The 72,089-nt window shown below is 35.3% G+C and overlaps 1 protein-coding gene across 1 annotated transcript; it reads right to left on the reverse strand.

Moving 5' to 3' along the window:
• Positions 1-35,001: 35,001 nt before the first annotated feature.
• Positions 35,002-35,826, reverse strand: LOC132639211 (uncharacterized). Its single transcript, XM_060355679.1, has one exon. It carries the CDS (start codon positions 35,824-35,826, stop codon positions 35,002-35,004), a length of 825 nt encoding a protein of 274 aa, XP_060211662.1.
• Between the last annotated feature and the right edge of the window lie 36,263 nt (positions 35,827-72,089).

Consider the following 72,089-nt stretch of genomic DNA (forward strand, 5'->3'; position numbering starts at 1 on the left):
TTATAGGTAGTGTATAATTAGCATACTAAATATATAAATATAATATATATACATGTACATATAATATACATACCTATACATGATAGAGGTGTATACTTCGGCCATATATGTTTGGTAAAGTAGATGGCTGAAGTGTACATTTAGATAAGTTTCCCTTTGACTTATTGGACGAGTTACATAAGCTAGTTTGGATCAATATTCTACCACCCATAATCCGGTTACTTGTCTTTAGATTGTAAACAATATACTGGAAGTCTCCCTAAATTGGCCTTTTGTTTTGTTGCATATGATCAGAAAGTCTAGATACTTGCCATTCGTTAAGTTTCCATGTTTTGCCAAGTACCTAGATTATGGTAATTCTCTAAGTATAATGTAACAAATAAGTTCATGACGGTATACCTTTTTAATTTGTTTAACTTCAATAAATATATCTCCACTAAGACATAAAGTGTCCCTTCATAAAACAACATTAAGTCATAAAATAATTTCTGCATGTCTAGTTGTCTTGTGGTTGTAAAAATTAGTGATGTATGAGTTGATAAACTTTTTTAATCCTTATTTAGAAGGTCAACTTCAAGTTATCCTTATTTTCTAAAATTTAATTTTCTAGAAAGCTATACTTCTTTTCACTCTTTGCTTTTGACGACCTCCACCAATATGTTTCCTTTTAAGTAATTAATTTACTTACCAATCGATGGATGCTTTTTTAAGAGTGAATATTATTAAATAATGCTGTCTTCCATGAAATGCATGAAATATTAATTAATGAAAGAAACGCCTCCACTTACTGAAAGTCTTTTTCTTCAGTTTATACCGTTAGTTGTAAACGAATCATTGACACATATCAAGCTTATTAAGCTGGCCACATAGGAAAAGCAAATTATCATTTTGTCTGAATATATTATGGATCTTGGTGGTCTTTAATTAATTAATTTAGACTTATATAGTACGATGACATAACATAAGATATACATGTATAGAATCTACCAATGCTTATCAATAATTTTTATTTGTCCAAACACAAACAGTTACAACTCCAAATTAAAATATATGAAAATGACAATACATTCCCACTTCCCCGGCTCGAAGTCCCCCTTCATCTTTTGTATTTCTCTTTCGACTAATACGCATAGTAGAGGTCCATGTCAAAACCTTCACCACCTCGGAAGGTGAAAGCCTGGCCAAAATTATATATAAAAAAAAAAAAAATGAAGTGAAAGAACACCTCTTTCCTTAAATGACATATTATATCTTCTCCTGATATAACAACTTGTTAATAAACTGTCAACCTGTTTTAATTAAGTGGAGCTAGCTACCCATAACTTAAACCACTATGTATTTCTCTTAGCCACAGGTTTACAATTACTATTAATTATGGTTACTATTGTTAATTATTATGCCCTAACGATGTGCCCTTGCAGCATCATCTACACAGTTTAAAGAAAGTATTTTTTTTTCCAGATAAGTGCTATAGTTTGGTTTTCATGCAAAGCAGCTTGTGGTTCATTTTTAATGAGTGTTGGGATGCTAAATTGCTAATCCAATCTTTTATTTGGAGCCAATGGAATTAGTTTCCAGAGACATTAAGGAAAGGGACTTTAAGTTATCGACCTAACTTGATGTATAATTAATTCCTTAGATGGGGATGTCCCTAGGAAAAATCCTTTCTTTATTAATAGTAGTTTTTTGACTCATGATCACAATAATATTCTCTGGGGAAAAAATGTACCCTTATATATATATATTGATGCTGGTAGAACCACCTTTCAGGAACTTAATACTCTTCGTCCCAATTTAAGTGACTTATTTTCCTTTTTGGTCTATCCCAAGAAGAGTATCTCTTTCCATATTTAGTAAGTTGACAATTCAAACAACATACATGACAAGTTCAAAACCACAAGATTTAAAGAACTTTTTGCTACTTTACACATATTTAATTTGAGATCACGAGATATAAAAGTTTCCCTTTATTTTTTAAATTTCGTGTCAAGTCAAACTAAGACACTTAAATTAGGATGGAGGGCGTAATTATTAGTAGTAATAATATACTACAGATATAGACGTGCATGTACCTCGCTCTAGCCAATGAGATTCAGTCAAAATAGCCAATGTAATTTTGACCGCGAAAAAATGCAGTAGATGTAATTTGTGGAGGTAAGTTTAATGGAAATAAACTGAAGGGCGTAAATAAAGAGGCTAGCAAGAAAGAAAAAAAAGAGAGTGATAGGAGAGGAGGGAGGAAGAAAGATGAAAGAGGAGGTTGATACGGAATTTATAAAAGAAAGGAAAACTTTTGAATTTTATGTTCAAAACAAGTCTTAGATATTTGTGTGACTATAAATCATCTTATAAAGTTAAATTGAGTCTCAATATAAAAAGATGACATTCTTTTTGGGACAGATTAAAAAAAAAAGTGTACTGCATAAATTGGTACAGAGGAATTACCATATAGAAACATAACATCGTTGTTGAAAACTTAAGCTATTAAGGACAACAAGCATTTATTTATTTTATTATATCTTCGATTTTGCCCTTCCTGTGCGGATCTGATTCTGTTTCATTAGTCAAGCACGTGAAAATTCTTCTTGATAATGGGTGACTGTCAGACACGAACCCAGAACCTATACGCTCTAAGATACAAGTCTGACAAATAGATAAGAAAGAAGTGTGACACAAGTTAACAACTTTTGAGTCTCGAAGTTGTAACAACAATGGTTGTGGTGAGAAGCATATAATTTTTCAACCCATAATAAGAGTTTTCAGGTTCGAGTCTTGAAAATGCAAGAAAAATATGTTATGAAGCTCTTCCCTTTTAAATCTGAATTAATCCAGATCTCAATATGAGTCAGTGTTTTCAAGGGCGCTTTCGGGGCGAGCCCCGGGGCGAGGGATACCAAAAACTCTCTGGGATGCAAATGAAAGGCGTATATCTGTATGGCGTACGCCCTAGAATTTGGGGCGTAAGTCCCGGGCGCAAAAGTGTAAGCCTCGGGTGTTGATAAATTGTTATTTTACCAACTTATTTCTTCTTTAATGTTAGATTTTTGCTATGTATGATTGAGAAATGCATTTAATATCGTTTACTTTCATTTTATAGACACTACTAAAAAACTGCTAAAAATCGACGGATCAAAAACCGACGCACTGGGTCGTTTAAAAAAACCGACGGAAAACCGACTCACAGAGTCGGTTTTTTGTATTTTTAATTATTTTAAATTGTTTTAATCAGAAAACCGACGGACAACATCGGTTTTTTTTGACAGAATTTTGAAAATATAATTCCGCCAAAATAAACCGACGTCCCACGTCGGTTTAATTAAAAAAAATATATATATATAAAACCGACGTCGTACGTCGGTTTTATTTTAAAAAATATTATAAATAATATACAATTCATTTTGTTTTTTAAAAAAATAATAAACATTTTTTTTTTAAGAAACCGACGGACAGTGTCGGTTTCGTTTTTTGTTTTTTAAATTTTTGGGGTCAAAATCCGGTCAAATGTGCGGAAAAAACCGACGGACAGAGTCGGTTTTGTCCGTCGGTTTTTCCTATATATTGGCAGTAACGGGATTCTTTCCCATTTCAGCTATCCCTCTTCAAAATTAAACCCACCCTCCCCAAACCCTAGCCGCCGCCCCCTCCCCTCCGCCCGACGCCGCCTCCCATTTCGCCGCCGCCCAACGCCGCTGCCTGCGCAGCTCCTTCCCCCCTACCCCAAACCCATTTTGAAGGTTAGTTTCTCTTAAATTAGGGCATTTAAAATTCTTTTAATCTTAGTTTTATTTGTAGATTTTAGGCCTAATGCTCGTCTATTTAGCTTTGTTAAACATCATTTGCAATGTTATTAATGTTGAGTTTGTGGAAAAAAAAAAGTAAACTTTATTTGCCTAGTTTAATTTACTTGTCATTTTGTTTTTTTGGGTTGAGATTGTGCTATATTTCATATTCTTTGTCAATGTATTTGTGTTAGCTTAGTTATCATTCTTTGTAATATTGTTGATGTTGAATATGTGCAAAAATATATACTTTAATTATTTGACTAGTTTTTTTTTTTGTTGTTGGATTGTGCTTTTTGTTAGAAACCCATAAGTTATTAGAATTGTTATTGATCATTCTAAATTAGAATGGATTGAGATTGTGCTTTTCAAAGTTAGAATTGTTAAGTTATAGTATTTCTATAACCTTAATACTAAAATGTAGATTTTATTTCTCTAGATTTACTTTTCAATTTTTAGAATTGGTTGGAATTGTGCTTTTCAAATTAAGTTAGAATTATTAAGTTATAATATTTCTATAACCTCAAAACTAGAATGTAGATTTTATTTGACTAGATTTACTTTTCAATTTTTAGAATTAAAGTTAGAATCCATAAGTTATTAAAGTTAGAATTGTTATTGAGAATTCAAAGTTAGAATTAGTTGGGATTGTGCTTTTCAAAATTATATTAAAGTTAGAATTTATAAATTATTAAAGTTAGAATTTATAAATTATTAAAGTTAGAATTGTTATTGAGAATCCAAAGTTAGAAATGGTTGGGATTGTGTTTTCTTAAGTTATATTTTAAGTCAGAATTCTTAAGTTATAATATATTTCTATAACCTCAATAATTTGTGGGTATATTTTTGTAGATGGATCGTATGTGGATGTATAATATGAATAATAGTAATCGTGTAGGTGTACATGATGAATTTGTTGAAGGTGTTGATGGGTTTATCAAACATGCAATGACACTTTACCCTTTTCAAAATGAAGGGGTAATTAGGTGTCCTTGTTCTCATTGCCGGTGTATGAAGTATTTGAAACCGGAAACGGTTAGGGTTCATTTATATAGTCGTGGGTTTAAGCAGAAATATTATGTTTGGACTGATCATGGAGAGACTGATGGGGTCAATGGTATATTTTACAATATGGTTGTCGGTGAAAGTAGTGTGTCGCAGGAATATAGTCATGTCCAATATGATAGAGTTAATGATATGGTTAATGATGCTTTTGGCGTACAGTCTGGGTTTGAACCTGAGCAAAATTTTGAGGAACCTCCTAATGAAGAAGCAATGCGCTTCTATCAAGAATTAGAAGAGGCTAGTCATCCACTTTGGGTAGGGAGTCAGCATTCTAAGTTTTCTATTGCAGTTAGAATGATTAACATCAAATCAGATTGGACTGTTGCTGAAGCTGTTATGGATTCAATGATTAAGCTTGTAGGGGAACTAGTTAGTCCGGAATTCGACATACCTAAGAGTTACTATGAAGCAAAGAGATTGGTTTCCAAATTAGGATTGTCGTATGATAGAATTCATTGTTGTCCAAACGGTTGTATGTTGTTCTATAAGCAAGATGTTGATTTAAATGAATGTAAAATATGTGGACATGCGCGTTATAAGCGGACACCAAGTGGGAAGACGGTTCCAATTAAGGCGATGCATTATTTACCTATTATACCTAGGTTAAAGAGGTTGTTTGCATCGCCGAGTTCTGCTCCTCACATGAGATGGCACAGCGAAAATAGAAGGCCACCTGGTGTTATGTGTCATCCATCGGATGGAGAAGCGTGGAAACATTTTGATAGAACTTATTCTGATTTTGCTAGTGAATCAAGAAACATTCGTTTGGGTTTGTGTGCGGATGGTTTCACACCATACTCTGTTTCGGCTGCACCCTATTCTTGTTGGCCTGTATTTCTTACTCCATATAATCTACCGCCTGAGATGTGTATGACAAGTCCCTATATATTCCTAAATTGTGTTATCCCTGGTCCTCGTAATCCAAAAGTTTTGATTGATGTCTATCTACAACCTTTCATCGTGCCTGAGGGAGTTGGGTAAGATTGTCTTTTATTAAGTTTTCCTAACGTTTTTTTTCATCTTAATCTAATATGCATTATTTGTTTTAACTGCAGGTTCTATCCAGATCACGACACTACAAAAGTCATACTGGATGTTGTTCGGAGGCTTTATGGCAATCATTTTTATACTTCATGGACTGAAATCTCATATGATACTCGACAGGCTATGTTTAGAGAGTTTAACGTATGCATCTTATTATACATATTTTATAACTTGAATTTACTTTTATATAAATCATCTAACATTAGCTATTTGATTTGCAGATGTATTGTACATGGGATCCAATGGACAATGATAGGATTGCTGCAAACTTTGAGAAGAAGGGGAGTGCAAGGTTGTCTGATTGGTTTTCGAGGGCTAGAAGGTATATGACGATGCCCCAATGGCTAAACGCTGAACAGTGGGAGAAACTTAAGGCATATTGGCAAACTCCTGAGTTTATCGCCAAGTCTGAGCAGGCAAAGGCTGCCCGTGCATCCCAGAAAGGTGGCTCTTTGCACACTGCGGGTGCAAGAAGTCAGGGGCACGTGGCTAGGACAATGGTAAGTAATTTTATACTTTTAAAGTTACCTACGATCAATATATCATTATTGAGCTATTAATTTTATGTTTAACTTTTTTTTTTTTTGCAGAAAAAAGCTACGGGACAGATGCCAACTCAGGATCAGCTATTCCTAAAGACCCATACAAAAAAGAAGAAGCACGAGTCGGATCCGACCTTATGGGTTGAGGACAGAACTCGTGATTCCTATGTAAGTGATAATTTTATTATTTAAGTAATTATATATAAGTTTAATTATGATAATATTCGTTATATACTAAGTTTCATTTTTTAATATACAGAGGCAATATATGGATCATGTGGACCAGTACAGCCAAACTCAGCCTGAGCATCCGAGCCGTCCTCCACCGGAATTAGAGATAGATTTTTGGTGTAGAGCAGTTGGGGGAGTACAAAAGGGTAGAGCGTACGGTCTAGGCCCAAGGAACAACTTAAGTCGCCTTCGGTCAGGATTGCGAGGTGAAGGGTCTTCTCGACAAACCGAGGGAGTTGATAATGTTCAGGTCGCAGCTATGGCGCAGCAAATTGCTGAACTTAATAGGAAATTAGCTGAAACTGAGGCAAGAAGAGTTGAGGAAAGTAACACCATGAAAGCGAATATTGAATTGCTAATGGCACAAGTTAAAAGCCACATCGCATGTGGACGTTTTGGTGTGCCCCCTTCTCCCCCTCCCTCTGACCCAGAAGATGATGATGACGGTGATTTCGTAGCCTGAACACCGGATGATCAGTTGTAGTAGTTTGAATTTAATAATGGACTTATGTAAAACTAGTTAATGGTACTTTTGGTTGGTCATTTAAATATTTCAGAACTTTGAAGGTTTATTTAGATCGTATTTGATGTGTTTTATTATTACTTAGGATGATTTTATGTGTTGTAGCTCTTTTAGAATTGATTTGGAGCATTTTAATGCTAGTTTTGAGCAGCTTTTGTTATTGGTTTCTGAGCAGATTTTGGTACTGGTTTTTGTGCAGGTGTGGTTGTAGAAAATGCATGATTTGCATGCTGAAAATTTTCCAGAAAACCGACGGAAAATCGACTCTGTCCGTCGGTTTTCTGGAAATTAATTTTGCAGATTTTCCAGAAAACCGACTCTGTCCGTCGGTTTTCTGGAATTAATGCTTATATTTTACAAAAAAACCGACTCGCTGTGTCGGTTTTATAATTAAAAATAAAAAAATTATATAAAAAAACCGACGCAGTGCGTCGTTTTTTCATAAAATATATATTATTTATATATAAGATAAAAAATCCGAATTTAATAAAACCGACCCTGTCCGTCGGTTTTTTAATTTTTTTTTAATTTTTAAAAATATTTGAATAAAACCCGTCGGACAACGTAACCGATGCTGTCCGTCGGTAAAAACCGACGTTGTCCGTCGTTTTTCTGAAAGCGAGGCTATTAAAACCGACAGACGTTAAAATGTCGGTTTCCCGTCGGTTTGGTTAAAAAAACCGACGCTAGACGTCGGTTTTTGTCAACGGTTTTTTCCGTTTTTTTAGTAGTGAGATTTTATGTGATTTAGAAGTGATCGGGAAGAAACCAAGTGAAAAACAAGTCAAAAAGAGGCCAAATTGAAGAAATGAGAAAATTGGCTAGAAGTGCAAAAAGTGGACTGAATTGAAATTCTAAAGATCTAGGGCTATTTTCGTCGCTTTTTATTGTGAAATTTTTGGGAACTATAAAAGTAACACTTGGGGAGATTTTATTATCATCTTTGGCCATATTTCTAGCTTGGAGAGCTATGGTTTCATCAATTACATCATTGGGGGAGAAGATTGGAGCACTTTAATGAGAAATTTCTTAAACCTTTCTTCAATTCCGTATTTTGTATTGCATATTTAAGTGTGTAGTAATTTCTTGTTTGACTTGAATCTTGTTTATGAGATTATTCATTATCAAGTGTTGGATAAAATCTCTTGTTTTGCTTATATATTGAACAATTTTTATTGCTAATGAAGTTGGTCTTTGTTTCTTTAATTAATCTTGTTCTTTAATGCTTCTTAAGGGATTAGCTAACCCTAGGATAAGGGTGTCAAGTGGGCCGGGCCAGCCCGGACTCGGCCTGGTAAACCCGGCCCACCACCGACCCGGCCCAAGCCCACTAAGAGGTGTAAGAGGCTGGGCTAGGTGGGTTTTATTAGGGGGCTGGGCCGGACAAGGTGGACAGTCCACCAGCCCGGCCCACCAGCAGCCCGGGTGATGGCCCACTGGGGCACCGGCCCGGCCCCTGCCCACTTCAAATTAAAAAAAAAAAAAAAGATAAGTACTACATTTATTACTAATAATAAGTATTTTAAAAACATTGTATCCCAATAAAATAGCTGTAGCTATAATTGTGGGATTCTTAAAATTTTGGAAGCAAATATATGAAATATTTATTAATTATTCAAACCATAATTAGAATCTTACTTTAGTTAATTAAAACTTAACCATTAATTTTAGCTCATGTAATGTATCTCTTATTCAAGTAAGAACTTGGGGAAAATTGAGACAATGAAAATGGAGAGGAGTCGGATCCGTTAATATTTAATTGCTACTAAATGAAATCAAGGAAGAGAACAAGATCCAAGAGAAGACCAGCAACTTGAAGATATAATGTCACTTGGAGATCCATCGGTACAAACATCTCCAATGTATGGAGATGTCGATTATGAAAATTTTGAGCCAATTCCTCCTAATGTTAATATGGAAGAATTGAATAAAATGGTGGAAAATATGTAGATTTAAATTTGAAGAGTTGTCAAATTAAATTTTCTTTTTCTAGTTTAAGTTTACGAAATCAAAGAAAAGTAAATGTAAGTTTGTAAGCTTTAAAGTTTAAAATCGACTTTGCAATTATCGATTAATAAAACTAAAGGCTCACTGAGCCTTTGAATTTCTTTTCAAATTTGTGTTATAATTTTATTTACAAGAATAATAATCTGTACGCAGTCAAAATAGAACTATAAATGTAATTGTGTAAAACTAATCCTACACAAGCAGCAACTCCAAGATAAATTTCTGCAAGGAGGGGCAAACATTGATCAATGCCCAAAAGCAACAAGACATTATAAGAGGCTGACAAAATCAGTGAAATGACAAGCCTCTGAAATTGCTGATGCGTGAAATAAATTAAATACCCCTTTTAAGTTAATATCTTGCTGTTGGCTTACACAAGTTCAAAAATATTTCAATAGGTTATATAATATATAATAATATAAACTATTAGTTATATATATATATTAATAAAATCTTATTAGTTTCAAATATTTTATATATAATAATAATTAAATATTTTTTAGCGTATTGAAATGTCTCCGCCGATGATGGAGGTGTGACAATCTGCACATGACATTAGGACTTAGGATCAGATGAGATAATTAAATTAAGAACTTTGGTTTAGTATCAAAACTCATGTGCATTGTTCCCATTTAGTTCCCATTTAGATGAGTAGGAAATTTAGAGAAAGAGGAGAGTAGGGGATTGTGAGATAATATAGAGAAGAATGAATGGTATTTATAGATTGAAAAATACGGCCAATGTATAATTTAAGGAACTTGATGGTTAAAATTAAGTTGACAACAACTAGATTTTAAAGTATCAAACTTAATAAATTTTAGTATTAGAATTTTTTTTAAAATAATTAAAATCCGGCTCGGCCCACTAACTAAAACCCGGCCCGACCCACTAACGGGCTCGGTTAGTCCGAGGTGTAGCCCCTATCCGAGGTGGGCTGGGCCGGACACCCTTTCCCTCTCCAAGCCCGGCCCCCAGCCCGGCCCCTTAACTTACAGCCCGGCCCCGACCCAGCCCCTTGTGGCCCATGTTAAAATGGCCCGGCCCGACCCACTTGACACCTATACCCTAAGACTCGCCCGTTTACTTCGATTTGAGCTCGGAAGAGGAAAATTAAGGTTGAGAAAGATTAATTAACAAGAATTTGGGGCTTTAAACCTCATCTAATAACTTGAGCTAGGAATATGAAAGTTAACTCTAGATTCAATTGATTGTGCTTAATATCACATTCTAAGGCTTGGAAAAGCTTAGAGTGAAATTCATTGATTTGGTTGGAAGACTTTTAATGAGATTTTCGAAATCATTATCTATTAACATAGACTCGCTCTTAGTTGTAAATCGTAAGATATATTGGATCATTACTTGAGAGTAATTTCCCTTATATCCATGCTCGTGGTCATTGATCATTTTACTTGCTTTCTAGTTAGTTTTATCTTTGTTAGTTCTTAAATAAATAAAAAAATCAAATATTGAAAAAGTGTTTGGCTTAGCTTAGTTGGTATAAATCTTTTACTTTCTTAATCGCCTTTATATTGTTCTCTGTGGGATTCGATTCCGACTCATAATTGGGTAATTATATCACGACGACCGTGTACACTTTCTCTTTGAGGAGTGAATTTGAACGTTCTTAGGCGTAAAGGCGTACCCGGGGCGTTAATTTAATTTTTATTGTTTTTAAAGTGTCTTCGCTATAGATGATTTTTATTACTGTTGTAATAATATTGATACTTTATGTTATCATGTTTTCTTGTTGTAGTGTTTTTTCTTAAAATATATAAATAAATAAAGCAACTCTCATAGAAAATAACAGTCATAAATCACTACTAAAAAAAGGGGAAAAACCGACGACGAAAACCGACGGACTGCGTCGGTTTTTTCAATGAAACCGACGGGAAACCGACCCTTTACGGTCCGTCGGTTTACATAGCCTCGCTTTTTGCAAACCGACGGACCACGTCGGTTTTTCCGACGGACTGCGTCGGTTATGTGGTCTGTCGGGTTTTATATAATAATTTTAAAAAATTAAAAAAACCGAAGGACAGAGTCGGTTTTTTTAATTTTTGATTTATTATGTTATATAAAAACAATATATCTTTTATGGAAAAACCGACGCACGACGTCGGTTTTTTATTTAAATTTTTTTATTTTAAATACAAAACCGATACAGTGCGTCGGTTTTTTCATAAAATTTCAGAATTATTTTCCAGAAAACCGATGGACTGAGTCGGTTTTCTAGAAAATTTCCAAAATTAATGTCCAGAAAACCGACGGACTGCGTCGGTTTTCTGGAAAATTTCCTGCATTCAATTCTTGCATTTTCTGCAGCCACACCTGCACAGAAACCAGTACCAAAAGCAGCTCAAAACTAGCATTAAAATGCTCCAAATCAATTCTAAAAGAGCTACAACACATAAAATCACCCTAAGTAATAATAAAACACATCAACCACTATCTAAACACATCAAATACGATCTAAATAGACCTTCAAAGTTCAGATTTAAATGTCCAACCAAAAGTACCATTAACTAGTTTTAACACAATATCTTTGCTTCATAGTAACTCTTAGGTATGTCGAATTCCGGACTAACTAGTTCCCCTACAAGCTTAATCATTGAGTCCATAGCAGCTTCAGCAACAGTCCAATCTGATTTGATGTTAATCATTCTAACTGCAACAGACAACTTAGAATGCTGACTCCCTACCTAAAGTGGACGACTAGCCTCTTCTAATTCTTGATACAAGCGCATTGCTTCTTCATTAGGAGGTTCCTCAAAATTTTGCCCAGGTTCAAACCCAAACTGTACGCCAAAAGCATCATTAACCATATCATTAACTCTATCATATTTGACATGACTATATTCCTGCGACACACTACTTTCACCGACAACCAATTCTAAAAATTGAAAAGTAAAATAAAATCTACATTTTAGTATTGAGGTTATAGAAATACTATAACTTAACAATTTTAACTTTGAAAAATACAATCTCAACCAATTCTAACTTTAATAACTTATGGATTCTAACTTTAATTCTAAAAATTGAAAAGTAAATCTAGTCAAATAAAGTCTACATTTTAGTTTTGAGGTTATAGAAATATTATAACTTAATAATTCTAACATAACTTAATAATTCTAACTTTGAAAAGCACAATTCCAACCAATTCTAAAAATTGAAAAGTAAAATAAAATCTACATTTTAGTATTGAGGTTATAGAAATACTATAACTTAACAATTCTAACTTTGAAAAGCACAATCCCAACCAATTCTAACTTTGAATTCCCAATAACAATTCTAACTTTAATAACTTATGGATTCTAACTTTAATTCTAAAAATTGAAAAGTAAATCTAGTCAAATAAAGTCTACATTTTAGTTTTGAGGTTATAGAAATATTATAACTTAATAATTCTTGTTGACACCCAATTTTGTCCCGCCTCTCCTCCGAAATACATATTTGCGCTTCTAATATTTAAAATAAAATAAAATAATAATAATAATAATAATAATAATAATAAAATAATAATATATATTATGTTTACTATAGTTGTTAGTCCCTATCAATGACGACGTTTCATTATTCTGTTACAACTATTATTATCATCATTATTATTATTATTATTATTATTATTATTATTATTATTATTATTAACGACTATTATTATTATTCTTAAATTACCATTATTACTAATTGTCATTAATTATTATTCTTGTTATTTCCATTATCATTATTATTATTATTATTGTTAATTACTAATCACTATTATCAGCGTTATTTTTGTTATTAATTATTATTCATCATTACCATTGTTATTTTTTATTAATTATTATCATTGATTTTATCAACAATTGTTATTTATTATCGTTATCGTCATTATTATTATTATTATTATTATTGTTAGTATTATTATTATTAATTATTATCATTATTCCTATTGTTATTTTTTGTTATTAACTGTCAATATTTGTTATCTACTATTATTATTATTATATCTATTATTATTTTTATCACCGTTATCATCAGCATTATCAGTATTACCGTCATCATTTATCATTATCATTGTGGTTAATTATTAGTATTATTATTATTAGCAGTATTATTACCACTAGTCATTCGTTACAGTTATTTAATATTATTGAGACTCGCGTTTCTCGGCATTTTATCCACCCCTGCATACACATCGCATTTTATTTTCGTGCATCTTTAAATGATAGCCTTATTTATTGTTAAAATATTATTGCACGGTCATTGCAACAACATATAATTTATTATCCGGGTCTTTTACAATTGCACATTTTCGTACCAGGTGATATTCTGGCACCCTTGGTACATCGTTAATCAAAATGGGTCTTTTATTCAAATTTAGAAGCCAAATTATTTCTTGCACTCAGTCCGCATTTTTGACTTACCGGACCCCAAATCAAAGTCCGATTAACTCCTAATATTTTTTTTGATTAGCCCATATCGCTTATCTTAAATTTTAGACTAGTCCATGGTTCAATTCACTAGTCCATTCTTTTAATACCCGGTCCACAAATGGACCTGATCCGACCCATCTTTATCCAAAATAAGGGAAACCCTTAAAAAGGGTTTCCCATTTTTATCCCATTTTTCCGTCGCCTCCTTCTTCACTTCTCCACCTCCTCCTTTCCGCCTCTTTCTCCTCCTTCCTCCGCCTCTTCCTTCCGCCAAACCCTTCTTCGTCGTCTCCTCCCCTCCCCCTTTCCTCTCTTCTCTTCACCCCTCACGTTCTCTCCACCATCATCATCTCCACTACCCTTCTGACACCCCACTACACCCCATTCCCCTCTTCGTCTCCGCCATACCCTGCCTCCTCTGACACCCCACCTTCTCCTGCTCCCCACGCGCCACTGTCACCCCCACCTCGTTTTGTCTCCCCCGCTCCTCTCTCTCTTCCTCAAAACGAAAACCCTAGCCCCAAATCCAAAATCGAGCTATAAATAATCGTGGCTGGTTTCGTCTAAGAGGGGGTTTTGCAACCATCGAATCCCCAAAAACAAGAAGTTTTCAGCCATAAAATTTCGATTGAGCCTAGTCTGTCTTTTGTGGATCTGAAATTTCTCTTTTTGTTTCCGTTTTCTGTTTTGAGTGAGTCGAAGTTTTAGAAACTAAAGTTCGACTCTGTTGTGGACGAAAATCGCACTAAAAAGGGGGTCCTAGTATCTTTCGAATTCGAGGGATATCGGAGATTCGAGCCCCACTTCGCTGCACTCCGAAGAGTATCCGGGTTTGAGGGGACTCACCTCCTTCTGCATTTAGCGTAGGCTGAAATCCCAACGCGTATTATCGAGTTTCCTTCATGTCCAGTCCATCCGCAACAATGCATAAAATCTCCGCTGGGCCGAGGCCCAACATCAGCAAACAGATCCGCAGCAGCCCATAAATCTGCTGGGCTTCAGCCCAGCAGTGGCCCAATAGCAAACAGCAACAACACGAAAATGGGCCTGAGCCCATTTGAATCATTTTACTTTTTTTTATGTACATTTAATTTATAATTACCTGATTAACATTTTACTTGTTTTATTTGTGTAGATTAGGCGAACCTTAGTAAACTAGTGGGTTAGATTAGTGCAATGGATAGTTAAATATATAAAAAAAAACTGATAATCAATTCCATAAGTCTCATTTTCTTTCTTTTATATTAACGTTATTTTATAATATCTATAATACTTATTTTTTAGAATAATTAATTTTTCAATAGCTTAAATTCCTATTTTGAGTTAAAGGAATCATGTTCTACTCTTATTATCTTGAAAATTTTAAACGCCACTAACACGCAAATAGGAATTAAAGAATATTTTGTAAACACCTTTAAGGTTATCTAAATTATACATACTTCTAGCCGAATTAATAAAAAACATAATTTCGTTTATACTTCTAAAAAACGCAAAGTCAATTAATACCTCATCGTTTAGTTTGTTTCAAATATTTATTAAGACATTGCACTAATTCGCATTTTCTTCTATTCATATACCAATTATCATATTTCGTAAATCTAATCTTGCATAGCATTATTCTATTTCCATTTAAACTATTAGCAACATTTATAAACTTTATCTCAAATAGTATTCTAAAATCTCTTTTATGCAGATTATTGGTCTAATTTTAAATAGCATTATTATTTGAAGTCATTTATAAGTCTTATCATAAAATAGCATTTAAATTCTTCTTTTATGCAGATTATTATACTTTTTTTTACAAGTCTTATTTTAAAAATAGCATTATTATTCTCATTCAAATTTTAACAGCATTCATAAAATCATATTTTTCATCTCCTTATACAAAACGCTTTATTTCTCTACAAGTTAGTTCAAATAGTATTATTATATTTTCTTTAAAACTTTAACAATATGTAACAAGCTATTTTCTTAAAATATGAGCACTTCATTTAATTTTGATTAATTAACCTAAGTTTGGTCGGATAACCGTGAGTTAACGGATTCTAAAGGATGCCTAACCCCTTCCCTTTAGGATAATATAGAGCCCTTATCTAGAATCACACTGGCTAAGCAGACTATTAATTGAGGTTTAGTTTTAACTTTGCCTTAGTTAACATCCAGGTGTCCTAATTCACCGTTAAATTAATTAGGTGGCGACTCTTTAAAACAAAATAAATAGGAATCACCAATAGGTCATACTCCCTAAATCGACCCGGTTAAAATGGGGCGTGACAATTCTAACATAACTTAATAATTATAACTTTGAAAAGCACAATTCCAACCAATTCTAAAAATTGAAAAGTAAATCTAGAGAAATAAAATCTACATTTTAGTATTGAGGTTATAGAAATACTATAACTTAACAATTCTAACTTTGAAAAGCACAATCCCAACCAATTCTAACTTTGAATTCTCAATAACAATTCTAACTTTAATAACTTATGGATTCTAACTTTAATTCGAAAAATTGAAAAGTAAATCTAGTCAAATAAAGTCTACATTTTAGTTTTGAGGTTATAGAAATATTATAACTTAATAATTCTAACATAACTTAATAATTCTAACTTTGAAAAGCACAATTCCAACCAATTCTAAAAATTGAAAAGTAAATCTAGAGAAATAAAATCTACATTTTAGTATTGAGGTTATAGAAATACTATAACTTAACAATTCTAACTTTGAAAAGCACAATCTCAACCAATTCTAATTTGGAATGATCAATAACAATTCTAATAACTTATGGAATTCTAACAAAAAGCACAATCCAACAAAAAAAAAAAAAAACTAGTCAAATAATTAAAGTATACATTTTTGCACATATTCAACATCAATAATATTACAAAGAATGATAACTAAGCTAACACAAATACATTGACAAAGAACATGAAATATAGCACAATCTCAAGCCAAAAAAAAAAAAAAATGACAACTAAACTAGTCAAATAAAGTTAACATTTTTTTCACAAATTCAACATTAATAACATTGCAAATGATGTTTAACAAAGCTAAATAGATTAGCATTAGGCCTAAAATCTACAAATAAAACTAAAATTGAAGGAATTTTAAAAGCCCTAATTTAAGAGAAACTAACCTCAATTAGTTAACTTCAAAACGGGTCTGGGGTTGGTGGGGATGGGCTGCGTAGGCGGCGGCGGGGAAATGGGCGGCGGTGCTGGGCGGAGGGGAGGGGTGCGGCGGGTAGCTAGGGTTTGAGGGGAATGGGAGTTTAATTGGGAAGAGGAGAAGAAATGGGTATGAAAACCCGTCTGGAATGTTTTTAAGGAAAAACCGACGGACAAAACCGACCCTGTCCGTCGGTTTTTCCCGCACGTTTGACCAGATTTGACTCAATTTTTTTTTAAAAAGGAAACCTACCCTGTCCGTCGGTTTCCTAAAAAAAATTGTTTATTATTTTTTTAAAAAACAAATTTAATTGCATATTATTTAAAATATTTTTAAAAATAAAACCGACGTCGTCCGTCAGTTTTATATTAATTATTTTGTTTTTTAATAAAATCGACGTGGTACATCGGTTTTTTTTTGGCGGATATATAATTTCAAAATTTTGCAGAAAAAACTGACGTTATCCGTCGGTTTTTTAATTAAAAAAATAAAAAAAAATAGAAATACACAAAACCGACGCACTGAGTCGGTTTTCCGTCGGTTTTTCAAAGCGACGTAGTCTGTCGGTTTTTTGTCCGTCGAATTTTGCCAGTTGTTTAGTAGTGAATAATTTTTTTAGATGATTATGTCTGAAATTGATGTGATAGAGATTTTATACCACTATGTTCCTGGAGCAACTTCATCAATTTTTTGTCATTGCTCCTACACCTTTTGTCCTTCTCCTTCTTTGAATATATAAATAAACGTTTGCAAAATATTAGTTGAGGGTGGGAAGGACTAATAGATTTGGAGATTGATGATGAAGTGAATGAAGATTTCATTTAAAGATTATCTAGGCTATTATCATTTTTTGTGTTGTGACCTTTGTCAAATAATAACTATATAATTATTTTTATATTATTGGTGATTTATTTGAATTTATTGCATAATTTTAATGAAAACTTTACATTTGTTTATTTTTTAGTAATAAAATTATAAAATTGAAGATACATGAGACATACGCCCCGTAGATCCATGAGACTTACGCCCCGTGTCTCGAGGCTTACGCCTCGCCCTATGCTGCGTAAAATGCCTCGCTTCGCGTCCTCGCTTTTTAAAATACTGATATGAGTATTAAATTACACCGAGCGAGAAACCTAAAAAGAATCTTGAAGCTATCCTGTTGAGTTTGACTTCGAGTTAATTAAACACATCAGTTTTCTTGATGATGTCAAATCGTTAGTTGTAATACAGTAATCTTTTTGTTCCAAAATATTTGTCATGTTTCACTTTTTGAGATTCAATTTGATTATTCTTCAAAATTAAATTAAATTAGATTAACTTGATATATTAAAATTAAAAGTAAAATACTTAAAAATGCAAAAATATATAAATTGCAATTATTTTCATATTAATATGATGAAAAAAATTCATATTAAATTGTTGGTCAGATTTAATTTCATGTAATTTGATTTCATAAACAGCTAGTCGCCAGTCAGCGTGTTTTGATTTCATAGAACTATGTTAACTCTCCACCCAGTTATAGGTATTTTACTTTGACAGTGAATTAGTGAATTGAATATTTTTAATGATCATTGCCAACACTTTCTGTTAACTTTTGATAAGCAGTCTACGCCTTGATCGAGCAATATCCAAGCATAATATATACTTAATACATAAACTTAGATACTAATGTAGGAGTAATAGATAAGTGAATGCAACAGTTTGGACATTTTTATTTAATTATTATTAAACCACCGTATACAAGGGCTCAAACAATATATACGATACTATATATTACCTGCACAAGTTTGGAAGAAACGAAAGAAATTTAACAACAAAAAAGAGGAGAGTGTGAAAGAAGTACACAGTGCCCTTGCTACATTTTTTTCGAGACAAAATTAGTGCTCTTTATTTTCACCTAAGTTCTCATTAGACTCAAGTGAATCGAATCCACCAGGGTAAATTTTCTTACCCTTACTTCGTTTATCATCCGCGGTTAATTTTTTCACTATGCCACCCTCATTTTTATTACTTTGAGTATTTTCCTCCTCCATTCTTTTCGACTTCTCTTTAAGGCGTTTTTGTTGCACGTGAAGATGGGCATTGTTAAATCCCATGGATGCCATAATTGGAATTTTATCCTAGGAGAAATAATATTGCTACGTGTTTGAAAAATTGAAATGTGTGTTTGTTATTGCTTGATGTTTGAGTAGACCACAGAAGAGGGAATTTATAGAGGAGACTCCTTGCATTTGTAACCAAGCAATGACTATTTTTATTCTTTTTTTTTTCGAGGGGCTAATGGTGACTCTTTAGGTTATAAAACTATTCAAACAGGACGGTTTAGAACAAGGACATATGTGGAAGTGGACATTTTATAAAGTTGTTATTGTCACACCCAATTTTTTAACCCCGGAGAGTTAAGTTAGAAGTATGACGTATTGGTGATTCCTATTTTGTTTGTTTAAGGAGTCGCCACCTAATTATTTACGGTGAATTAGGACACCTAAAGTTTATTAAAGTTATGTTTAAAGTTAACTCTGTTTAAGGTCTGCGAAACTTAAGATTCTAGGTAAGGGTTCAATTAGTCTAAAGGGAAGGTATTAGGCATCCTTTAAGACCCATTAACAATGGTTAACCGACCGGACTTATGTTATTTAATTAAGGCTAAATGTAGATGTAAATATTTAAATATTTAAGAAAATACCTTGTAAGTATTGCTAAAGTTATTTAAAGTGAAACTTGTAGAAAATAATAGTTGCATAAAAAGAGTTTAGTTACAAATGAACTAAAAAAAAAACAGAATGTGTAATGTTTATATGTTTTGGAGGAAATGACTAACAAATTTAAAAGAGTTATTTAATAAAGTTTTATAGAAAGACTATTAGTTCAGCGTATATTGTGCGAAGGTTTTTTTTTTTAAAAAAAAACAAATATGTATTTCAAGTGCTGGACAGGAACTAAAGTGAAAAAAGTTATCCGTTAAAACTAATTTGCTTTTTATTTCTTAGAATAAACTAACGTTAGCGTAAGATTTGTGACGCTTTAAACTTCTAAAATAGTAAGCATAAATTATGATTCCCTTAGCCACAAGATGTAGTCATGCTATTTTGAAAATCAATTACTCAAATAAATGTTATAGATACTATAAATAGTTTTAAAAATAGAAGTAAATGTAATTTGTGGATTTAACTACCCATTACTAAACTAAAACCCTTAATGTTACTAAAGTTTATCTTAATTAACAAGCACAAATGTTAGTCATACACTACATGTTAAATGTACACAGAAATAAAAATAGAAGGATAGATATAATATAAATGGGCTTGGCCCATTTGGATTGCTGCGATCCGTTTGCAGCTGGGCTTCAGCCCAGTAACAGTTTTTATGTGTTGCTGCTGTTGTCGCGCCTATTGGGCTTCAGCCCAGATTTTATTTCCTGGTTTGGCTGCGAATTGGCTGCTACTATATGGGGGCTGACTCGAGGAATGTTACGTTGGGCCTTTAACCCAACATCGGATGCGGAAGATGACGAATCCCTTGGACTCGTGCTCGATAGTCATGCATTAAAATGAAGGAAAAGAATTAGCATCCATTCAGGCGAATCAACCAAAACTAGATAACAAAACACTGAAAGGCAAAACAAACATGCTGGAAGTCCAAACTAAACATTTTTAATGAAAACAAATAATGAAACTCAATGTACTGAAGGGGAGGCATTATGTTTCTATAATGGGCTGAACAGTTTTAGCACAAGAGATAAACTAAACCAGGTAAAAAAAAAAACGACAACAACCAACCGAAACTAAAATGTAATCTGCATAAAAAATTCTCGCTTCTATCAAATACCCGTCACAATATAGGGACTGAGTTTTGATTCAGGCTTTTGTCAAACAGGTAGATAGTCAATAACAGCGACGCAACAAAGATGGTCCATGGGAGAGGAGATACTTAAGCCAATGTAGCATCAATTTCTTTCAAAATAACAGGGGGCAGCAAGACCAAATAACAGAAGAAACGAGTAAAACAGTTTCAGTAACTTACGTGTATATCAGGTATATTCTACTGTATATATCATAATGCATACATGATGTCTCCTATTCCTGTAATAAACACCTACCAGTTTCATAGCATACGACGATACCTAATCAATATTTCAGTTTAATTGCCCACAGGAGTCAACAGGCAACAACACACAAATCATTTTGTAATGCAAGCATAGGGACAACAGTCACTAGATCCTTTCATATTTAGGATGCATAGCACTGATTTATCTTAATACCTACCTTGTCAAGCTAGTTTAATTTATCGCAAAACAGTGACGAATGATAATACATACTTCGAATTCTTGATTTCTTTAAACCCCCCCATTTAGCCAACCCAGCAAAATGCAGCAAACTATATTGTACAGACAATCCCAACAGTCCATGGACCCATAGTTGAAGCTAGATCAAATTCATCATTGTTTCGAACAAGCAAACAGACATGTGATAATGCATAGTATATTTGTCATCGTAGGCAATGCGAGATGTGTTAATAGATACTGTTAGCCACAGATAGGGAATTAAGCAAATAGGACTGAACATGGACAAACTGTAAGACATTATTTTTTGTTGTCGAATTCCTATATACAAGATCTAAACCCCAAAATGAACCCTGAATACAGCCATATTATACTACTAATACATAACAACGACAAAATCAAATCAGAGAAAAACAAAATCGACATGTCATATAACCATTTCATCGTATCTAACCCAAGCAGATACATACATATCGGTGTATATTACTTGAACAAATAGAGTAAAAGAGAGACAATGCTGGCCTGTTCTAATCATATAAGTAATATACCTAAGATATACACACAGTGGTGTGTATATCAGATGTATATCGAATGTATATCTTTTCCTTGTCTTGATAACCCACTGTATATCCTATGTATATGCGGTTTCAAATATGTCTTAAGTCCTGGAAATTCATTCTTAAGCAACAATAGACATCTTTCAAATTTATTTAGCATAGGTATCCGTCATAACTCCGAATTAATCTAGCCTTGAAATTTATTTTTTCTAGTTTCAGATGATTTCTCTGTTTTGTGTCTAAAAGGAAGCAGCTGAAGAACACTGAACATAATAAGAGGCAAGAAACAACGTATATATTTTAGTTCTCCTCAGCATATCATATGCAGTTAAAGGAAAGAAAAGAACAAAGGGGCTTTATACTCACCAAAAAGCAATCAACCAACTGTCCTAGAGGGTTTATATTAGGCATGTTATGCACTAGAAAACTAGGAATAATAAAATCAGACCAGAACCAAAAGAAGCAGCGCAGCAGGAGATGTATACAACAGTCAAAGTTACCAGTTTAGACATCAAGAAACAGGATACCATATATTAACAGCAAGACTCGTTTTCATATAAATAAGAAAAGGATAAACTAGTTCCATAGTTCAAATCGGATTTAGCTAATCTATTCCAAGTAACAAAAAGAGGCAGAACTGAGAATAGAGTCATATTTCAGGCCAAACTTAGATGAAAAGAAAGAACTAGTCTGTTTAAACAAAGAGGAAATCGAGAAAGGAAAACAAATCGTTTCATGCCCATGTTATTAAAAGAGAACCTATTTTTAAGAGAGAAACAATAACCTTAAAAACAAATAAATATTAAACCTCAATATTCTTAACAAACATTCAATCCTTTCAGGATTCCAAAGGTTCAAGTTATTCGAAACAAAGAAACAAGAACTGAAAACAGTTTAGTCGAAAGCTGGGGTCATGATCTGATTATTTCATTGCAAACTAACATATGGATGAGTGCAGGCAAAAACCAACGAAGCCAAATTCTTCTCCACATATATTCTTTACACTATTTATGCTCCTATCTCAAGACATTCAGACCAATATCAGCTGACCTTCTCATATAGACAGGAACATGAAGGGGTATTATCATTAAAACTTGATACTGGTGGCCCTCAACAACCAACACATTATCCATAAACTTACACAAAAGAAGGAAACTTTATCCACCCGGTAATAATCAACATGCTTAGTAACCAACTACTCTAGCACATACAATCCCATTAAGGCAAACTAACTATATGATACAGTTCCGGTATCTCGGCAAACTGGACTGGACTAAGCAATACCCTCCACATTATTGAAGTTTAAACTAGTCATGTTTTCATAATTACGAGTCGATATAGAATTATGATTCAGCTAACAGAACCAACATAACATTTCTAAGCTACTCCAATATCCAACAAGATCTATGGACTATACCAATAGCGTGTTAAATCGTACTAACTTCATGTAAACAAGTTATAGGTGTCTGAACCAATTAAAACTGAGCATAAGCGAGTGTCAATGAACTCCCAAGGGTTATGCTAACCCACAACAGACTTGAGCAATTAAAATATCTAATCCGAGCCCAGGTTAATCTATGCAATCGTCAACCACCAATAACTTAACAATAATAATTAAACCTAAAACAAACTTATTAAGACTGACTGTATATTAATCTAAACAAACACAAATATACAAACATACGAACACAGGCACTGAATTAAAAGCGTGATGCTAAGGAGGAAGGTTTACCTTTTTGTGGTACAGTGAATGGGGCGTCGAGGCCTCGAATCTACACTTGAACTCGAACGAACCCGAAAACAGAACGGAATTTAAACAAAAATCACAGATTTAGAGTAGGTAAAGCAGAAATGTTGAGGGTAGTAAAGTATCCCTTTTTTTGATGAATCAAACCAGATATTAAAAAAACAGAGAGTGGGGATTCCTTTTTCTTCGAAAACGTTGAGTCCTCCCCCAAAACTGAATAATCCCCCAAAATCTGTTTCAAAAATCCCCTTTTATAGAAAAGAGAGGGGAGCGTATAGGCGTGCGGTGGAAAGGAGAAAGAGAGAGGAGTGAGCGGCGGTGGTGGAAAGGGAAAGAGATGACGCGGAGAATAGGGAGAGAAAAAGGGGAAAGAAAAGAAAAAAAAGAAAGGGAGAGAGATGAAGCAGTGAGCGGCGGAGGTGAAGGAGGGAGTGAAGGGATTAGGTTTTGTTTGGTTTAGGAAATAGAAAGTGTGGGCCGGGTCGGGTGATAAGATTTGGGCTGGACTGAACCGGGTCAGGTAGTTGGTGTAGGATTTGGGCTGATATAATGTGAGTTGGGTATTAAAATGTGGGATGATTAATTGGGTAGGGAAATGATATTATATTTGTATTTTGGGCTATTAATTTGGCTGAAAAATATTGGTCCTTCCTCCGCTATTTAATTATTATTTTTTTCTAACTGGTATAATATATATTATGTAATTAATAATTAATATGTAGAAAAAAAAAATTTGCAAAAAATGTTGTCTTGTAATTAATTTAACGATTCCAAACTCGAAAATGAAACGATGACGAGCATTTAAAATTTGTGATAAAGTAATACTTGTAATGTTGAAAATAAAAGTAGCGAAAATAATAGCGGTGAAAATTAAGTATTTAGCTTGTCAGTAAATTTAGAAACCCGAGTGAATAAAATTAAATAAAGGAGGGACAAAATTGGGTGTCAACAGTTATCTTTTATCAAGGCTGCTTAATTAACCACTATTAGCAAAGTTAGATATTAGTGGAGTACTTAGCTGTCAGCCTTCTCTAGGAACTTTAAAAACTTGGATATTGCGCAGCACATGAATGAGGAAGAACAAATTATGGATGACACAAGTCAAATGTTTTTTTTTTCTTTTTTTTGGATAAAAACATCATACAGACGGAATGAATTTGTAGAAAGGTAGCCATTAGTTTCAAAAGAGCTAGATATTTTTCCTAACAAAAATAAAAATAGTTTCTGACATGTCTACCATATGAGGCTATTCTATGGATTTGGCTAAGAATATAGTCTCCACGTTGAGGATATTGCACTGGAGCTTGAAGGTCTTCAGTTGTTTCAAACACAACCTATCAGTTGTACTATAAGTTTAGGTTTGCCCTTGATGAAAGAAGCTCTGATTAATTGTAAATTACTCCCCTTATTAGTTAAAATATGTTTTTCCAAATTGAACACGAAGATTAAGAAAGAGATGAAAAAAAAAAATGAAATTTTACAATTTGAAATTTGTGGTCTTTACTTTAGGCATAACATTTGTGTACATCAGCAGCAGCGGAGCCAACTTAGGCCAAGCAATCACTCAATACCACTTGGTAGGAAAATTATACAAAATATACATTATGCAAAAATAAGCAATAACGTATGGTTATTAATGACGCATAAACACAATAGTTTACATATATATGTTGTGCAAAGTCCAACCTGTCAAATGAATTATTCATTTATTCATGGTCAGGGGTTCGATTCCTTTTTATATTTATATCTCTTAAATAGTTGTTTATATTTAAACCATTTTGCTATAATTCTTACTAGTGTTCAAACACGTATATAATTTTTATAAGTTTAAACTCTAGCTTGTTCTTTCCATATCATTTTGCTGCTACAGTAATGAGCTGATAGCTATCATTTACTTGCTCTTGATTTTGTAGTTCTTACAAATTTGTTTTTAGTTTTTTTTTCACAAGAGATCTTCATTTTTACACGAAATCTAAAAATAAAGAATAAGAGATCTAAAAAAATTATTTTATCATTTATTCAAATTATAGGACCATGTCCTCGTCAGGTACGTTATATAAGTGCCTTAATTAGTATTGGCTCCAATAATAGAGTCATAATTTAGTACATAACCTTATAGTCGTCAAACCAATGAAAAACCACACCTTTAATTTTTCTATCCAAATTAAGTGTATAATTATATCTACACTAAGGCAAAATGTCCCTTCATACAACAACATTAAGTTATAAACATATACTTTGTGCTTGTCTAATTGTTTTGTGGTCGTAAAAACTAGATATGTATAAGTTAATGAATATTTTATCTTGAAAGGCAACCTAAAGCATCCCTATTTCCTAAAGTGTTCAAGTAATTAAAGCTAGTGTATATTTTTTTTTAACTTCTTGGCTTTTGAATATGTCCACCAACGTGCATGTTTTCCTTTAAATAGTTAATCTGAAAAGTGATAAGTTCATTCTATTATTATTGTTTTTCAGGGTGAGAAAGCTTTCTGTAGTCTTTTAATTGAATGTGTGAAAGATTAAATTAATTAAAACAAAGTCTCCACTTATTCACTATTTAATTATTTGTTTCATTTGTTTTATTTGTGTTGCGCGTTAGTCTTTAACGAATCATTATCGCTTATTTAGAGCTTAAACTGGCCACAAAGGAACAGCAAACTGCATTACATTATTCCTATAACAAGTAAATTTGTCCGCCCTTCGCGCGGTCATAAAAGAGTTTATTAAATTTATAATTTTTTTTTTGCTGATACCACATACTAAAGTAATGTAACAAACTATATTTGTGAAATCTAAAGTATTTATTAATTTCTTTTTCATGTATAATATAAACTAAACATACAAATTTATAAATTCATCGCTTATGTATATTTAAAAACTTAAATATTAAAAAACAAAATTAAAAGGAAAACAAATAAAATATATCACAAACTTTCAGAGATTGAGGAAATTTTGAGAAACCAAAATTAAATCTAAAAACCATAGTTTTTTTTTTCATTGCATATACAAATTCATGGGGTTCTAATAGTAGAGGAACAGGGTTTGAAACTTATGTGGAAGTTAAAACAAATAAACATTATGAACTTAACACGAAAAAAACGATATTGTTACTATCCACAACAGTGTATCATAATCCCAACTTGACTGCAATATTTTTACGAACAACTGTTACTATAGTGTTCTACATTGAGGAATTTTCTCATCAATCTAGTACTACCTTCTCCCTTCTCTTCTCTAGCTTCGCTTCTCTTCTCTTCTCTTTTTGACCCGTAGTTTAAAGTTTCATTATTCTAAAAGTTTCACCCACGCCTCTAAAACACAAGGTAATTGGGAAGTCCCCTTTTGTCTCTCTATATATATAACTATTTGAATAGCAGAAAACAAAAACTTCACCAAATAAGAGTTATTGTTGCCATCACCGTTGCTTAATCCAATATTGGTAGTTAGTTGTGTGTACAACACTAAATTCTACTTCCACATGATTAAAATCTTTTCACCCTTTATATTTTCATCGTTTGGACTGTTCTGAATTTCCATTAACTCATCCGCGTGCACGACTGCAACATTATAAAAAAATTACATGTTTACAATCATTAGCACATTAAAATTTTTTTAACAAAACACTCTTTTATTTTGACGAAAAATAATATAGAGAGCCAAAACAGTATCATAAGAAGTGCTCTCACATGTAATAAAAGAAAAAACAAATTAAGAAATAACGAATTTATTATCTGTATAAGAGATAAAATAAGAATTTCATCACCCAATATATATATATATATATATATGATACAATAAGTTTTCTTTTCTTTTTATCTTTAAAATAGCAAAACGGACTTCTAAAATGATAACTCATTATATTTCATAGTCGTTGAGTCATAGTTAATTTTTACTTGTATTAGCTAAGAAACGTTAGTTTATATCGCTTCCAAATAATTATTTTAAAATGACTAGCGCAAGAATATAATTGAAGGAGTAAATTGGGAAGACAATGTTAATATACAAATTAAAATTACGGGGGAAGGGGAGAGGTTGAATAATAATGAAAGGAAATGACAAAATGAGGAGGAAAAAGATAAATATATTAAGAAGATAACATTACCAAAAATAGGTTGTTAATTATGTGATGATCATCTTAATCTTGCTGCCTAGTATCTGGGAAAATTTTGTGCTTCATATATGCTTGTTTCCTCTCTTTTTCCCACAAGCCATTATATAGTCCACCTCCAAACTCACAAATCACAAATCTTGATTTTTATAACTCCACAGACCACAATAGTTAATGGTTTATTAAAATTAAAGCTATAATAAAGCCTCTATCCGTTTCTTTCCTATTGTAACCTCTCTACCATTTATATATATATATATGTAACTTTGGGTTGATCATAAGCTGCAAGACCTCCCAGTCAGTTACGTATTTATGATCAATTTTCTCTACAAAAAGACTGATCATTTGTGATCATCTCCATTAGTATTGCTAAGAGAGGATATAGCAACGTGGGGAGTGGAAAAAGTGGAAGAACACATAAATGCATATTAAGATATCTATTAAAGAAGACAAAAGTGGGAGGTGAAAAGTTGATTGATTGAATAGAAAGATTTTTTGGGCTATTAAAAATAAAAATAAATAGATAAATGAAGGCGAAAATGTCAAAAAAAAGGAGAAAAAATGGCTTTCTAGGCCATAAAGAGGTGTCCATCACCTTGTCTATGCTCAGCTTTATACTATATTTAGATTAGGGGTGGTGAAAAATGATTCGCTTAATTTTACTTAAATTTGAACGGGTAAGTAAGGTAAAAACTTATCCACACTGAGTGTTTACACCAAACCAATAGATGCATGTCATGTGTATGAATATACAACAATATCACTTAATCATGATTAACTAATGTATATTCACTCCATTAAATTACATAACTACAGTAATTTACATGAGCTTGGAGTAAACGCCTGGTGTGGATAAGTATTTACTGGGTAAGTAACCTACTGATCATTTGTTAACTCAGCCCACTTTAATTCACACAAATCCAGTTCATATAAAAATTAGTCTTATTGTTAGTTACCAAAAAAAACAAAAGTTGAAGAAATTGCATGATTTTCCCTTCAAATGGGTTGGTCTTTGATTTTTGGCGCAAGGACATAAGTAGTTGTCCGATGAAAATATTAACAACCGGATGGCTACAAAAACTCAAAAGACATTTTGTTGCCAAAATATATATTATACATTATATACACACTTATTATATATTTATTGTACACTTCATACACACATTTTTATACAAAATATACACTCATTATATACATTTTTCTGTATACTTTGGGTATAATAAATGTCTAATCAAATAATACACATAATAAACGACAAATGTTTATATATATATATATATATATCAAAAACTACAGAGGTATCAAGCTACTAAGCCACACTATGAAAGCATGGGAGAGCGTGGTCGAATTATGGATGAGGAAGAGGCTGTGTATCTCGGAGAACTAATTTGGATTCATGCCGGGGCGCTCAAATACAGAAGTCATCCATCTTGTATAAGAGATTGTTAGAGCAATATAGGGATAAGAAGAGAGACTTGCACATGGTGTTTAGTGATCTAGAAAAGGCATATGATAAAGTTCCTAGGGAGATTCTTTGGAGATGCTTGGAGTCTAGAGGTGTACATGTGGCTTATATTAGGGCTATCCAGGCAGAGGCGAATCCAGGATTTCATGAGGATGGGTTCACCATTGCTTTAGAAAATAATGACAAAAATTTAAAAAGCTTCCCGAGCTGGGGATGAACCCGTGACCTTCAGAATACAAAGATAACCTTTGACCAGTGCTCCACTCAGCCTATTATGACCATGTGTTCACTTAGTTAATATTAAATATATTTTCAGAATTATACACATAATATATCGAGATTAGTCGAGTGACCATGTGTTCACGTGACTCAAAATTTACACACAAATTCGCCCCTGTATCCAGGATATGTACGATGGAGCCAAAACCAGGGTTAGGACAGTGGGAGGTGACTCAGAACACTTTCCAATCGAGATGAGGTTACATTAGGGATCAACCCTTAGCCCATTCCTATTTGTCTTAGTGATGGACACATTGACATGACATATTTAAGGAGAGGTGTGGTGGGGTATGTTATTCGCAGATGACATAGTATTGATTGACGAGACGCGAAGTGGAGTTAATGATAGGCTGGAAGTTTGAAGAGAGGCTTTGGAGTTAAAATGTTTCAAGTTAAACAGGAGGAAGACAGAGTACCTGGACTGTAAGTTCATCAATGTGACGTCTGAGGCAAAGGTGGAAGTGAAGATTGAGGCACTAGTCTTTCCTAAGAGAGACAACTTCAAGTATCTTGGGTCCATAATCCAAGGTGATGGAGAGATTGATGTTGACGTCGCACACAGTATTGGGGTGGGGTGGGCGAAATGGAGGCTCGCCCCTGGGGCACTGTGCGATAAGAAAGTGTCGCCAAGGCTTAAAGGTAAGTTCTACAGAGTGGTGGTTAGACCAGCACTTTTGTATGGGGCAGAGTGTTGGCCAATTAAGAATACCCACGTTCAGAAGATATAATGTGACGGAGATGAGGATGCTTATATGGACATGTGGGCATACTAGGAGGGATACGATGGGTTAAGAATGAAGTTATATGAGATAAGGTGGAGGTTGCCTCTGTGGAGGACAAAATGAGGAAAACGAGGCTACGATGGTTCAGACATGTGAAGAGGAGGTGCGAGGATACATCACTGAGGAGGTGTGGGAGGTTGGCTATAGCAAGAGTTAGGAGAGGTAGAGGTAGACCGAAGAAGAACTAGGGGGAGGTAATTAGACAGGACATGACAGAGCTCCAATTGACTGAGGACATGACCTTGGATAGGAGGGTGTGGAGGTCGAGGATTAGAGTAGATGGTTAGTAGGTAATAGAGTCGTTATCGTCTGATTTAGGGTGGTCGCGTAGTTTCTTTTTCGCTAATGAGTATTGATATATGATACTGCTTTTATTTTGTTGTCCTTTTTTTTTTCTTTCCTACGTTTCTGCATTCGATTACATTCTTTTGAGCCAAGGATCTATCGAAAACAACCTCTCTATCATAAAGATAGATGTATGGTCTGCGTACATCCTACCCTCCCCAAACCCCACTTGTGGGATTATACTGGGTATGTTGTTGTTGTTGTATATTGAAATGGAAGAAGTACAGTAATTGTTGTGTTGTGATGATGATGATGATGATGATGATTATAAGATGTGTTGAATTGGTTCGTCTAATTATAGTAGGCATTTGGCCATGAAAATCAAATATTTTTCACTTTATTTGGAATTTTGAAGTTGGAGTTGAAGATGGAATTGTGTTTGGTTATAGTTTTTGCAAAGAATATTTGGTTGTTTGAGTAGGCGTTTGGCAGAAACCAAAAACTTTTTCACTTTTTTTGAAATTTTGGAGTTGGAGTTGTGTTTGGCCATAGTTTTTGCAAATAGTATTTTTTTTGTCGAAATGTACTTGTTTTAGTTGTGAAGAAAGTGAAAAACTAGAAAAACTTGTTTTTCAAATTCCAAATACAACTTCAAGTTGTATTTGGAATTTTCAAAGCCAAACACTAATTTTTGAAAAAAGTGAAAAAAAATTCTAGAAAAAAGTGAATAATTCTTATGGTCAAACGCTTACTCAAATGTACTGGAAGTGAAACATATTTTTTAGTGTTTTTCAAATTGTATTTGAAAATTTCATGACCAAATATTAATTTTCAAATAAAATGAAAACGTTTTCCGGAAAAAAGTCCAAACGGGCAGTGAGATAGCTAAATACTCATCACAGGCTCTTTTGTAGAGAGAGAGATATTTAAGAAATCTTGAACTTATGACTTGTATAATAGATTTTGAATTCTCTTCACCGCCACACCCACATTTTTTATGTAATGGGGTTTCAACCGCATACATATATAATTACAAATTTTCATTTTTAATTATCTTATACAATATGTGTACAAGTTCCACAAAAGGAACTTTATGTCCCTTCTCCCTACCTAGTTTCGCCAGTCTCTTAGCCGGGTCACGACAGTAGCTTATGGAGTTGTAATTAGCAGTCAGCATATTTTGATAATTAACTCTCCACACAATTATAGGTATGTTTCTTTGATAGTGATTGAATATTATCAGTGCATGCACTTTCCGTCGACTACTAAAAAAAAAAAAATTGCGACAGACAAATTTTGTAGCTAAAAAAAAAATTGTAGCTAAACACTCAAGCCTGTCGTTGATTCTATTTAGCGACAAATTATTAAAAGAAATTATTAGTTACGAGCAATTTAGCAATGAATTAGCGATGAACTTCATAGTTAATTCCCTCTTTTTTTTTTTTTTTTTTTTTTTTTTTTTTTTTTTTTTTTGTGTGTGTGTAATGTGATAAGCAGTCAAGGCGTTGAGCAGCCAAATATAAACGCTGGTAGTAATACGTAAACTTACATCAAATGTAAATTAAGAATAGCTAAGTGACTGCAGCAATTTGGACTTTATTCTTTTATTAGTATAACCACCATGCTAGGGCTCAAACAATAATATTCACACTACTATATTTTACATGCACAAGTTAAGGGAAAAAAAAAGACAAATTTAACCACAACAAAAAAAAAAAAAAAAAAAAAAAGGAGAGAGTGAAAGTACACAATGCCCTTGCTACATAAAATTACTACTACTTTTTATTTTCACCAAAGTTCTCATTAGAATCCACTGAAGCAAATCCACCGGGGTAAATTTTCTTACCCTTACTGCGTTTACCATCCGCGGTTAATTTATTCACCGTGCTGCTACACTCATTATTACTACTTCGACCATTTTCCTCCTCCCTTCTCTTCGACTTCTCTTTAAGGCATTTTTGTTGAACATGAAGATGGGCATAGCTAAATCCCATGGATGGCATAATTGGAATTTGATCCTAACAGAAATATTGCTAATTAGTCTTTGAAAATTTGAAATGTCTGTTTGGTTGTTTGCTATTTGCTTGATGTTTGAGTAAACCATAGAAGAGGGAATTTATAGACGAGACTCATTGCATTTGTGACCAAGCAATGACTATAGTATTGTTTTTCCTTCTTCTTTTTTTCTCTTCTTTTTTTTTGGTGGCTAATGGTGTATCTTTGGCTATAAAATTATTCTAACAGGGCGGTTTAGAACAAAGACATATATGGAAGTGGAGGTTACACTTACAACTTATAAAGTTGCTATCTTTTATTAGGACGGCTTAACCACTATTAGCAAAGTTAGATATTAGTGGAGTACTTAGCTGTCAGCCTTCTCTAGGAACTTTAACAACTTATTTTTGGTTGGAAGGATATATCATTATAACAACTTGGATATATAATGCTCAATGCTTAACCGAAGAATATAATTATGTCAAAGTTGAGTTATGACACAACTCAAATGGCTGTTTTCTTGAGGAGTCAAAAATGAGTTTTTGAACATTGAGAGAATATTCTATATATTTGGCCTAACAATTTAGTTTCCACGTTGAGGATATTGCATCGGAGCTTAAAGGTCTTTAATTTCTTCAAACGTACACAACCTTCAAGTTGTATAAGTTTAGGTTTTTTTTTTTAATTTAAATTGGTCTCCATTGATCATTGATGTGCAAAAAATTACAAATTGAGTTTGGCATCCCAAACTTTTACATGATCATTGAGTTAAGACAAATGACTACTATGCTAAACCTAACCAAAAAAGGCCATATAGGCCTGATCCTCTAGGGGGGTTCATAGTTGATGTTGCTATCTTTTATTTCTATGAACCTCACTGATGCAAAGTTCCATCTATCCATATTAATGAGCCCTTTCACTTTGTCAGGCATTTCAGAGAAGGAATTGAAGAGTTGAATATCACCAGCTCTATGGCTTATTGAGGCAAGTTTGTCGGCAGGCTTGTTTGCTTCTCTGTAGCAATGAGTGATGTTGAATTCATGATCTTCAACTAACTTCTGAATTTCCTCTATGGTATTGGAGATCATCCATGGGGCTTCCATTCTCTTTTGATACATTTAGTCAGGAGAAGTGAATCAGTTTCTCCCCAAACAGTGTCATAGCACTACAAGAAAGTATAGAAATCGCAACAAATTTTTTTATATTTGGCAACAACTTAGTTTTATTGTTGGCAAATGATTTTTTTTGTTTTCAAAGAATTTAATTTTGTTGTCATAGTATTGATTATTGTTGCAAAAAGTACTTTTGGCAACAAAAAAAAAAGTTGTTGCACGTTGTTGCAATAACAGCCGTTGGAAAAAGTTCATGCAACAAAATATTTTTTTTTGTTGCCAAAAATACTTTTTGCAACAATAATCAATCTATGGCAAAAAAAAAAAAAATTGTTTCCAAATATAATTTTTCTTGTAGTGTAGCCATTTCTTACGCACCACTTTAGGCCATACAACATAGCAGCAGCTTCTGCCATGTTGCTTGTGCCTGGCCCAAATGGGATGGAGTGTGCAAATAAAGTCTTTCCATTGCAGTCCCTGACGATACCTCCACCTCCGCATAAACCTTGGATGCAGCTTCCATCACTATTCAGCTTTATACAGCTAGGCAATGGCTTGATCCACTTAACCATAATAGATGATTTTTGGTGAATGTTGGCTTCACAAGCCTGGGCTATTGCCCTTCCAAACTCTTTAGAATCTGCATAACAGAGAAAGTAACATTAGAGATTGATCTGGAAAGGTAAGGTTTTTCATTTTCAAATTTGTTGTTGCATCTTGCCCTCCAAATTTCCCAGCATATGAAGGCTGGGATTATCCTAATAATAAGAGTTGAAAAGGGGTTTTTGGTTTTGTGGTTCCACCAGTTGAGTAACTCCAGCTTTAGGCAATTACTTCTGGGATTTACTCCCAGTGGACCTACAAAATAAAACCAAAGATTTTTAGCAAGTTCTCCATTACAAAATAAATGGTCTACTGATTCATGTTCAGTAGCCACTCTGTTAGGATTACAGCAGTAGCATTTGGGATCCAACGTTATCTCAAGTCTAGCAATGCTTTGGTCTATGGACAACCTATTATGAATGGCTCTCCAAATGAGGAAAGACATCTTGAATGGGATATTCTTGTGCCAAATTCTGTTGTCCATCTGGTTAGGATTCCTTCCCTGTCTAAGGTCACTCCAAGCAGAGCCTATAGTGAACTTTCCTGTTTGGGAGAGGGTCCATATTGTCTTGTCCTCCTTGTCATTATTGATAGTGAAGTTCTGAGCAATGATAGTGGTTCTAACTTCTACAGGTAAGTCAATGTTAAGCTTGTTCCAATCCCCTAACCCATTTTGAAGCACTTCCTTAAGCTTGATGTCCACAATGTTAGCAGAATTATCAACTTGCTGGTAGAGGGGGCCAGCTTTGCTCCAGTTGTCATACCAGAATGATAGATTTCCTTTCCCAACATTCCACAAAATCTTGTGGTCAAGCTCATCCTTGACATTACAAAGGAGCTTCCAGGATTGGGCTTGACCTCTTAGTCTGTGGGCCTTGGTTGGGTGGTTATCCATAAGATATTTGCCTTTCATAAATTCACTCCAAATAGAATTGGTGATTCTAAATGCCCACCATTGTTTGGCATTGAAAGCTTGGCATATGTCATCTATTCTTCTGAAATCCCCCCCCCCCCCCTAATTGTGAGGGTAGCAAAGATTTTCCCAAGATGCCCAGTGATGCTTTCCTCCACTTTCAAGACCAGACCAGAAAAATCTCGTCAAATATTTTTCAATGATTTCCATGATGCCAATAGGAGGTGTCACAACTGAGAGTAAGTGAATAAGTAGAGTTAATAGAACATGTCTTATCAAAATTGATCTACCTCCAGTTGATAAAAGATTGGTGTGCCAACCTTTAATCCTATTAATCATCACCTTTGTAACAATATCCGAGAAGTGGGAAATTTTCTTTCTTCCCGTAATGATGGGGCACCCTAGGTATTTTATAGGGAACTTTTGGTGCCTCATTCCAGTGATATTTTGAATCCTAACGATGCAGCCAGGGCTGGTGTTATCTGCTACAGCAAAGCAACTTTTAGAATTGTTGATAAGCTGCCCAGATAGACCTTCATAAGTTTTCAGGGCTTCCGGTATCATTTTCAAAGGTTTCTTCCCTCCATTGCAGAATAGGATGGCATCATCTGCAAAGAAGAGGTGATTGATTTGTGGACCCCTGGATTTTATGTAAAAACCTTTGTAGCCAGGTTGCCTTTTGAGGTCATTGAGAAGCTGCGACAAGAGTTTAACACTAAGAATGAACAGGGAATGGGAGATTGGGTCACCCTGCCTCAATCCCCTTCCGGACTTGAAGAACCCATGCCTACTCCCATTAACAATAATGGAGTACCCGTTACTGGAAATGTATCTAAGAATAAGGTCTACCCAAGTGCTAGCAAAACCCATTCTCTTCAAGCCTAAGCAGAGGAAGAGCCAAGAAACTCTATCATAGGCCTTTGTCATGTCAAGTTTGATGACAACATTCTTCCCTCTATTAGGCTTTTTGATGTCATTGATGATTTCCTAGGTAAGTAAAACATTCTCAGTTATGGATCTACCCTTGACAAAGCCACTTTGGTTCTTGGATATGATCCTAGGTAATATGATAGCAAGTCTAGCATTAATGACTTTAGAGATAATTTTGCTAGAGACATTGCATAGGCTAATAGGTATAAGAGCACCAAAATTCTGAGGGTGATCAACCTTAAGGATCATTACCAAGCAAGTGTGAGTGAAGAACTTAGGGAGAGATGCTCCTTCAAAGAAAGCTTTAATGGCATTATGCAGATCAGTAGCAATGACAACCCAAGCCTTTTGGTAGAAGCATGCACTGAGTCTATCTGGACCAGGTGCACTATCTATGTCCATAGAGAAAACAATGTCTTTAATTTCTTGAACAGTTGGGATCATCATGAGACTCTCATTATCCTCTCTAGTAATACATCTCTGGATACAATTTAGAGGGCCTTGTTGGATGTCATGACTTTCATCTTTGAACAACTGCTTATAATATCTAATAGCTGCTTCAGCAATAGCATCTTTTCCCTCTATCCACTGGTCATGCTCATCTTTGATTTTCCTGATGGTAAGTCTTCTCCTCCTGTCTTTGATGATGCTGTAAAAATAGGCAGTATTTACATCCCCCTCTTCTAGCCACTTCACTCTAGCCTTTTGTCTTAGAATAGAGTCTTGTATCTTGAGGTACCTTGTAAATTCTGCTCTACTTCTTGACAGGTCCATTCTATTCACAACAGAGTTGCTGTTAATACAATTTTTCTCTAGGACCCTTCTTAGAGATTCTAATCTTTTGGGTTCCTCATAAATGTCCCCATAAGCCTGTCTTAACCAAGTACTAAGATCTTTGCAAGTCAATTTCAGCTTCTGGTGGAGTATGTAAATGGGATTACCATAAATGGGCTGACCCCATCTGTTTTGTACAATGTTCAGGAAGTCTGTATGCTCAGTCCACATGTTGAGAAACTTGAAATATTTGATACTACTAGGGAGATCATTGTTGATCTTGATGAGGAGAAGGGCATGGTCTGAGCAGGTTCTTGAGAGGTGAGTTACTGAAGTGGTATTGAAACAGTCAAACCATTTAGAGTTGATCAATAACCTGTCAAGCCTCTTCCAAATAGTGGATGGGGGGTCTCCATTGTCATACCAAGTAAATTCAGAACCACTGTATCCAACATCTTGTAGCCTACAATCCTGGCTACAAGATAAGAAATCTAGACTCTCTTCCATCCTATGTCTTCTTCCTCCCTTTTTTTCCCCACTGCAAGTAATTACATTAAAGTCACCAACAGCTCCCCGGGCATTCTGTATAGAATTAGAGGTACTTCTAAGGTCCTCCCATAGTTCTTGCCTTTGATCCTTACTACACTTGGCATAAACAATTGTAAGGAAGAGGACTGGGTCATTACCATGAGAGATTTTGATCAGAACCTTTTAGTCTCTTTCTTGAATAATGTCAACCAAAATCTCATTAGTCCAGAAGAGCTAGATTTTGTTTGAGCAGTTATGGAAACTAGGGTGCATCCCCAGTCTCCTTTTGTATTTCTCCAGTTTATTTTTGTTGACCAGGGTTCTTGTAGGCAAATGAGAGGAGTTTGAAACTACAGTTTGAAGTTCTTGAGTCTTTCCAGTGAACCATATGAGCCAATTCCTCTAATATTCCAAGATATTGTGTTAATCATGGAAACTTTTTAGGGGGGGGGGCTGTTTTGAGCATTGTTGGTGGTCCTTTCCATGGGATCATCTTGAGAGAAATTCCCTCCATGGTTCAACAAGTTCCTTGGAGATAAGTTGTTGTAGTATGAAATATTTTGTTGGACCTGGTTAGTAGTTCCTCCATGAAAAGTTAGTCCAACTAGTTTGTTTCTCACCACTACATCATCAGAGAAGTAGGCCATCTGATCATTATCCAAGTCCTCGATTATTTCTTCTTCCTCCATGTTGACATCTTCCATAGCATCCTTATAAAAGGCCTCATCATAAACGGGCAAACCTGCTTCACTATATTCTTCAGGATCAGGAGGGTCTGGGTCCAGGCTCTTGTCCTCACCTCCCAGATGGGATTCAAGCAGAATACCTGGTTCAATGGCTTTGGCATTCAGATTTTGAGCCTGAGATTCTTGGCCATACTCTTTCCTATTCAGTATCAGAGGGGTCCAATTCTTAGGGGCCACAAACTTTTCAAGGACAGTGTTCTCAAGTATGTGAATCTTCTTGGTGAATTTTTTCCTATTTCTGATCAGCTTAGTTTCAACACTTTTTTTCATGGTAATCAGGTGGACTGCTTACCCTTGAATTTAAAGTTCTAGGGTGTTAATCACTGGACCTTTGGCACTTCTCAGGCTTCTACACCTCAAGTTACTGCGTTTAGCCTCTATTTCTTTTTATTCCTCTTAGCTTTCCTAACCTCCCTGATGGGTGTCACCTCTTCCTTTTGTGTCATAGCATTGTTGTTAGTGTTAACCTCTTTGTTGGAAGTCTCTTGTTTATCTTGATCCTCCTGCTGTTTGTTGGAATCCTCCTGGTTCTGTATCTTTTCTAGGACTTTGAAACTGTTTTGAATTTGATTTTCATTCACCTGTTGGGTTTTTTTTTCTCATTTTCCCCTTCCGCTTTTTCTTTCTACTTCTTGCCATTCCTCTTCCTTCCTTCTGTTGTTAGAGACAAAGTTTTGGTTAATTCCTTGAGGTCCTCCACCATAAGTTCCCTTGATGGCTTTGTTATCAGCGTTTTAAATTCTAGGTTGCTCCTTGTTGCCTGCTTCTTTAGGGAGATTTTTTACGTAGGCTGTTTGATTTCCCTGACCCTTCCTGCTATTTTCCCCTTGTTCTTTTCTGACATTCTGGTTGTTGGCCTGCCCATTGTTACTTCCTTGGTGAATTTTAGGGTTGGAAAATGTGCATTTTTCCATCACATGACCCTACATATTGCAGTGGAAACAGTACTCAGGGATAGTCTCATACTCTACTATTTGGGCAATAGATTCTATAATCCCTAGTTGGATTTCCACATTAATTTCCTGAACAAGAGGTTTGCTGAGATCAATTTCTACCCTGAGTTTTGCAGTGGTGGGTCTTGTTTTTCCTCTTGTGGCCTTGTCCATTACTATGGGAAAACCTATAGGGCTAACAACTCTATATAAGGCATACCATTCATAGTAATGCCAAGGTAAACCTGGGAGGTTAATCCAGACAGAGGCAAGAGTTGTTTCCACTTCAGGTTTGAAATTGGAGGTCCATTTGAGAATTTTCATGGTGTTTCCCCCATCAAAGTAAATGAAATCTCTTTCATAAATGTTGATAAAATCTTCCTCAGCGTTCAACATCTATAAAGACTTGTTTTAGGTCCTTTTCCCCAATTTTGACTCTACACTTTAATGGCACTAATTTCTAGAATTCAGCCCTAATTTTCTCTATAGCAGGCCGATTACGATTGAACTTACCTACAATGGTCCACTTGCAGGTTTCTGCAACTAATTTGTTTTCTTCTTTTGTGAACACCACCGTGGGTTTTCCATTGACAACTTCATGGGGTCTTGGTGTTAATCGAACTCTTTTTTTTATTGTAGTTTGTTGGGTTTAAATTTAGAGCTCCAGTATAAGTCCCTCTGTGGTTGGCCTCTGTGGTAGCATTTAGATTTGATTCTCCATTTCCTGCTGCTGGCAATTGCTTGTGGTGGGTCAGGATTTGGGGGTTTTGGACTTGGGGAGTCTTAAGAGTTTGGGAGGGAGATGTGAGATCTGTTCTTTGGTCTGGGGGGTCTGGGGGTTGGAGAGGGGGGTAGGGGCCAAAAAGGTCAATCGAGATGCTCATTTACGATGTATGATAGCTAGACTAACGCAAAGTAAGAAGTATATGATGTTCCTGCAAGTAAGAAGTGGTATTTAATGGTTCTAATTAAGATTTCAAAGACATTTGAGGTAAGAGAATGAAGTCCATTGAAGAATGTAAAGTATAAGCCGCGTTTTGAAAAGGGTTTGCAAAGCATCGAGCTAATGTTGACTTAATGATGTTCTAAAGAAGAGTTATAACGCGCCTTAGATTGTTAATGAAGTGTTAAACAAGTGTTAAGAAGGTTCCATAAGGATTGGAGATCAAACGAGTCGACGAGAACACGTTTCGAAAAACTGTGGATTGTACGATTCACTATACGGACCGTATAAAAGATACTGGCCATATATATGACCGTATAACCTGTCCAGCGAAGAATCTCCGCTGGAACCATTATACGGTCACACATACGGACCGTAGGCGTATCCGTATAACTTGGTCGGGACAGATTTTTAAGTTTTATAAAAGAGGACCCCCAAGTTCATTTATTTCATTTCATCTTACTCTCCATACCTCAAGAAACCTCTAAAACTCTCTCCACACTTCATCTACAAGAATCCAAGAGAAATGAAGGATCAATTTCATCAAACCAAGAGAATCAAGAACATGAATGCTCACTAGGGTTGTACAAGTCAAGAAATCCCCTTGGATTGAAGCCAGGGTTTTTCTCAAGTGAAGTATTTTCATCCTAAGGCCATTCTCATACTATCAAAGGTAAGTTTTATGATCAATTCATGTTATTTAGAGTATTAAGATGTTGAAAGACTTGGATTAGGGAAGGAAATAGAAATGGGTTACAAGTATGAGAATAATGACATTGTTGAGTAATAGATTAATATGAATCATGATTCTTTCCATGTTACAAGTATAGTTATGTTATAAATGATATTAAGAACATGGGAGAAACATTATATGATGATGAATGTAATGTTGTATTATGATCATGGTTATAGATGACCTTGAGAGGAAATTGTGGGAGTTGGATAATGGCGAACTTGACAAAAGTTATTGATTATGATATTATGAATGTTATTATTGATGATTGGGAGTTGTTATGTGATATGGGGAAAGTAGTAGAAACAAAGAAGATGCTGCCCAATTTTCTCTAGCTTTAGTTCAAGCATGCTCATGTTATCGATTATCTAATGTTAGTACGAACTCTCTTGAAGGTAGAGACGTGGATACTGGAAGGGGAATGTTCAAGGGATAAAGTAGCTAAACGAAAAGGTATGTAAGGCTAGTCCCTTCTTTTCTAAGTCATGATTCCTACAACATGAATTCCCCTATCTCTCCATGACTTTCTTACATTCCGGAAATTATGAGTCTAAGTCTAAAGATCCTAAAGCCCATGATATGATGTTTCTACAAAGCTAATGATCCTAATTTTGACTCTTTGATGTTGTTTATTTCGTTACACTCACCTTATCATACTAGTTCCTTCAAGGTGAGGCAAAATGCTTATGAATACTCCATAATGGGATCGGGGGTTCACAACCTTACGTCACCCCGATAGAGTTATATTTGTCTTTGAGTTTTTATGTATGATTCATGGTGAGTATATGATAATGAGATTACACCGTGCCTATATGGCCGGGGCAAACACCGCTAAGGCGGGCAGCGTATACCCCATGTCTAGATGGCATGGGAAGACACCACTAGTGGGCGGCATGGGATGTTTACCCCGGACGCGGGCTAATGATGATTACACCGTACCTATATGGTCGGGCAGCTTATGTATGCATGCATGATATGATGATGTTTATGAAGTAAGTTAGCATGCATTAATCAGTCTGAAGTGACAGTCAGTTACAGGTTGTTCCTTACTTAATGTCTCCTTCTTTCATCGATGTATTATTGTTGTTTATGCCTTACATACTCAGTACAATGTTCGTACTGACGTCCTTTCTTTTTGGACGTTGTGTTCATGCCCACATTCATAGGAGCTTATCAGCAGACTTACAGGAGCACTCCATTACTCCAGAGGTGCTACTTTGATATATTATTTTGTGTACATATGTTTGGGCATGACAGGGTCCTGTCCCATCCTTATGTCTAATACTCCAGTAGAGGCTCGTAGATACATACGTGTGGGTTGTTGATATCCCACGATGATCGCATTGTACTTTTGTATATCATTTTTGTAGCCGTGAGGGCTTATGTATATTGATATGGGTCGCTTTGGAGATTACATATGTTCAAGTTGAGTATGATGATTAGCTTAATGAGAGGTGCTTGGTAGTCAGCTCTGGGTACCCGTCATGGCCCCTAGTCGGGTCGTGACATAAAGAACTTACAAAATGACATCAAATTTAGGTCTTTCATGCCAAGCACTAAAACCTCAATATATAGAATGATAAATATTTTACTCTCCTATGTTTTAATGTGTTTTTCGCTCTTCTCCAGTAGAAAGTTCCAAAATGTAATGACCATAAATACTCAAAAAGTCAGATTGTTAACCTAAAAATCGGAGTCATTGTATGTTTTTACTGTGTTTTCGCTCCTCTAATAGAAAGTTTCCAAAGTTCTTGATTACTAATACTCAAAATCAGATAAACATAAAAATCAGTCATTGTATGTTCTTGCGAAAATCGCACAGCAAACTATAATTATAGCTGGTTCGATCATTATGTAGTGAGAAGTATTGGCTGTACCAAGATTTGGAGTTTGATTTAATGATGAAATTTGAGGTGAGTTTTATATACTTTATTGTAAAGGGAACTGCCACCTTATGAAATTTGCTCAAGCTTTTTAAAATAGGGACAACTTTTTATTTTTAATTAATCCTAAGGTGGCAGTTCCCTTTATAAAAAGTTATCCCTATTTTTTCAGAATAACATAAACTGTTGGTATCTGCCACTTTCTTTTCTGACAAGTGCTGTAGTTTGGTTCTCAGTCAAATTAATGGACATAATTTAATTGGCGTCCTATTGGTGCTAAACTGGCCTCTCTTTATTTTTTTCCTTTTTTTTTTTTCTGACAAGTGCTGTAGTTTGGTTCTCCGTCAAATTAGTGGACATAATTTAATTGGCGTCCTATTGGTGCTAAACTGGCCTCTCTTTATTTTTTTCCTTTTTTGGAGACAATGGTAATAGTTCTCAAAAGATGCATATTGAGGAAAATTAACATACTTAAAAAAAACAAAAATTAGCGATATACAAATTTAATACTCCTTCCATTCTAATTTATGTAATGTAATTTGACTGAGCACGAAGTTAAAGAAATAAAGGAATATTTTTTAATCTTGTGGTCTAAAATAAGTCCAAGATATTTGTGTGATTATAGATCATCTTATTAAGCGTAAAAGGTAAAATTTAAAGTTAAATCATTGCCAAATAAAGAAATATGTCATTCTTTTTTAGACTACTAAAAGGAAAAGTGTGTCATATAAATAGGGATAGAGGGAGTAGCAAAAAAGCAAAATTCACCGTTAATCCTATTTAACGATGAATTGGCAACATATTATAAAAAATTATGTTAGCTACAAGCAATTTAATAGCAGATTAGCTAGCGATGAAGTTCGAAACTAATTTTTTATTTTTTTGTAGTGTAACTCAGTGGTGGAGGCAGAATTTCTATCGACGGGGTTCAAATATGAAGAAGTACGCGGGAAAATTACAAGATAAAAACTGAGAGCTGGGGCATGAAGGGCAAAACTAACCTTATCCCGCCAAAACTAACCTTATCCCGCTAAATTTTAACTCGCCTTTGTCATACCCTGTCTAACATCTTTTTCCTACTTTTTCCCTGCTCCATCGAGCCCTTTTTAGAATTTCTGGTGCTATTTTCCATTTCACTTGGCAGCGTTCTACATTATTTTAAACATTTTGTTTTTTTCTTCCGAATTAGTATATTAATTTGAAAATCGTCAAAGTTCTTTGAAGAGGCGTAAGGATTGAATAACTAAACATTATAACATATATTCAGCACTCAACAAAAAAAAAAAAAAAAAAAAACACTCAATAACATCAATATCAATATGTTATATAATAAAAGTATAGCTGAAAGTGGGAAGGGCTCTGCTAGCTCCAATTCAATTTGCTCCATAATTGTCAATGCATATTTAAAGTAGACAAAATATTTAAAATGATAAGGTTTAACTTCATTTATTCTCTATCATATTATTATGAAGTTTCCCTTAATAATAAGATTGGAAATATTAAAAACTAGGACTTGTGCGAGATAATAAACTACACTGTATCTATTAAACTAAATTTTTATTAATAATAATCGGACGAATATACGCACTAGTATGTATTTAGAAGTAATGATAATTTCTTGATTTTGAAATTGGTTCTAGTTCAATATCTATCTTTACATATGCTTATTTTTATTATATTAGTACTATAGAATACGAGCGTTCATCTTTTTTTATTATTATTAACTTATGTGAAATTTCCATTTATGTGCAATAAAAATCTTATAGTCTAAAAATAGAAAATATTGATAAAATAATTAAAAGAGAAGAAGGAGATCAAGATTTATTTATTTTTGCTTTCCCAGAGAAGAGGAGATGATGCTGGCGAGTGTATGAAAGTTGTGAGGACGCGAGAGCCAAAAAGGGACAAAAAATAGTAGTAAGTGAGAATAGAAAAAACTTGGAGCTGAAATTAATTTTGATTATGACGGGTCCTTCCAGCTTGAAGTTAACTTGATACTTGGTACTAGATAGTATAAAATGTTGGGGATTTTACATAAATGACTACAATTTAGGGGTTTAAAATTGGGTGTAGCTACTTTTTTTTCCGTTGTATTCTTTCTTTTTTTCGCTGTATGCATTTTTTTCTTCGCTATATTCATGAATACAACGAATTTTTTTTTCTTTTTTCACTGTACTCATGAAATGACTATTTGTATTCATAAACGGGGTTGTTGTACTCATGAATACAGCGAGTAATACTGATTACATAAAAACATAGATACTCCAAAATTAACAAATACACCCTTAAAAAAAATGAATACAATATAAAATATTAACAAAAAAAAGCTCAAAAAAGTGAATACAATTGCCTTATTCATGAATACAGCAACACCAACCACTAGTTCAATCAATAATAATTGAACTTGACACAATTCGATCGACGATCATTCCACTCACTTCGAGTTTCTTCTAAATTGAGGCATATTCCTTATAGAGACTATCTCATTATGCCAACCTAACTGAACTGAGGTTCTTCATATCTCATGCTAACCCTTCGGGTCTTCAATTATCTCACTGGACTTACTGGTTATTTATGCATCTCCCCCTTAGACCAAGGCTAACGTCTTATACTTGCAAATTCCTCTGTTTCGTTGGGATCCAATTAATTTTCCTTATCTTCTGTAATCCCTTTGTACTCTACAACACTGACAACTTTTTTTTGACTCACTCCTAAGCAATTTCTTACTGGGAAAAGCTAAATTACTTACATGAACGGGTTGCTACTGTATTCATAACCGACATACTCTATCTTAACGACTTAACTCTGCTCACACTATAAATCTTAGGGAAACCCCTTTTTGACAACTCTTAAAGGCTATTCTTCTGTAGTTTGCTCTCTTACAGCCTAGCTGATTTCTTCTTCCACTAATCACTCTACTCCGAATTTAATTTAAGCCCTTGGTTTCTAGCACACATTTGGATGTATCCGAACTGTCACCCACTTAAGGTGTTCATGTCACGACACAACTCCGTAGGCCGCGACTAGTGTCCGTGCTGGACACCCAAACGTACCCAATAACCCAAACCAGTATATTAACAAAATATATATAAAGGTAAAAGTCAGTTGTCGTTATTAATTATCATAGATGCACCGACATAGTACAGGGAAGCCGATGAGGCTGTCACATATCATATCATCCCAAAACATATACAGAACCCACACACGTATGTCTACAGACCTCTACAGATCATAACAGAATCATAAGACGGGACAGGGCCCCGTCATACCCCTGAATAGCATACATATATACAATAGCAGCAGACTGTACCAAAGTATAGGCTCTGGACAAAAGAGCGCTCCCAAAATAGCAGAATAGATGTCTTAGGCAGGCGGGTCAGCAAATCTGTCGTCTGTACCTGCGCGGCATGAAAACGCAGCCCCCGAAGAAAGGGGGTCAGTACGAAATATGTACTGAGTATGTAAAGCACGGAACGTAGTAAACAAAGTCATAATCGAAGCAGAAGATACAGAAAACGAACGGAATATCCAGATTAGCAAAATGCTGATCATAAAGCATAAGTAGTACTTGCAAAAAATGTATGTCATACCTGGTCCCATTACGGAACAAAATCATAACCGGAACAGAACGTACAGAAAAGTGAGTGTGATATCCGAAGTATCAAATGTATATTTTCAAAACCTAAAGAGTGTGTACAGAAACATATGCCATATCCTATCCAGCCCCTGCCAAGGGACTCGACAGACAGAACGTGGTCACCCCCCGACACTGGTGCCACAACACATAAGGATCAGAAAAGGGGAATAACCCCGTAACATAACATATCATATCAGATCGTATCATATCATATCATATCAGAATATGTGTACATGGCACAGCATACTCCACAACCCATGTACAAGTATACCTGCCCCCTCACATCGAGGCACAGCGAACAATGCAGTGGAATACGCTTGACAACATATCCTGGCCCGGGCTTAGTGGGGGAAACATTGAGGCATCCACGAACGGAGCAGTGAGAAACTAAATGCAATAAAAATACCATATATTTCCAGAGACTCAATGAGGCATATCGAATGACAAATCATGATGATGAAATCGGATAGAATCATAGTAAGCGTATGTCGGATGTTGTAATGAGTTACGGAAAAATAATCCTTTTGGGATCGTTTTCATATTCCAAAATAGTTTACAAGACTCAAGGGAATCATTAAAACAATTTTCCTTTAGTAGTTAGAAGGATAGTTAAAACGTTTCAGTTTATATTGTTCGAAAATAAGGTAATAGTACAATAAAAGGCAAAGCGGGAATAGTGGGAGACGAAATGCAACACAAAATATTATACCTTTACAGAGACTCAATAAAGTATTTAGAATAAGTTTCCTTAGTAGTTAGAAAAGTAGTTAAGGTGTTTCCTTAAAAATCGGTTGAAAGCAAGTTACCAATTACAATAAGGGTGAAATCGGGAATAGTGGGCCCACCTCGGGACAACCGAAGCGGTGGGCTCAAATTACGTATATTAAGCTTATAGAGTCACCTATAGAGGTCCTAGGGACGTTCCATAACTTTCTAAGCAATTTGTAAAAGTTTGCATAATCCTTTCAACAAATCATACTTGTAGAATTCAATTCTATTGAATGAAAAGGGGGCATTTCCAAACGCGGATTCCGGTGAACAGAACACTTTCCGAGACTCAAATCCGATCCTAGTACACCTGGGACATGCCAAAAGAAGGATAGGGATAGCTTTACATACTTTTTTCGCCCTTTACGCCTTTCCAATTTCAATTCCCGTTTCCTTCAAAATCTACAAATGGTCACAATTACCAAATATCAATTTCAAGTCTTTAAGAATTCAATCTTGATTCATACTTGTCTACAGAAATTTGGGCAGCATCTCCCCTATACATATAGCATCCCCGAGAATTTAACTCGGCCAAAACAATCAACAACAACCCAACAACAACACCAACAACAACAACAATCACTACAAATCCCAATATAACACAACTAGTCTTCTTTCCAACATAATGCAATAGCTTTCATTCCGACTTCACATTTTCAAACTAATATCAACATTCCCATATTCATTAACTATTTCAAGATTATTTAATCATAATTCAATAGCATTTCAACCAATATTCAAGGATTCAAACAATTCCGCCAATTCCATATTCTATCCGAAACTTCAACGAATACAACAACACTACCAACTCGCATTGTTTTCTTCCAAATTCATTAACGACAACAATGGTTCACATTATAGAACTCTACTTTCATAGTTATATAAAAACTATATAAAAATCATATAATTTTCAATGCCGACTCGATTCATTAAACCCTTATTCACGTCACAAATGCAACAACGACGCAACTAACAACTAAATAGAATTTAATCCATCACTTTCCATGGCACCATACTACACACGGCCACACACCCACACGGCCAAGCACACACACACCACAATTTCATGATTTTCATGCACTTCTAACCACTATAACATATATACTTTTTCCATAACACCAAGGATAAAATTTTTACCTTTTTCTTCAATTTTTCCACTTGCCATAACGTCGTCCTCCCGCTAAACTAATTATACCACGTCGAAGAGCGTCTTGAGCTTATCAAGAATCCAAGAAGAAAGAGATTTTTGGGATCAAAGTTGAAGGACTTAATTTTTTATTTTTTATTTTGTCATGGCCGAAGGCCTCTTTAATTTTTGCTCTCAATTGTCTTCTTTCTTGAAGCTTCTTAAATGAGAAATGATAAGGATCCCCTTTACTTATACATATTGATCACATGATTAAATTTATGGGTTGGGCCTATTCTATGGCCGACCACCCTTCCAATTTTGGGCCTCAATTTCTCTTAATTGTTTTTTGAGCCCAATTGGTCTATGGATCCTATTTGTAATTCCCGAAACTAATTCCCGAAATTCCAATTTTGCCCTCGGCTTTCCTCCGCACTTCTGCATCAATATTTCATGAACACCACACATATATTAAATAAAATAAAAACATAGCCTTATTTCCTGCAAGGCAAGATTATTCCAAATTTTCCAAATGCGCAAAACGCGGGATATAACAGTTCATCTGACTAAGGAAATCAAATCATACTTCTACTAGCTCTGCTGAAATTGCTAATGCATTGTATCTACTGAAAACTTACTTACTATTTTTCTGTTAATCACCCACTAGCTTCACATTTTCTTATTCTGCTCTGAAAAACCTAAGTTATTTCTAACTCTCCCTCATCATCTGACGCTATTCTATGGTCGTATACTATCTTTTCTGAACTATGGATCACATTTAAGAAACTTTCATCTATCTTATATGAAAGATTGGAACAACTAAACCCAAACTTTCTATACACTTCAAAATCATATCATACTATACACATTTGGGATAAACACTTACTCACATAGCTTAAGAGAGAACTGTCATATCTCCTTATCTCATAATAATAATTACTTCTTATAGCAACTTACAACTATCGTACTCTCTAGCTCTGATCTGACTAAACTTAACAAACTAAAACAATTCTCGAAAATTTAATATCGTCTGCTCATGGTTCTTATTTCATACACATCTCTTTTATTAATAGGCATAGTTCGTACGAAAATTTCATCTGTGGTGATAACTGGGGATGCCTCTTTGTCCTGACGACCTGCTGAAGCATCCAAGCAGTCTTCACTGAGAACTGAAATACCAGGCTTAGCTGTATTACAACCTGATTGGGCTTGAGAATTAAGAGGAGCCACCGAAACACATATCAAGGCCCAAACGATACACCCCTTGGTGTCTCCTATAACACTTGTTGCACATAAGATTCTGAAAACTTCTGTGGCTCACACTGGTATGTCACTGAGAGGCGTGCTCTTTAAATTTGTTTCTAGTTGAACTGACCTTTTCATCATATCTAGACCTCGATACTAGTGCAGTAGCTGCAGATGGAGTGGGTCCTGATGAGCAACTGTAGAATACTGTCTGCCTCCACCTTCCTGAGATCCTCCATGATTTACGTTTCCTGCAGACTTAGCTGCTTTTCTAATTTCTCTTCTAATTTCTCTGTTATCCTCTTCCTACTGTCTCTCATTCTCCTTTCTCAAGAACATCATTATCATTTAACTTACCATTCATTCTACTACACCCCTTCTCGGGCAACTTACATTGTATTCCACTTTCAATAGCACTTGAAGTCTCATTCGTTACCAGTAAGTACTGCACAATTGTACCCCTTATGGGTAAACATCCTTACTTGGACCTTGAATTATCTGTTCGTCGCCTGCGCATTCGAAACGTACGTAATTTGATTGGAAGAGAAGGTTACTTATTACTCTAAGACATGACACGATCTAGAGTAGAAAGAAATGAGACAATCCTAAATGTCTTGGTGGTCAACTGTTTATATGTGTGGGGCCCTCACACATATAAAAGTGACCCCACTGGACATGGCTTCATAGACTCCTTAAGACACTTGAACCTGGAGCTCTGATACCAAGCTTTGTCACACCCCGAACCTGGGCCTGGACGTAACACGATACCCGGTGCCTGACTGCATTTGACTGAGCGAACCAACTGGCTGCCTGAATCAACATATGATACCAAAACATAACTAATTTCTAAAATAAAACTAACACATGCTGATTAACTAAAGGTCTGACTGAAATATCATAATGCGGAAATACTTAGACAATCTGAACATATCTGAAAGTAGCCAACATGGCTAAACCAAAACAACTGAACGACTGAGTATAACTGTCTACAAGGCTAACATAACAAATATCTGAATGTGTCTATGAAGCCTCTAATGCATACAAAAAGGTAACTGTCTAGAAAGCTGTAAGAACTACATGACTGATATCGCCCCGAAGGAAACTGGGGCTCACCACAGTAACTGATACGAACACTTCTAAGTAGCTGGATCGTCAATCTGTATGTCGTTACCTGCATCGCGAGATGTAGGCCCCCAAGCAATAAAAAGGGACATCAACACATTTGAATTGTACTGGTATGTAAAGCAACTGAAGCAATAAAATACTGGAACTGAAATTGAAACTGAACTAAACAGAAAAGCAAGAAGCTGAAGTATTCCCTGTTCTGGATGAACAATCACCTGTAAAACTGTAAATATAACTGTGGCCTAGGGCCCAAATAATGTGCACAAAAATTGTGGCCTCAGTCCCAAGCAATACGTATGCATAAACTGTGGCCTAGGGCCCAAAAATACAGATACAGGTGTTCAACGTTAACAATTTACAAGACTGAGTCTGGCTATAGCTGATAGCATGATAACTGTTTCTGATTATGGGACTCATGCAAATAACTGGTTATACACTGATTGAGATTGACATAGACTCATGTGATAACAATGCATAAGTCTATAAAGATTACGTGTTGATTTCATGATGTTCAAAGTGACAACCATGAATGAATTCTGCAACTGCAACCCTAGAAGATAACAGTTCTATATGATATCATGAAACTAGGGCTAAACTATATTCTGAGTCAAATTACTGACAAGTATGAAGAATGAGGCATAGGGAGAATCATGAATATTCCCTAACGTAGATAGTTAGCCTCACATACCTTAATTCCAGCCTTTAAGCGTAATACAATGTTCGTCAACCTTTTCAACTTTGATCTATATCAATACAAGTCAAGGGGATTCTATATTAGCAATAATATCCATGCCTTTGGTCATCTAAGCATTTTATCAAACACTTAGTGCGCATAAAGCTCCACAATCTCCATTAATGGTGTTTCTTCACCCAATTCCCATTCTATTACTTCTAGGTGATTCTACAATCTCAATTAGGTGTAATTAACATCATTCTCCATCTCCCATATGATTATAACAATCTCAAGTCAACAATCCAAAACCCTACTATAGTTCGTGTAATCCTCTTTACTAAACCCATTTACTATTCTCCCAAGAACTCATCAATTCACTATTATGAATGATTAGAGTGTAGAAGCATTACATTTTTGACGTTCAATCCTCTTGAATTCGAGTTCTAGGGTTTCCACGCCTAACAGTAATGTTCCACTCACCACTCTATCGATTAGAAGGGTTTACTCAAGTTAGAAAGAGATTAGGGACTTGAATTCAACCTAGAATCATGATAATACTTACCTTGGAGGGTTCTTGAGGCTTGAGACTTGTTCCCTCTCACTTTAGGGTGGTTTTTCATGACTAGGGGTGTTAGGGAGATAAACCCTAAGCTTAAATATAACTTAAAATGCGAAATCCCGACTTTTGACCCGAAACCCGACCTGTTATGCAATGGGCCTGCGACGCACATGCAGCGCACGACCCCCTGTAGGTCAATATTCAGATAGGGTGTTTTTGTGTGATCGGCTCGCGACGCGAAGCCATTAAATGCGCCCTCACGCGCCCTGAAAAGCGACATGTGTCGATTTTATGCAGTGTTCGGTAAAATGGACATAACTTCTTGTACAGAGCTCTGTGTGGACTCCACAATATACCGTTGGAAAGATATTTCAAAGGGATACAAATTTCATGTTTTAAGTGTCCTGAAATTCTCAACAGATTTTCACAAAATTTGACTAGAAGGCAGACGTATCGAAAACTTAGCCGATTCTATAAAATTTTAAGCGCCTTACTATTAGCCATATTGAGATGGTCATATATCCTTGCTCCAATCTCTGATTGGCCTGGTCCCTATATCGTTAGAAAGGTATTTCTACGTACTAAAACTCTCATTGAGGGTAATTTCCCAAATTCCCAACTAATCAAGGAGCTCTGGCTGCCCCAAATAGGCCTATCAACCATTTTCGCAAAACGTTCAAACCTTCAGTTTTCCCACTAAAACTCTAATGATACGAGTCTAACCTTTGTTCTAAGATACGAGGTGTAACAAATATCTCTTCAAAATAACATTACCTTAGGATATAATTGAAATGTTCAACTAACTTTACCTCAAAAGATAAATTACTCAATAGTCGTTCTGAAAATATTATTGCTAATGAATTCTTTTCAGCCACTGATTAACTCTCTTCTTCCGTCGATCGTGTAATTTACTCAAACTACTTTCATACTTAGCACACGAAAAAAAGAAATGAAAAGGTTGAAAACATTCACCAAAATGATGAAATAAGATTAATGGTACTATGGTAGGTGTAAAAAACTTATTGCTTAAGTTTTTGGATATTGAATGAACAAGAGTTGTGAATTATGTTTTGTCGTGCTAAATGCTCTTTGCACGTAAATTTAAATGGTGTTGTCATAGTTTTTGGGAAAAGGACTGAGTAAACAAAAACAACATGAGAACCTATAAAAGAAGACCATCTATGGATCCTGCTTGGACAAAACAGATACTCTACTATTAATAAGAGAGAAAGGGAGGAGCTTCCCGTCACAGTGAAATTATAGAAAAACCACAGCTTTCAATTTATTCCTTTCTTTGTCCATAGCATGCCTGCTTAGCACGGGCCCAATAATTAATTACACATTAACCATTGAACTTGGATTATAGTCGAATTACATATGTGCAAAATTGTTTCAGTTGCTAATGATCTAGACACAAGGTTATTTTTTGCATAACTACCGTTCCAATTCATCAACTAAAGATAATAGCAGGAAAAGTGAAGTAGCAAGACAAAGCAAAAGAAAAGGCAAGAACTGGAACTTATCATCACTTAGAACAGTCCATTCAATTTTGAAGATGAGATTGTTCTAGTCATAGCAACAAAATTTGTTCGTAGCCTTCTCAGTATTCTAGCCACATCTTCTACAAACCAAATTAAAGGAACATGGCAATTAAGGAAAAGAGGAAGGATGTCCCTGAGTCAAATTTGCCATTGAAAAAGAGATCAAAGAGAAATTACAAACTTGTCTTACTTCAAATCTGAGCACCAAAATTATATAAAGTACACATACATAGCACCCAGTGAAATTCTTTAGCACCACAACTTTGCACGGCTACCAGTCTACCACCTTCTTAATGATGTTTTCAGTTATCCCATTTATATCATCCTTCAGTTTTGAAGAAACATAAACTCTTCATGACAACACTCCTCTGCAAGCTAGTATCATGATGTTGCTCTTCAAATTCGTAATACAATGCTAAGAAGTTACAAATACTTGGTGCAACAATCAAGGAATGTTGAAACATAGCTTCATTCAGCTTCTTCTTTTATCGAAATAACTTTCTAACTGCAACAATAACACGAGAATTGAAATTATAACACAACAATATACCTAGTGTAATCCCACAGGTGGGGTCGGGTTGGGTAGAGTGTACACAGACCTTAGACCAGATTCATATGAATATATATCCTTTCAAAATTAATAAGAAAAATAACTTCTGAGATTGGAACTGCTTTGTTTTTATTCTAAGCAAAACACTCTACTACCTTGTTCAACATGTTTTGATTTGGCTCATTAGGGTCCTCAACATTTTTGGACTCATATGTAGCTAGAAACTGAAAATTTTGAAAAATCACTAAGCAACGTTATTTTAAATCCTCAGTCTATATAGTTTTAAACTTTAAAAAGTAACCGGCAGCTACTCAGCGACCTTAGATAACAAAAATACACATTTAAGTTTTTAGAACAGTGACACATATCATATTGTAATAGATAATGGAGAAAGTTCATCAGAATGATCAGATATTATAGATAATAGATATCTATTATATGATATTACCATCTAAGATGATAAACACATAAACACACACACGTAAGAATGTCAATGAAGACTGCCTTGGACTGAAGGAGGCAACCAGTTCCTTCATTTTTAGTAACTAGCGAGGCCAACGAAACTCCAAATCCCAGTCAAAGAAGTAGGCATAATCCAATCACGAACTGTCTCAATCTTCTTAGGATCCACCATAATCCCATCCTTAGTCACCACATGACCTAGAAATGCCACAGAATTGAGCCAAAACTCGCACTTCGAGAACTAAGCATATAATTGCTTTTCCTTCGAAATCCCAAGCATGATCCTCAAATACTTCTCGAGCTTCGCTCTACTACGAGAGTATATCAAGATATCATCGATAAAGACAATCACGAAAGAATCCAAGTACAGTCTAGAAACACCGTTCATCAAATCCATAAAGGGTGCTGGGGCATTAGTCAGCTTAAAAGACATCACCAGAAACTCATAATGATCATATCGGGTCCTGCAAGCTGTTTTAGGGAAATCCTTCGTCCTAATATTTAACGGGTGATAACCCGTCCTCAAATAGATCTTAGCTTGGATAAAACCGATGCACCTTAAAGCTGATCAAACAAATCATCAATCCAAGGAATGGGATACTTATTCTTGATGGTAAAATTGTTCAACTGTCAATAGTAAATACATATGTGCATAGACCCATCCTTCTGTTACACCTCGTAGTTTTGTACATTGAGATTCGTTAGGTGTTAGTTGCTCAATTGTAGACACTGGAGATATTTCCTAGGATATATGAGATTATATGTGTGCCTATCTTATGGTTATGGTGGTTTAAGTTCATGTAATAGATCATGGAAGGACTGGAGAACAAGTGAAGTAAGGAAACTAAGTTGTTGGAAGGAAACTAAGTTGTTAGAATTTTAAAGAAAGGATGGGCAAGATTTCGTACGATAATTTTGAGCCAATTTGGGGAAAGGATATATTTTAGCATATGAAGAGTTTTGAAGTAAATTAAAATCCTAAAATGAAGTCCATGAATTCTAGTTTCTAGCACAACAAACCACTTGTCGATACGACGTCGGAGTAGAGAATTATGGACGTTACAAGTCAGGCAGATAAAGAAGAAACGCGCAGCTATAGTGCGCGACACGCACGCTACAGGGCGCAAAAAGTTCTAGGTCGGTGCAAACCGACCCTAGAACAATATAAAAAGGGAATTTACCCCTTATTTTCATTTAACCACCTCCCAAACCTTCCCTAGCCCCCTAGAACATTCCCCCAACTTCCACAATATGCACATATATTCCTACAAGTCTATATGACAATTTTGGTCATTTTTATTCCATTTTTGACATAACCCCAAGTCCTACAAAGCCCTAGAAACCTATCCAAACACATTCCCACATATTCCAAGCCTAAACCAAGGATCAAAGTGAAGATTAAAGTGGTTAAGGGTTCCAAGTGAGGTCTACACTTGTCTCCTCTTCTTGAAGGTATTTGGGTGAGTATTTTTTAAGGTGGAGTAACCATGGAATTGAAGTGTTCTTGAATTTTGAGGTAAGATTTTATCTTAGTTTCATGTTTATGAGTTTGTTTGTTAATTATGTTAAGATTTGAGGAGAAGAAAATTGGAGGGAAAGTTCAAATATACATTTGATGATATTTTGAGTTATGAATTAACTTGAGTTATAATTATAGTATGTTTTGAGAGTAATCTTGTTATGAGGGATAATAATGATGTTAAGGAATTGTCGTATACGAGTGTATAAGGGATTGTATGAAGTTGTTGTTATGGATTGATTATGACAAGAAGTTTTGGTATTAAATTGAGTATAGTTTGAATGTAATCTTTTGATTATGGAATTGTTGATGTTTTATTGTGCTTTGGGAGTTGTTTTGAAGATTGGAGGAAGTAGGAGATATAAGGGAGATACTGCCTGAATTTCAGTAGATTCTAAAGGGGCTTAAGTTGAAGGCTTAAGATAAGCATATGACGATAAGCCTAACAATAGTATGAATTCTATTGAATGTAGAATTACGAGCTTGGGAGGATAAGCGTTAAGTAGTTAAGGAGACTCACAAGGTATGTTAAGGCTAGTCCTTTTCTTTCTAAAGGCATGATTCTTTTCTTATGAATTCATACATGCTTTCCATAACATCCTTATCCCCAAAAAGCAAGAAGTTCATAATTCTCAAAGTTCTTATGATGCCAAAGATAGATGTTTCCTATGATGATAATGATGATGATGATGATGATGATGATGATGATGATCCCATTCTAGAGATTCCAAAGCTTATGGATTTATGCTATTATGAGATTATTGAGTTTATTTCATGATTTTCTTGATTTTATTCATTGTTGTTGATCTCACCTTATGATAATTCATTCAAGGTGAGATATAGCGATGATGATTGCTCCATAATATAAATCAGAGGTTACCGACCTTACGTCACTCCGATAAAGTAGTAGCTTTTATTTGGACTCTCATGCATGCTATGAATATTATATATGTATATAGCTATTTTATGATATTACCGAGTCCTATTATGGCCGGGTACCGATATATGATATGATAAAATATAACGGCGTTATATACGCTTATATTATATGTATATGGGGTATGGGAAAAGGGTGACGGCGTTATATACGCATAACCACCTAATGAGTTGGTATACTATGATATCGTCCCGGACGCGAGATGCTCGGACGCGGGATATATGGGTATATAATGATGATATAATATATTTATGGATCGGGCTGTACGTTCCGCAGCACTATTATGTTATATGTGTATGAGAAATGTTTTTGTGGAAAGGCTAAGCATGCATGGTATCTGCCTAAGAGGCATTCAGATGTAAAAGGGTATCTCTTCATCTCATGTTATGTTCCATATCTCGTGTTACGTTGCTATTCATGCCTTGCATACTCAGTACATTACTCGTACTAATGTCTTTTCTTGTGGACGCTGCGTTCATGCCCGCAGGTAGATAGATAGACGGATCTAACCCTTAGGAGCTTTATCAGCGGAGTTTCAAAAGCGCTCCAGTTGCTTCGGAGCTGCAGTTTATTGGTACTACTCTTGCGTGTGTGTGTGTCTGTGTGTGTGTGTGTGTGTCTATATATATATATATATATATATACATACATACATACTTGGGCATGGCGGAGTCGTGCCCCGTCTTTATAGATTCCGGTATTCTATATAGAGGCTCATAGACAGATGTGTGCAGCTAGAAGTCCCATATCATTATCAGTTCATATTGTTGTATTATATTTTGGCAGCCTTGTTGGCTTATGTTTATGGGCATAGTTATTGATGATTATATAGCGATGTGTCATTATCTTGTGATATATGCCCTTATAGATTATGATACCCATGAGCTGTCTTTGTGGTCTACCTAGAAATAAGTATGAGATGTATGTTCAGTGGTGCTCGGTAGGTTAGCTCCAGGTACCCATCATGGCCCTCCGGTTGGGGTCGTGACACTTTCTTCTTAACAAACAACACCGAAGCACCCTAAGGGGAAACACTAGGTCTAATGAACCCATTGATCAACATGTCTTGCAACTGTTTCATTCAACTCCTTCAACTCTGATGCTGCCATCCGATATGGCGGAATAGAATTGGGCTTGGTGCCTGGCTCCAAATCAATCCAAAAGTCAATATCACGATTCGGTGCAACACCGTGTAAATCTCTCGGAAACACCTTGGAAAACTCTCTCACTACCAGTACCGACTTAAGTGGAAGGGCATCGGCGCTAGTATTACTAACATAGGCCAAATATGTTAAACACCCCTTCTTCATCATACGTCGAGCCTTAAGGAACGATATCACTTTCTTCGGTGCATAACTAGTCGCACCCTTCCACTTCAACCTAGGGACTCCTGGCATAGCCAAGGTAATCATCTTGCCAAGACAATCCAAGATCACATGATAAGGGGACAACCAATTCATACCAAGAATAATATCAAAATCTACCATGTCTAAAATCATCAGATCAGCCCAAGAGTCATATACACCATCAAAGTAACCACATAAGATTGATACACTCGATCCACCACTACGGAATCCTCAACAGGAGTAGAAACACTAACAGAGACATCAAGCAACTCACACAGCATATGCAAACCTGAAGCAAAGTAAGTAGACACATAATAATATGAAGATTTGAGATCAACCAATGCCATAACTGATCGGTGACAAAACAAAATAGTACATATGATAACTGCATCAGAAGTCTCTGCCTCTGGTCTACCTGGAATCCATAGCACTAAGCACAGCCACTCTCGGCCAGAGAACCTCCGCGACCACCACTGTTGGTCTGATTCCCACCTCTGCCACTCTATGCACCGCCTCTAGCCAGTTGTGCCACTGACCTAGGTGTAGCAATCTAAGAACCTGAATGTGGGTCACCCTATCTAAGTCTGGGGCACTCCCTAATGAAATACCCTAAGTCACTACACTCATAACAAGCTCGATAAGCCAAGGGTTGCAGGGGAGAGCTAGAATAATAGGAATGACCACATCGACCTTTAGGTCGGGAATGAGAACCTTGAGAACTGTACTCTGAACCATGAGCACCACGACCCAAAGAACCACCTGTCGAAGTCTGTAACGCTTCCTGAAAGGGTCTTCTGAACTGGGGGCGGTAACCCCTACCATGGTAGCCTCTACCTTCAGACGAGGTACCCCCACAACTACCTAAGCAGCGGGGCTTCTTGCTCGATCTGTCTCCAAACTCCTGACACCGAATAGACTTAACACTCCTAGCAGCATCTACCACTGCCTGAACAATACCTCCCGAAGCTGCCACTTGCGTCGTTGTAACTCGAAGGTGAAACGACAACCCCCTAATGAACTTCCTAATCCTCTATGTCTCATCAGGTAGAAAGGTCAAAACATGGCGAGATAGGGAGTGGAACATCATCTCATACTCGGTCACGGACATCCCATGCTGCTCCAAACTATCAAACTACTCCCGCCTCTCATCCCTTAAGCAACGAGGAACCAACTTCTCCAGAAACACGCGAGAAAACTCAATCCAAGTAAGTGGAGGTGACCCAACTTGTTTAGTCTCAATGAAAACCCTCCACCACTGCTTGGCGGGGCAAACTATCTACATGGCCACAAAATTAACTCTGGTAGACTCAACCAACCCCAAATTTTACAGACGTTCATGGAAACTAACCAAAAACTCATACGCATCATCATCAGGAAGCCCATCATACTATGGTGGCTTCATCTTCTCAAACTTATCTCATCTCTTCTGCTCCTAAATGGTCATGGTAGGCTGGGCAACTGGGTGAATAGCAACACCCAGAACTGGAATCCCTGAAACTGAGGAGCCACAGTAGCAAATGGTTGTGCGCCTGGGTCCTATACCCTGCAGCAACCTTCGGATCGGGAGTCTGAGCTCCAGCTCTAGTCTAAGAACCCTCTGTAATAGCCGTTGGTATGCCCGCTTGGGGCATACCCTCAAAGAATCTCAAGATACGCAGCAAAGTGTCCTAAAGGACAGCATTAGAAATGAACCCGGTTGTTACCTGGGCGGGTCCAACCTCATCCGCCTAAACATGCTCCTCCCCCGGAATCTTTTTTAGATCCGGAGTCACACCCCTAGCGTGGGCCTGGGCAGCAGTTGCTGCTGCTCGACCTCTCACTGGTATAACAACGTGGACTCTAGCCCTGCCTCGCCCTCTACCACACCCCTGGCTCTCTGATAAGTTGGTATTTTACAAACTTATTTCTTCTTTAATCTTAGATTTTTGCTAAGTTTGATTGAAAAAATAGTGTATTTAATATAGTTAACTTTAATTTTACAGGTTCTATGTGATTTAGAAGTGATCGAGACGAAATCAAGTGAAAATGTGGCAAAAAGGAGCTAAAACGGAGAAAAGAAAAAACTAGCTAGAAGTGCAAAAAAATGGTCAGATTTGTAAAACTGAAAGTTAGGGGCTTATTTTGTCATATTTTGACTTTGAAAATTTGGGAAATTATAAGAGGAAGACTTAGGGGAATTTCCCACATCTTTGGCCATTCAACACAAGTTTTGGAAATTAGGTTCTTACACCTACACTTGGGGATTGAAGATTTGAAGACTTTGATGAGAAATTTCTTACTCTTTTACTCATTTCATCTATTCCTTGTTATTTATTGAATATCTAAATATGTATTACTCCATTCCATTACTTGATTCTTGTTTATGAAAATATTCATTGTCCAAGTTTTGGATTAAAACTCTTGCTATGCTTATGTATTGAATATTTTTATTTTTAATGAAGTGAGTCATTGTTTCTTTAATTAACCTTGTTCCTTCATGTTTCTTAAGAGATTAGCTAACCCTAAAGCCCATCCATTTACTTCGATTTGAGCTCGGAAGAGGAAAATTGATGTTGGGAAAGATTAATTAACAAGGACTCGAGGCTTTAAACCCCATCCAATAACTTGAGCTGCGAATAGGATAGTTAACACGAGATTCAATTATTTGTGCTTAATATCACACTCTAAGGCTTGGAAAAGCTTAGAGTGAAATTCATTGATTTGCTTGGAAGACTTTCAATGAGATTTTAGAAACCATTATCTATTAACAAGAACTCCCTCTTAGTTGTAAAATCGTAAAATACATTGGATTGTTACTTGAGAGCAATATCCCTTGTATCCATGCTTGTGGCCATTGATTATTTACCCGCTTTCTAGGTTAATTTTAGCTTTATTAGTTTTTAAATCAAAAATCAAATATTGAAAAAGTGTTTGTTTTAGCGTAGAAAGTGATAATTCCTTACTTGTTTCCCTATTATATTGTTTCCTGTGGGATCGAACGCGACTCATTGTTGGATAAATTATATTGCATACGTCCGTGTACACTTTCTCACTTGAGGAGTGCATTTGGACGTTATCAATTTTAGCATCGTTGCCGGGGAACAATTGGCGTATTTGAGTTTGTTTGGGATTGAAGCTTCTTTGCTTTGGTCCAAATTTGTGAATATTTTTTGTAGTTATTTCTTTGTTTATTTTCTTAGTTTTTTTTTGTAAATGGCATCATATAATGAAAATTAGTCTGATGGTAGTTGTTTATATTTTGATGACCCTTGTCCTTATTGTGGAGGGAATGTAGAATAAAAGTTATGACTAAAGGGAAGACTAGTCAGTGAAATGAAAAGATGAAGAAAAGGGTGGAAAAGTTTTAAAGGAAGTGTGCTTTGATTGTTGAAAATTGTAGTGTGTAGGGAGGTTTTGAGTCACTCTTACCCAAATTGTGTCATACCTTAACCAAAATCCTACATTACAACCCTTTAAATCCTAATTGATTTTGAACTAAATGTGTCTACATTAGTGGAGAAATACATGAACGCAAGCCTATGGTACTACTTGTGTGCGTTTGAACATCCTTGTGTGTGTGTGTGTGTGTGTGTGTGTGAGAGAGAGAGAGAGAGAGAGAGAGAGAGAGCTAATTCTTTCCATTTGATATCCCATTTGTGTTTTAAATTGCATTTTATGAGTTGGGATTCTCTCTTGATTGTGAGGGAACATTGAAATTTGATTTGTTAATGTGTTTCATTTTCCAATTGAAAAGAATGAACAAACGAAAGTTGTTTTGTGACAAAGAGGCAAACTTTGAAGCTTTAGTGTCATGACTTGATTACTACTTTGATTAGTTGGTGTTTGAACACTTGAATTAAAAAAAAAAAGATTTCGAGAAGTTGGTGATTCATATGTTTTGAATTAATTGTTGGTACCAATCAAAGTCATGTGTTTATGCTTAAAGTAGACTTTTTGACTTGGTATGATGTTGGTGCACTATCGAGTTGATTCCTTGGAAAGAGATTGTTTGTTTTGAATTGCTTGAGGACAAGCAATAGTTTAAGTTTGGGGGTTTGATAAGTTGGTATTTTATCAACTTATTTCTTTTTTAATCTTAGATTTTTGGTAAGTTTTAAATAAATGTGTATTTAATGTCGTTAACTTTCATTTTGTAGGTTTAATGTGATTTAGAAGTGATCGGAAAGAAACCAAGTGAAAATGAGGCAAAAAGGAGCTAAAAGAAGAAAAGGAAAAACTGGCTAGAAGTGCAAAAAATGGGTCAGATTTGCAAACTGAAAGTTAGGGGCTTATTTTGTCATATTTTGACTTTGGAAAATTGGGGAATTATAAGAGGAAGACTTAGGGGAAATTTCGCACATCTTTGGCCATTCAACACAAGTTTTGGAGACTGGGGTTGTTACACCCATACTTGGGGATTGAAGTGTCTTGAATTCCTTATTATGTATTGAATATTTAAGTATGTAGTACTCCATTCCATTACTTGAATCTTGTTAATGAAAATATTCATTGTCCAAGTTTTGGATTAAAACTCTTGTTATGCTTATATATTGATTATTTTTATTTCTAATGAAGTGGATCATTATTTCTTTAATTAATCTTGTTCCTTCATGTTTCTTAAGGGATTAGCTAACCCTAAGACCCGCCCATTTACTTCGATTTGAGCTCGAAAGAGGAAAATTGAGGTTGAGAAAGATTAATTAACAAGGATTCGGGGCTTTAAACTCCATCTAATAACTTGAGCTAAGAATAGGATAGTTAACTTGAGATTCAATTAGTTGTGTTTAATATCACACTCTAAGGATTGAAAAAGCTTAAAGTGAAATTCATTGATTTGATTGGAAAACTTTCAATGAGATTTTAGAAATCATATCTATTAACAAGAAGTCCATCTTAGTTGTGAAATCGTAAAATACATTGGATCGTTACTTAAGAGTAATTTTCTTTGTATCCATGCTTGTGGCCATTGATCATTTTACATGCTTTCTAGGTTAATTTTAGCTTTGTTAGTTTTTAAATCAAAAATCAAATGTTGAAAAAGTGTTTGGCTTAGCTTATCTGGCGATAAATCCTTAACTTTCTTAATCGCCTTTATATTGTTCCCTGTGGATTCGATCCCGAATCATAGTTGAGTAAATTATATTGCGTCGACCGTATACACTTTCTCTTTGAGGAATGAATTTAGACGTTATCACTCTCCCACGAGCAACAGTAGCAGCGGGTACGAGTGCGGGCTCCTGGTCTCCAACTACGGCTGCTCGTGTCCTCACCATCTGTGAGAGAATGAAACAAAGAAACACTTAGAACACATAGGTATCAAGTAAGCACGATAAGAAATAAAAGAGTAGAGTTTTTCTAGATGTCCTGTAGCATCTCGAAGATAGATACGGAGCTCATCGTACCGATCTTCAAGACTCTACTAGACATTGTTCTTGTACTTGTGATACCGATTAGCCTAAAGCTCTGATACCAATTTGTCACGATACATTTTACAGAGCCGTGAAGGCACTAGCTCCCCAGAGCTAGTAAGCCATCCACAAGCCAAATTACAGTAATTGAAATACGGAAATAATGCGGAAACAAATCATACACGTCAATTTTAAGTCTTAAATATCCTTAATAGCATAATACTGAAATAAAAGTACAACCATCCCCGAATCTGGTGTCAATAGTACAAAAACGGACTAAAACGGAGAATAAATCTGGGAATACATCCCGAAAATACATAAACTGTCTGGAAACAAAATAGCTGAAGAAGATCCGGTGCCATGGATCACACTAATGGCTCACCCCTAATCGTCAAGATAGTCTTCTCAACGGCCGGCAGCATCCTGAGATCCACTTATGCTAGGAATAGAATCTGCACACAAAAAGGTGCAGCAAGTGCAGCATGAGTAAGGGAAACAACGTGTACTCAGCAGCATTGTCGACCGACCCTAACGAAAACGGAGACAAAGGTTGGCCTATGATTACTACTTCCATATTTAAGAGCTATTAGTCCACAAAACAATATTCACAATAACACAACCAGATCAGGTTATAAGCCTAGGTGAAAGCTCCTAATCCACAAGTCCGTCAAGTTTTCAAGTAGGCATTTAAAGTAAATTAGGCAACAACTCAAACAAATCACAAGTAAGTAATCAATGAGATAGTATGATATGCAATGATATGAATTGCAATGCAATTCAAGGCCTTTTCCATCTCCCGGTACACACACGTTCGAACATTAATGAATCGTGACCCATGGCACTACTACAAAAAAGGCCTTTGGTGGCAATTATTTAGCGGCAATTGACTAATTGGCGCTAATTGATTCTTTAAGCTAAACTATTAGCGGCATACAAATAAAAGCCGGTAAAAATATCCTTTTTACTAACAATAATAATAATTCTCCACTAAAAATTATTAATTGAATACAACTTTTCATTATTTTTATCTTTCCCTCCAATTTTTTCCACAACAATTAGTTCCCTCCAATTATTAACAAAGAAAAATAAATAACAAAACCCTAATCCCTTCTCAGACGCCAATTTTATTTTGCTGCTATTCCCAGATCCAAGACAACATAGAGGACACTTCGAAGACGCTACTGCTCAAACTCTCTTCACGTAGCTACAATCCCCTTCATTTTCTTGTACGGGAATTATTCTTCCCCTTCACTTTCTTATCTTCATCCGCAAATATATTCTACTTCTCAGGTACCCAAACACTTGAGGTTAAGTTGAGTTGTGATGTGTAAGTAGAGTGATTTGTAATTTGTAAAAGTATACGTTTTTTATGTGTGCGATAAGCCCTTATTTTTCATCTCTGCCTTCTGTTAATTTAATTGCAGTTTATCAAATCGATTCTCTGTTTACCCTACTGTTTTATTTGAATCTACAGCATTGAGAACTCTGTTAATTACTTGAAAACATGATTATAAATTGCTAAAAACATCTATCGTTTCAGGCATTCAGCCATCCGAATCTGCATCACACAAGCGTTCTATACTTGCAATTTAATTGTGCAGTTGTATCTTAATTGTGGATTTAGGTGGATGTGAACTATTCAGTTCATTTGGTTTTTATATCGCTTCGTGTTATTGTTGCATTGTGAAGATGAGAACTAGTCGAACATAAAGTTGATTAAGTATTTCTGCAAACTGTTGTCTGGTTTTGAACGCGACGTAAGTTTTCTTCTAAGAAATTTTCAACTGTATAAGGAACTGAGCCCCTACAAATTGAATCGACTTGATAGAACATTTAACCATTTATCCCCTAGAGTTAAAAGAAAACGTATGAGAACAAAATGTATAGGAAACTTCGGGTCCAGGTTTGGGAGGTGTTACAAATCAAAACTTTCTGTTTGTACCTACTATTGGTATTAGACATACCAGTGAGTACAATGAAGAGTAAAAGAGATAGAAAATGTTGCTCTCAAGCTGATTTAGAACAAGAAAACAAAGCACTCCAGAGTGTAGAATATATTCTTGCAGAGATGTTCTGTGCGTTTCTTGCATCTGGATATTTCTGATCATTTCCCTTATCAGAGAAAAAACATAGCACCTCCACATCCTTGTTTACAGAACTAGCTTGACTTCATGGTTGATTGATATATACTTTTCTGTATGTATGAACCCCAAGGATTGCATTATTTTCAAGTACATCACAAAAACTTCCATTTTTATTTATCTTATTCTATAAGCAAACATGTAGTGTCTCTATTTCCCCACATCCTAGATATAGATATGCTTATTTTAATATAACTATCCATCTGATAACTAATTAGCAGCTAAATTCACTACTTATAGAACAACAGTTATTAGAATAAAAGAATAAATAATCAAAGATATTTTTTAGCTCTTTTAAAAGATACTCATTTCTTGCAAGCAACAAATATATTCAAAAACAGATAAATAGAAAGTATTTGAATAATGTGTAGAGTTTTATATGAATTGGAAGAGTTAACATTTCATGTGGTGGAAGTGTTGCTTCATTGCCATTTGCACTAACCTTCTAACTTTTATGAGATGTTTGATCTGAAATATTAAAAGGGGTTACATTTGATCATGAATAGGAGGATAGAAACAGTATTAACTTGGTACTGTTTATTTTCTAATAAAACTTTACCTCATAAGAAAAAGTACTTGTGTCTAAGTGATAAATTCTGATCAAGTCTCAATGTTTCTAAAGAAAGGAACTTCGAATGCGCACACAAGTTCTGGACGTCCAACAACTTGTCTGTTAAGGTTTTATTATGCAATGCAGAAAATCCTCCTGATTAGTAAAGAAACAATACAGAATTCTTGTAATCTTACAAGGCACAAAGAATTTGGCTTTGGCTATGTCAATTGAAAAACTTGTATCTGCTAGTGTGACTAAGCTGGATTAGTTGTTTTTAAGAAGTTACACACTTGGATATATGTTGCTTGACCTCTTCAAAAATGTCATTAGGTATGTGTCGGACCCTCCAAAAGTAGTGCATTCTTGGAGTAATCCTTCCCTTCTTGATTGACTTGGTTTCTCGAATAGGTGCATTTCTTTAGCCCTCATTTTGCATTGCTGCATGATTGAAGTGGCTGATTTATATGGATCAGCCAGTGTACTGTATGCCATTTTTTGTTTAAGAGTCAACTAAACATATATACTAGGATTAAGTAGACTAGAACTGAAATTTGTACTGAACACTAGGTAAATCACCTAGAGAGACATTAATTCTAACGGAATAAGCTCAAATTGTTACCTTATGTGTAGCTGCATAGATATTTCTGATAAGTAGACTAGATTTCTTGTTACTAGCCTAATGATTCAAAAAATAGAATCACCTGCATGTATATGACACAGGATTTATCATAAAGTCAATAGAAAAAAAAAAAATACATATGTGATTTAAAAAGTATGTTTATATGACAAAATAAATGACCAAAGAGGCAAAGATGCATTGCCGAAGAATAAATCGAATCGGATACCAAGTACTCAATGGACTTGTCTGGTCTCTTATTGGGTTTCAAATAAAGTAAGGTATCACTTTACTTTATTTACAGGGGTGATTCTGTCAGAGCTTTTAAGAAAATGGAGAGTTAGTAGGATTTTGAATTTGACAAATTTCACGTTATATTAGATGTAGATGTACAATTTTTTTTTTTTTTTTTTTTTTTTGCATAGATTTCATCTTTTGACATTCACTATCTTATTATTTCAGGTCATACGGTATGATGTTCAAATAGCATATGAAAGATTTCAATACTATGAAGAGTTGCAGGAATTGTTTGAGGACTATGCATTTAGAAACTTATTATTGTTGGTATTCGATAGGAATTAGTTACAATGGCATTATCTATTTAGTTTAAGCATGTGATTTTATCTTTTAGTTTGTTGAGACATTAATAATTAGTATTTGCTTTTGTTTCTTTAGATTTAATGAAATGTATTGTACTTTTATAAATTAATAATAGTATGTTTAATTAGCATTTTGCATTATAATTGTTGTTAAATATGTCTATTATACTTGCTTTTGTATTTTTTTCATTGCATCTAATAACAAATTTAGTGGCCATTATAATTGTCACTATGCAATAGTGGTTAAAGCAGGTAACTTCTAGCGGCAATAAAAAGACGCTAAAAGTGTTGCATTAGTCATTTTGAGAATGAATATTGCATCAATCATAATTGCCGCTACACAATAGCCGTTAAAATATGTCCCTTTTAGTGGCAATTTAATTGGATTTAGCGGCAATTTAGTTAGATACTAAAAGTTGGACTCAATTATTTTGGAAATGGATTTAGCGGCCTTTACAATTGCCGCTGAACAATTGTCGTTGAAGCCTATGGCCTTTAGCGGCAATAAAAATAATCTTTACCGACACTCTGCTTAATTGCCGCTAAAACCTTTAGCGACGCCACATACAGCGGAAAAAGTCTAATGGCCGGTATATGTTATGGCGGCAATTAGTATTGCCGCTAAAGGTATTTTTAATTGCCGCTAAATCTCACTTTTGTAGTAGTGTGGGAAACTCGCGAGGTCCATATATCAACCTGAAATCACTTCTCTTCAGGTTTCCTAGCCCTTAGACTTCCAAATCATCAAACACAGCCCGTGGGCTCACAATACCTGTCACTTGGACAATCTGGCTCATGTCACTTACATAACTCTGTTCGAAACCATTTCCCCTTGGACATTACACGCGTACTCATGAGATACAATAAAAAGCATGAATATGGCATGCGTAGTAGTAAGAAATCAATCTAAGCAATAAAGACTTAATATTTAACTATTTTTCACTTTTAAATGAGTATTTAAGAGTGATGAGAACACATAATCACAATGAGACAGGTAATAAGCATAGAAACAGTAAATAAGGAACCTCATAGCCCATTCACAAACACAAATCAATCTATGCTATCAGTTAATGCCCAAAGCATAACATTCAGACCGTACTTTACAATGGAAATCATGCAAATACCCTTATCATGACACTAGTATCTGATACAAGTGCTCGTCACCTCACAATTATCGGAACCCCCTTTCGTTACCCCATTGTCCCCTCTTATTAGTCTAATTTTAACAACCATGACGCTTAAATTAAGGTTCATAGTCTGAACATGCCCAGAATGGGAGTCAGAAAATCACAGCGATGGCTTGCCCTTTCGTAGAGCCTACAAACGATCCCAATCTATTCAAATACGGATTATACATAAGAATACGAGTCAATCGATACCCATATAGACCTACAAACGATTCGGGTCTAAAATGTCTAATCCTAAATCCCACTCCAAACCCTGAAGGTCAAAATCCTAATTTCGTTGCAAAAACGGGTTTAATATGTATGAAATCATACGTCCAGTGATACCCATAAAGCTATACGTTTAATTTTGAATCCAAAAAGTCACCAAAATAGGATTCTGAGCCAAAAAGCGCAAAATAGGACATTCGACCCGAAATTAATTTACCCAATAGTTATGGTGTCTGTATCCCAAAAATGAACCAAATCCATCATCAAATTCATGCTTAAATCAAGAATCCCCAAATTCTAATTTATGGTTTATATTCCCCCATTTCCCCTTCTTAATTCATGATTTCTAAAATGGAAATCCCTACTAATTAATGATATACATGTAAGAAGGAGGCTAGAAACTTACCCACCTTATGAATCTAGCAAATCTCCTAAAAAATCTCCTTAAACTGAGGATTATAGCTACAAATATGTGAATAAGGGGTCTAATTAACCACGAAAATGGGTTTTAAATCTATCCAGGTGTAATACGTTCTTCGCGAAGACGAGACACACTCGCGAACGCGACCCACAACCCGGCCCAACCCATCGCGAACACGATGGTTCAACCAACCGGCCCAAACCCCTTCCCTTCTACACAAATGCGAGTCCACTCTCTTGAACGGGGACCCGTCTTGGTCCCCGTCTCTTGCGTACGCGAGACCTTTTACGCAAACGCGAAGAAGGAATCTAGACACCTGAAACACCAGAAAAACCTGGTTTCTCCGAATTTCCATCAAACACCCGAAACTCATCCAAGACCTCCCAAACATGAACCAAATATGCAAACCACTCCTAAAACATGCTACGAACTCACTCGCGCCTTCAGAATTTCCAAAAGAAGCCATCTTGACCCGTTGTTAGCCGAGGTTGGTGTTGGCCGAGGTTAACTCCAAACTCATAAAACTAGATTTCCAACCAAACGACCAAAGTGCCTCCGAGTCCCTCGGGAATCGAATCAACTACTCTACCCTCCGAGTCCCTCGGGAACCGAATCAACTACTCTACCAAGTCAAAATCGACCTTCCGGACCTAATGGAATCGACGGAATTTTAGAAAAGACTCATTTGCCCCCGATGTTCACTTTCGTCAACCAAACACTTTTAAACTTCCAAAATTCTCATTTTCTCACCCAAATCTCATCTGAATGCATCGGGAATCGCGCCCACTCAGCCCCACAAGTCAAATATACTCTAATGAAGCAAGGGGAAGGGTCAAAAGGGGTTAGTCAAACACACACAAAACGACCTAACAAGTCGTTACAGAACAAACATTAAACGAGAATCCAACATTTTCCGGAAAAATAATTTTGCATGAGTTAATTTTGCACAACTTTTAAAAATATGAACAAAATTTAAATGGTGGCCTAAGAAAGATTTTTTGCTTAAATAAGCTGTAGATGTGCTAAAGCTAGGTCCAATATGACTAATAAGATCCGTTAAGACTATTCAGCTTTGGGCCCCGTCCGTATTCGCGCATTTGACCCTATTTCGGGTGGTCTTTAATTTTACCCTTCTAATTGTCTTTAATTTTTGTCCTTCAACAATTTTTGCGCAACATAGTTTTAGATTTCGCTTCGCATAGTTTAGATTATATCACACAAGTTATGTCGGACATGGTAAAACTTTTAAACTCCACAAAAACAGGACTTATGCCGAGCGAATTTAATTTCTACTGAACTTATGCCGAGCGAAATAAAAGTTCAATTACCAAAGACAAATGTTACAAAACTTATGCCGAGCGAAGCATGACTGAATACTTTCATTAAATGAATAGCAGGGGAAAAACTTAAAGACTACAGATACAAGGAGCTAAAATTAAAGACCAGTGGGTTTGAAGAGCAATCCGTGCTAAAATTTCATTTTTTAAAAGTAATACAAAATATGTTGACAACACATTCTAATTAATCTCTGCTTTGAGAATTCAAATGAATTTGGTTGTGGTGAAATTCCTTTTATCAAATCCAACTAGATTCCGTAGCCTAACAACTATCCCTTCTCCTATTGATTAATCCAGACATATGTTGAACAATATTCGGACAAAACAGTCTGGTTTCTCTACGTATTATTTTGCAACTGATCACATGACATTTGACTTTATGAGATGTTGCCATAACATCCTAAAAATAGGAGCTGGCTGAAAAATACCAACTTGGCCGATGGTTCAAATACAATAACAGTGATGGACGTTTGGATATAAGAATTCTAAAATTTGGAAAAAAATAGTATTTTTTCCGTCCTAATTATGTGGCACCATTTGGATAGGCAGAAAGTTTAAAAAAGAAATGAACACTCTTGCCATTTGTGGTCTAAAACAAACCTTAGACATCTGTGTGGCTATAAATCATATCATTAAGGGTAAAAGAGAAATTTTAAAGTTGAGTTGTTTCTAATTATAGAAAGATAGACGTTCTTTTTTGCATAGGCTAAAAAGGCAAGTATGCCACATAAATTGGGACGGATGGAATGTTTGTTTTTATGTCGAAAATGGTATTTGGAAATTGAAGTTGTTTTGAACATAAATACAAATTGGCATTGTTTTTTAATTTTTGTGAATAATTTGGAATGAAAATTGTGGAAACAACTTTTTGGAATTTTCCTAATTTTGAAACATTATAGCAATCCTATGTCCAAACAGATTTTCAAAATAGTATTCCGGAAAAAAGTGAAAACTAGCCATAACCAAACGGGCACTAATACTAGTATTTCCTTTTCTTTCTCTGTCATAGATTCATAGCCTATAAATTTGGGAAATTCAATTTTGAAAAAGAAGATTTGGATTAATTTAAAACAACTGAGGGAGTTAAGAAGCTTCGACTTTTAGAATAATGTAAGGTGTTCTTTACTAAAAATAAATAAAGTAATAAAATAATAGCCCAGCTTTCGTCCAGCTCATGATCATATGGCAAATGCCAAACGCGTACATGGTTTCAATATTGGAAAGTGAAGGAGAAAAATCAACAACTTCTATTACATACATAAATTATTCTAGTTATTAATCCAAAAAACAAGGGGGTGGTGGGTGGGGGGTGTGTGTGGGCGGTGGGGGGAGCTATTGTATTGATGATTTTCCAATGTCTAGAATAGATGGTGTTTCTTCAAGCACAGTATATTACTTTGTTTATTGTACTTCTTTTATATATACTTTGTTTATTGTACTTCTTTTATATATACTTTGTTTATTGTACTTCTTTTATTATGATTCTAACATGGTTTACATAATTTCCTCTCACCAATCGCACGAACCTCAAGATGACGAAGACTCGCCCTCTTCGAGAAATAGAAGAATGGATGAAGATCGAGACGGGGATGTTGGCCCCTCGTCGGTATGAAGAACATTGAGTTCTAGATAGGATTGCGCCAACTAAAGCTTTGACTCTAAGAGTGAGTTGGCGTCAGGCATTGTCATTAATTAGATAACAAAGTTGATTTCGCCCCAGAACCCTCCGCAGCCCGGGCCCCCCCTTAGGGGAGGCTGACCAAGAGCAAGAAACCCCCGACACCG

The sequence above is a fragment of the Lycium barbarum genome, chromosome 5 (assembly GCF_019175385.1).
Source record: "Lycium barbarum isolate Lr01 chromosome 5, ASM1917538v2, whole genome shotgun sequence".
In the NCBI taxonomy this organism is placed as follows: Eukaryota; Viridiplantae; Streptophyta; class Magnoliopsida; order Solanales; family Solanaceae; genus Lycium; species Lycium barbarum.

What these genes read in the sequence shown, in the direction of transcription:
- LOC132639211 (XM_060355679.1), bottom strand. Translation starts at nt 35,826, where the DNA reads ATGACAAAGGCCTATGATAGAGTTTCTTGGCTCTTCCTCTGCTTAGGC.